Source organism: Bufo bufo, chromosome 3, assembly GCF_905171765.1.
Source record: "Bufo bufo chromosome 3, aBufBuf1.1, whole genome shotgun sequence".
Lineage (NCBI taxonomy): Eukaryota > Metazoa > Chordata > Amphibia > Anura > Bufonidae > Bufo > Bufo bufo.
This window is the reverse complement of record NC_053391.1, coordinates 62,728,688-62,800,776: the sequence shown is the minus strand read 5'-3', so window position 1 is coordinate 62,800,776 and position 72,089 is coordinate 62,728,688.

Sequence of the window (72,089 nt, the reverse complement as noted above, 5' to 3'; positions counted from 1 at the left end):
AGCTGGTTCAGGGGTAATATTATTAGCAAAAAAACAATCAACACAAATAACAAGGTAAATACAACAGTGCCATTCTTGGCAAATACATTTTGTACAAAATTATTTGTGCCCGTCTGCCGGTGGAGGCCATTTTGGCACCAGGGGAGGTGGTCTCAGCATACTAGTGGAACCTGCATTCCCTGAACAAAATGGAGGCCAGTGAGGCACCAAAGAGGTACATTATAAAGTGGGTTCATCATGCATTGGGAGCCGGCATCTCCTGACTTTAATGGAGGCCATGGTGGCACTGTGAGAGATATAATATAGTGTGGGCTCGGCATGCATGTGGAACCTGCATTCCCGGAATTTAATGGAGGCCGGTATGGCACCAGTGAATGTGGTATTTAGTGTTAGGTTCCCTTCTTAAAGAGATCGCCTTGATGCCGGCAGACAGGCACAAATAGTTTTGTACAAAATGTATTTGCTAAGAATCTCACATTCTGTTAGCGATCTAAGATTAATAACCTCCATAATTCGTACCTCTCAGTCCCGTCTTCAAGACTTTTCTCGAGCTGCACCTACTCTCTGGAATACTCTGCCCCTGAATACTAGGTCAATTCACAACTTCTCCACATTCAAACGTGCCTTAAAAACACATCTTTTCAGGCAGGCTTATCAAGCTACCTAAACTGACTATTCCCCGACTAAACCTCTCCCCCACCAACTCCTCCGGCCTGAACTCGATCCTCTAGTAGTCCCAAACCCGAAGCAGATCGTCCGGCACTACTCCTGTCAGTTCAATAATGGCTCAAATCCTACTTATCACAATCAACTACCTTATGGCCCCTTTCACACGGGCGAGTATTCCGCGCGGGTGCAATGCGTGAGGTGAACGCATTGCACCCGCACTGAATCCGGACCCATTCATTTCTATGGGGCTGTGCACACGAGCAGTGATTTTCACGCATCACTTGTGTGTTGCGTGAAAATCGCAGCATGCTCTATATTGTGCGTTTTCCACGCAACGCAGGAAGTAAATGGGGCTGCATGAAACTCGCAAGCAAGTGCGGATGCGGTGCGATTTTCACGCACGGTTGCTAGGAGACGATCGGGATGGAGACCCGATCATTATTATTTTCCCTTATAACATGGTTATAAGGGAAAATAATAGCACTCTGAATACAGAATGCATAGTACAATAGCGCTGGAGGGGTTAAAAAAATAAAATAAAAATTTAACTCACCTTAATCCACTTGATCGCGCAGCCCGGCTTCTCTTCTGTCTTCTTCTTTGCTGTGTGCACTAAAAGGACCTGTGGTGACGTCACTCCGGTCATCACATGATCCATCACCATGGTAAAAGTTCATGTGACGGACCATGTGACGACCGGAGTGACGTCACCACAGATCCTTTTCCTGCACACAGCAAAGAAGAAGACAGAAGAGAAGCCGGGCTGCGCGATCAAGTGGATTAAGGTGAGTTAAATTATTTTTAATTTTTTTTAACCCCTCCAGCGCTATTGTACTATGCATTCTGTATTCAGAATGCTATTATTTTCCCTTATAACCATGTTATAAGGGAAAATAATAATAAAATCTACACAACACCGATCCCAAGCCCGAACTTCTGTGAAGAAGTTCGGGTTTGGGTACCAAACATGCAGATTTTTCTCACTCGCGTGCAAAACATCGCGCATGTTCCCGCAACGCACCCGCACCTTTTCCCGCAACGCCCGTGTGAAAGAGGCCTATGTGTCACCCCCAATTCCCCATTCAGTTGCATATTAGCCAGTTAGTTTTGTTTCGTACATGAACCCTATGAATTTGTAAAGCGCTGCGGAATATGGTGGCGCTATATAAATAAATAAATTATTATTAATATTATTATTAATAACGCAGTATTGGCATTTGACATTTTCTATAGTGAGTATGGAACTGTCTTACTTTCCTTGCTATTTGTGTTTCCGGAGTACTGTTTGCATTGTTTGTTTTTTTGCTTTTGTGCTTCCAGCCATGGCGACGTGCACCTGCGCACTAGGATGTGCTGACTGACCCCCAATTTTATTTTTCTTGTAATATTATTAGGCATGAATTGCCATGTCCTGGCCCAGGTAGTCATGATTACATCACTGCAACCTCCTGTGCTGGGTTTTAGGCAGTGCGATCGCATGATTACAAACGCCTGCATCAGTACAAGGCACAGAGGCCAGGTACATGATGTGTCGATGATGTCATTGTGACCTCTTGTACGGTTTAACTGCCTCATAAGCTTTAGACCTAGTAGCTTGCGGCCTATGCGACTAAACGGTGAGGACAGGAGGCATGGGCCCCCGTTCCCTACTGTAAACTGTCGCCCCTAAAGAGGCAGGTCGGCCGCCACCTGAGGCGAGATGCTCATCTCGCCTCATGGCAGATGCAGCGCTGCAAAGGAACTGCACAGGGGCAACACATATAAAGTTGTTGTGACCTATTGACTAATGGACCCCATTAGTCAACAGGCCACAACAACTTTATATGTGTGTGTGCATGCATGTAGTGAGTAAGAATATAGGCTTCTGTGCATGTACAGTACAGACCAAAAGTTTGGACACACCTTCTCATTCAAAGAGTTTTCTTTATTTTCATGACTATGAAGGCATCAAACTATGAATTAACACATGTGGAATTATATACATAACAAACAAGTGTGAAACAACTGAAAATATGTCATATTCTAGGTTCTTCAAAGTAGCCACCTTTTGCTTTGATTACTGCTTTGCGCACTCTTGGCATTCTTTTGATAAGCTTCAAGAGGTAGTCCCCTGAAATGGTCTTCCAACAGTCTTGAAAGAGTCCCCAGAGATGCTTAGCACTTGTTGGCCCTTTTGCCTTCACTCTGCGGTCCAGCTCACCCCAAACCATCTCGATTGCGTTCAGGTCCGGTGACTGTGGAGGCCAGGTCATCTGGTGCAGCACCCCATCACTCTCCTTCATGGTCAAATAGCCCTTACTTTCAAAGTTTTCCCAATTTTTTGGCTGACTGACTGACCTTCATTTCTTAAAGTAATGATGGCCACTCGTTTTTCTTTACTTAGCTGTTTTGTTTCTTGCCATAATACAAATTCTAACAGTCTATTCAGTAGGACTATCAGCTGTGTATCCACCTGACTTCTCCTCAACGCAACTGATGGTCCCAACCCCATTTATAAGGCAAGAAATCCCACTTATTAAACCTGACAGGGCACACCTGTGAAGTGAAAACCATTTCAGGGGACTACCTCTTGAAGCTCATCAAGAGAATGCCAAGAGTGTGCAAAGCAGTAATCAAAGCAAAAGGTGGCTACTTTGAAGAACCTAGAATATGACATATTTTCAGTTGTTTCACACTTGTATGTTATGTATATAATTCCACATGTGTTAATTCATAGTTTTGATGCCTTCATACTCATGAAAATAAAGAAAACTCTTTGAATGAGAAGGTGTGTCCAAACTTTTGGTCTGTACTGTATGTAGTGAGTACATGTTCATACATGTACATACGGAGTGTTAATATGAACATGTGCGTACATCTCTGTATGTAGTAAGCAGATGTCTGTGAATGCATGAGTGTACCTAGTAAGTATATACAGTGTATGAACATAGGTAATAAAGATGTGAATGAGTATGCATGTACTATGCATTCAGAAAGTCTTCAGACCCCTTCACTGTTTTCACATTTTGTTATGTTGCTCCGGAAACTTCTAGCAGCTTGGAAAATGTAGCTATAGTCACCCACGCTTGTATTGCGCACGCATTCCGCGAATATTACATTACCGATTTTTCGCGATCAAGAAAATAATCTCGAATTCGTGAATATATGACGAATATTCTAGCAAATATTTGCGAAATATCGCGAATTCGAATATTGCCCCTGCCGCTCATCACTAGTGGTGAATAGCAGATCCAGCTTTGCAAACCTTGTGGCATCATATCCAAGAAGTCTGGAGGCTGAAATTGTTTTTTCTTTTCAATAAATTAGCAAAAATTTCTAACATTCTGTTTTCATTTTCTCATTATGGGGCATTTAGTGCAGATTGATTGGGGGAAAACCTTTTTTTTTTTTTTTCACCAGGCCGCAACATAACAAAATGGGAAAGAAGTGATTAAAGGCTCCCAAGACTTTCTGACTGCATTGTATGTAACTGTGCTCACATACGTGTTAATGTAGTGAGTATGTGTAAAGAACTGGCTTAGTTGACCATAGCAGCCAATCAGATTCCACCTTTCATATTTCACAGCTCCTTTGGAAAATGAAAGGTGGAATCTGATTGGCTGCTATGGGCAACTAAGCCAGGTCTACTTTACACCAGTTTAATAAATCTCCTCCTATATGTTGCGAACAAGTATGCATTGAATGCACATATATATGAAGTGACTGCATATGTGTGCGTGTATGTTACGTTTGTGTTTAGGTTCTGTTCTCTGCTATGGGGCGACACATATTTGTGATATCCCTGGGCAGAGAATTTAATTTCTCCACCGCTACCACTGTCCTGCCTATTACTAGATTTTCCCAGCTCACAGATGGAATGATTCTGATAATAGATGAATACTTGGGAGATGCAAATCCCTAATTAGGAGAGCAGAGATTATCTGGAGATTATGTAAATGTTATGTTTCTTAACCCTTTCCCTTTCTGCACTGTACATGTACAGCACGGCAAGCCGAGACTGTAGTAAGTGAACAGTGCTGTGATGATGCGGGCTCAGGAACTGTGCCCACTCCATTACTTGCAGGTGCCAGCATGTCAGAATCAGAGTTTACTCCGTTCCTGGCAGTTTAACCTCTTAGTCGCTGCTGTCAATGCTAACCTTGACAAATGGTTAGTGAGAAGGAATGGGGCTCACATCTCAGGATTCCCCCCTTAGCGCGATGCGACTACAGGGTGCTGAGAGGTTGCTATGACAGCCAGAGGCCCATTATTGGCCCCCAGGCCTGCCATGTACAGATGAATAGGCATTATGGGGGGCATTTATCAAAGAGAAATACACCTAAATAAGGCACATTTCTGGTGCAGATTGCGGTGCAAAGGTACCTTGCGCTGCAATCTGCGACTTCTCCCCGCTCACATCAGGTCTAAAAAGTGGGCGTGGTGTGTTTTAGGCGTAGGAAATCGTCTAAATGTAAGACAGCAAGGAAACTGTCTTACATTTAGAAGAAGCGGGTGGATACACCCAAAGCTATTAAAAGAGCTCAGCGGTGAACTAGCAAAACCATTAACAGATTTATTTAACCAATCACTGGTAACAGGAGCCGTTCCAGAAGATTGGAAATTAGCAAATGTTGTGCCCATTCACAAGAAAGGTAGTAGGGAGCAATCGGGCAACTATAGGCCAGTAAGCCTGACCTCAATAGTGGGGAAATTAATGGAAACCATACTTAAGGAGAGGATTGTGGAACATCTAAAATCCCATGGATTGAAAGATGAAAAACAGCATGGGTTTACTTCAGGGAGATCATGTCAAACTAATCTTATTGATTTTTTTGATTGGGTGACTAAAATAATAGATGGAGGAGGTGCAGTAGACATCGCTTATCTAGACTTTAGTAAGGCTTTTGATACTGTCCCACATAGAAGGCTAATCAATAAATTGCAGTCTTTGTGCGTGGACTCCCATATTGTTGAATGGATTAGGCAGTGGCTGAGGGACATACAACAGAGGGTTGTAGTCAATGGAGTATATTCAGACCAAGGTCTTGTTACCAGTGGGGTACCTCAGGGATCTGTTCTGGGACCCATATTGTTCAATATCTTTATCAGCGAAATTGCAGAAGGCCTCGATGGTAAGGTGTGTCTTTTTGCTGATGACACAAAGATTTGTAAAAGGGTTGATGTTCCTGGAGGGATACACCAAATGGAAAAGGATTTAGGAAAACTAGAGGAATGGTCAAAAATCTGGCAACTAAAATGTAATGTTAAGTGCAAGATGGGGCGTAAAAACCCAAGAGCAGAATATAAAATCAGTGATACAGTCCTAACCTCAGTATCTGAGGAAAGGGATTTAGGGGTCATTATTTCAGAAGACTTAAAGGTAGGCAGACAATGTCATAGAGCAGCAGGAAATGCTAGCAGAATGCTTGGGTGTATAGGGAGAGGCATTACCAGTAGAAAGAGGGAGGTGCTTATACAGAGCACTAGTGAGACCTCATTTGGAGTATTGTGCTCAGTACTGGAGACCATATCTCCAGAAGGATATTGATACTTTGGAGAGGATACAGAGAAGAGCTACTAAACTGGTACATGGATTGCAGGATAAAACTTACCAGGAAAGATTAAAGGACCTTAACATGTATAGCTTGGAAGAAAGACGAGACAGAGGGGATATGATAGAAACTTTTAAATACATAAGTGGAATCAACAAGGTAAAAGAGGAGAGAATATTTAAAAGAAGAAAAACTGCTACAAGAGGACATGGTTTTAAATTAGAGGGGCAAAGGTTTAAAAGTAATATCAGGAAGTATTACTTTACTGAGAGAGTAGTGGATGCATGGAATAGCCTTCCTGCAGAAGTGGTAGCTGCAAATACAGTGAAGGGGTTTAAGCATGCATGGGATAGGCATAAGGCCATCCTTCATATAAGATAGGGCCGGGGGCTATCCATAGTATTCAGTATATTGGGCAGACTAGATGGGCCAAATGGTTCTTATCTGCCAACACATTCTATGTTTCTATGTTTCTAAGTTATGGAGAGGCCGGCGCCTCTACATAACTGCAGCAAATCCACCGCCAGTGCAGGGCTTTATTAAGATTGGCGTCTAAAACTCTGGTCTTAATAAATGTGCCCCTATGTCAGTTATCACACTCACTGCAATAATCCAAAGTAAAGGTACATGCCAAGGTAAGGTGCACACCATAGAAAACATTCGATTAACCGCTTAAAGACCTGTGCCGTACATGTACAGCACAGATGTCCGTGAGTTAAGGACCAGCTCCGTACATGTACGGCGCTGTGATCGGGCGGGTGTAGGAGATGCGCCCGCCCGATCCGCGGCAGGGGTCCGGCAGTTACTGATAGCCGGACCCCTGCTGCATGCACCGGCATTGGTGAAATTACCGATCGCGGTGCATTAACCCTTGATGTGCCGCGGTCAGCAGTGACCACGGCACGTGCAATGTGTGGAGCGAGGGAGGGAGAGAGAAGCCATCCGGTCCCCGTGCTGCTGTGACGGGGACCCGATGGCAGGGGAGACAGCCCGATGCCTTCCTTAGGCATCGTGGTTGCCTTCAGGGAGAACCTAGGAGATCCAGCACCCTGGATCTCACAGGCAAACAGGCTGTAAGTGTATTACAGTCTGTAAAACACTTACAGCCAATGCATCACAATACAGAAGTATGATGATGATGAAGTGTGATGCATTGGAAAGTGGATCAGACCCCCAAAAGTTGAATTCCTAGAGTGGGACAAGAAAAAAAGTGAAAAAAAAGTTAAAAAATATCGTTTTACAAAAAATATTAAAAGTTTCAAGTAAAAAAAAACGTCCACATCCTTTTCCCAAAATAAAGTAAATATTTTTTTTTTAAATAAGAAATGACATATTAGGTATTGCCGCGTCCGTATCGACCGGCTCTATAAAAATATCACATGACCTAAGCCCTCAAATGAACACCGTTAAAATTTTTTAATAAAAACTGTGCTAAAAAAAAACATTTTTTGTCACCTTACATCACTAAAAGTGCAAAACCAAGCGATCAAAAAGGCGTATGCCCCCCAAAATAGTACCAATCTAACCGTCAGCTCATCCTGCAAAAAATGATATCCTACCTAAGACAATCGCCCGAAAAATAAAAAAAAGTATTAGACTATGGAGACACTAAAACATCATTTTTGGGGGTTTCAAAAATGCTGTTAGGCCTCTTTCACACGGGCGTCATGGATTTTGGCCAGATAAGATGCGGGTGCGTCCCGGGAAAATGCACGATTTTTCAGCGCGAGTGCAAAATGTTTTTATGTGTTTTGCATGCGCGTGAGAAAAATCGGCATGTTTGGTACCCAAACCCAAACTTCTTCACAGAAGTTCGGGTTTGGGTTAGGTGTTGTGTAGATTGTATTATTTTCCCTTAAAACATGGTTATAAGAGAAAAAAATTGCATTCTTAATACAGAATGCTTAGTAAAATAGGGCTGGAGGGGTTAAAAAAATAAAAAAATAAATTTAACTCACCTAAATCCACTTGTTCGCGCAGTGTGGCATTTCTTCTTTCTTCAGGACCTGGGTAAAGGACCTTTGATGACATCACTGCGCTCATCACATGGTCCATCCAATGATCCATCACATGATCCCTCCTGCACAGCAAAGAAGAAGAAAGAAGAGAAGCCTGGCTGCGCGAACAAGTGGATTAAGGTGAGTTAAATGATTTTTATTATTTTTTAACCCCTCTATCCCTATTTTACTAAGCATTCTGTATTAAGAATGCTATTATTTTCCCTAATAACCATGTTATAAGGGAAAATAATAATTATCGGGTCCTCATCCCGATCATCTCCTAGCAACTATGCGTGAAAATCGCACCGCATCCGCACTTGCTTGCGGATGCTTGCGATTTTCACGCAGCCCCATTCACTTCTATGGGGCCTGCGTTGCGTGAAAAACGCACAAAATAGAGCATGCTGAGATTTTCACGCAACGCACAAGTGATGCGTGAAAATCACCGCTCATGTGCACAGCCCCATAGAAATGAATGGGTCCGGATTCAGTGCGGGTGCAATGCGTTCACCTCACGCATTGCACCCGCGCGGAATACTCGCCCGTGTGAAAGAGGCCTTATTGTGTAAAATTTAAGTAAATAAAAAAAGTAGACATATTAGGTATCGCCGGCACCGCCTCCGTAACAACCTGCTCTATAAAAATACCACATGACCTAACCCCTCAGGTGAACACCGTAAAAAAAAAAATTTAAATGGTGTCAAAAAACCCATTTACTGTCACCTTACATCACAAAAAGTGTAATAGCAAGCGATCAAAAGGTCATATGCACCCTAAAACACTGCCAATCTAACCATCACCTCATCTCGCAAAAATTAGACCCTACCTGAGACAATCGCCCAAAACATAAAAAAACTATGGCTCTCAGAATATGGAGACACTAAAACATCCTTTTTTGGTTTAAAAAATGCTGTTATTGTGTAAAACTTATGTAAATAAAAAAAGGATATATATTAGGTATTTTCACGTCCGAAACAACCTGATGTATAAAAATATCACATGACTTCAGGTGAACACCGTGAAAAAATAAAAATAAAAACGTTGTTAAAAAAGCCATTATTTTTCACCTTACATCACAAAAATAATAGCAAGCGATCAAAAAGTTATATGCACCCCACAATAGTGCCAATCAAACCGTCATATCATCCTGCAAAAATTATACCCTACCTAAGACAATTGCCCCAAAAATAAAAATACTATGGCTCTCAGACTATGGAGACATTAAAATGATTTTTTTTTGTTTCAAAAAAAGATATTGTATTAGGTATTAGGTATCGCCGCATCCGTAACAACCTGTTGTATAAAAATATCACATGACCTAACCCTTCAGGTGAACAACGTAAAAATATAAAATAAAAAGTGTGTCAAAAAAGCCATTTTTTGTCACCTACCTAAGACAATTGCCCCAAAAATAAAAATACTATGGCTCTCAGACTATGGAGACAACCTGTTGTATAAAAATATCACATGACCTAACCCTTCAGGTGAACAACGTAAAAATATAAAATAAAAAGTGTGTCAAAAAGCCATTTTTTGTCACCTACCTAAGACAATTGCCCCAAAAATAAAAATACTATGGCTCTCAGACTATGGAGACATTAAAATGATTTTTTTTTGTTTCAAAAAAAGATATTGTGTAAAACTTAAATAAAAAAAATAGACATATTAGGTATCGCCGCATCCGTAACAACCTGTTGTATAAAAATATCACATGACCTAACCCTTCAGGTGAACAACGTAAAAATATAAAATAAAAAGCCATTTTTTGTCACCTTACAAATGCAGAGTACATAAATCTAGCATACTGAACTGACCACAATAGAGCCATAAAATAAGTACCTGAGTGGTGAACCAGAAAAGCCCCAACGCACGTTTCGCGTAAGATTTCCCCCCTGAAAAAGCTTACGCGAAACGTGGGTTGGGGCTTTTCTGGTTCACCACTCAGGTACTTATTTTATGGCTCTATTGTGGTCAGTTCAGTATCCTAGATTTATGTACTCTGCATTTTGGCACTCTGCACTTTATACATCTATGTACTGTATGTGATTTCCACTCTGTCCTGATAGCCTTGGCTGGTTATATGTACTAGATACCCTGCTTGGGTCACGTATATATTATGTTGTATTTTTATGATCTTACCAGCCTTGATATGTTGATTTATTAGTGGTGTCCCATCTTTTCCTGTGTGTTCTCCATTCACCATTGTATTGTCTTTTACTTGTATTTTATTACATTTTGTCTCGTACTGAGACTATAATAAAGTTCCTTTCTTGTTACTGTAAAAAATTGATTAAAATGGAAAATCTGCCAAAAAAGTGAAATTCTGAACTTTCATCTCCATTTTCCATTAATTCTTGTGGAACACCTGAAGGGCTAACAAAGTTTATGAATACCTTGAGGGGTGTAGTTTCTAAAACGGGGTCATTTTTGGGTGGTTTCTATTATGTAAGCCTCACAAAGTGACTTCAGACCTGAAATGGTCCTTAAAAAGTAGGTTTTGGAAATTTTCTGAAAAATTTCAAGATTTGCTTCTAAACTTCTAAGACTTCTAACGTCCCCAAACAATAAAATGGCATTCACAAAATGATCCAAACATGAAGTAGACATATGGGAAATGTAAATTAATTATTATTTTTGGAGGTATTACTATTATAAAAGTAGAGAAATAGAAATTTGGAAATTTGCTAATTTTTCATAAATAAAAATTTCATTTTTTGACTCAATTTTACTACTGTCATGAAGCACAATATGTGATGAGAAAACAATCTCAGAATGGCTTGGATAAGTAAAAGCGTTTTAAAGTTATCACCACATAAAGTGACATTTCAGATTTGCAAAAAATGGCCTGGTCGTTAAGGGGTTAAAAGATGCTTTAGTCGACAAACAAAACAATAGAAATAACAAGTTGTCTCAAAAAAATCAGGAATACACCTTGTTATTTCTGCATGGTTTTTAACTGTGTATGTCCAACAGAGCTTTTATTATTCACATCTTTTCCATGGAGTGCAATTTACTATGGCATGTATCTTTCCATTGCTTTATTTTATACGGTTGTTTACATGCTGGTAGCACCTTTGGTTTGTTTTAGTGGTGCCCAGCTGTAAATAATTTAGTTATTACAGTAACTGACATAATACATTGGAATGCAAAAGTATTCTGGTGTATTATATGAACATTCTGAAGGTCGCATAGTCAAGTCGCCTAGTAAGACATATTTGAAAAAAATGTAAATTTACATTTCAGGTAAAAAAATGCAATTTTTTTCTGCCAAACACACAAAAACTATATGGATTGGTATCACCGCATCCATAAAGACCTATGTAAAAGACTAGCATAAAAAATAAAATGGCAGCTTTTTTTGTTTATTCCACCTCCCAAAAAGCACAGTAAAAAGAGATCAAAAAGTCATATATACCCCAAAATGGCAACAATGAAAACTATCAGTTATCCCACAGAAAACAGACCCTCGTTCTTCCCTATCGAATGAAAAATAAATATGCTCTGGGTCTTTAAAAGGGTTATCCTACTTCGCCTTTTCATACTTACCTGCTGCAGCGCGCCATTCACTTCCTGGATTCTGGCTGGGGGCAGGCTTCATCTTGTTTAAAGTCTTTTCCCGGCCAGGCCGCTCTGGACTGGACACGCACGCCGCCGCGCCTGCGCCATGGTGACTTATTTCTGGCCAGTATAGTACAGAGCCGGCGTGCGCATTCGCGGCTCTGTACTATTCTGGCCAGGAAGAAGTCACCATCACGCATGCGCGGCGGCGTGCGCATTCAGGACAGCGAGCGACCCAGCCAGGAGAAAAGAAGGAGTCTTCTGCGGCCATCGGGATTCTGGAGAAGAGCGGTGGCCGTAACCAGGGGAGACCGAATGACAACAATGAGGTAAGTGGGGATGAATTTTATCCTAAACGGTGCGAATTTGTTAATCAAATATATTTACAAAATTGATCACTGTCAAATCATTAACAGATTTAACAGTGATCATTATGATGGGATAACTTCTTTAACCCCTTAAGGACACATGACGTATCGGTACGGCATGTTTCCCGAGTCCTTAAGGACACATGACGTACCGGTACGTCATGTGTTTTTCCGATCACTGCAGCCCGGCCAGAAGTGATCGGAACAAGGTGCCTGCTCAAATCATTGAGCAGGCACCTCGGCTAAATGCGCGGGGGGGTCCCGTGACCCCCCCCATGTTGGCGATCGCAACAAACCGCAGGTCAATTCAGACCTGCGGTTTGCTGCGCCTTCTGCAGTCTCTGATCCCCGCAGTCCCTGACCGCGAGGATCAGAAACTTGAATATGCCTAAAATATATATGTTTCACCCCCCCTGCACCCCTGAATGATTTGATGGCGGCGGGAGGTGCAGGGGGGGTTGTGGGCGGTGTGGGAGGCGGGCGGTGCGGCAGGCGGGATAGCGATCCCCCCTTGAATAATCGTTGGTGGCCAGTGGGTATACCAGGGTGTCAGCACATTGCTGACACCCTGGTATAAACGGATGACATCTGTGATGCGATGTCAGCCATTTAACCCTTTTCATACCACGGTCCGTCCGTACGGACCACGGTATGGAAGAGCAGAGGTTAACAGTCGGGAGCTCTCTCCCTCTCCCATCGGGGGGCTGCTGTGCCTTTGCAGCCCCCCGACAGGATGGGGTGACAGAGGGAGGGAGCCACCCTTCTTACCCTCCCCCGTCTGCGCAGTTGTGGCCACAACTGAGCAGACGGGGAAGGTTCCCATGGCAACAGGACGCCGTCTCAGGCATCCTGCTGTCCATGGTGCTGAACAGATCTGTGCTAAAGGCATAGATCTGTTCAGACAAAGTGTAAGTAAAATACAGTACAAAACACTATATAGTGTACTGTATTATACAGACATCAGACCCACTGGATCTTCAAGAACCAAGTGGGTCTGGGTAAAAAAAAAAGTAAAAAAAAAAAAAGGAAAAATCAAAAAACACATTTATCACTGATTAAAAATGAAAAAAATAAAATTCCCTACACATGTTTGGTATCACCACATTCGTAACGACCTGATCTATAAAACGGTCATGTTACTTTACCCGAATGGTGAATGCCATAAAAATAAAAAATAAAAACTATGATGAAATAGAAATTTTGCCCACCTTACTTCCCAAAAAAGGTAATAAAAGTGATCAAAAAAGTCACATGTACGCCAAAATAGTGCCAATCAAACCGTCATCTCATCCCGCAAAAATCATAACTCTATCCAAGACAATCTCCCAAAAACTGAAAAAACTATGGCTCTTAGACTATGGAAACACTAAAACATGATTTTTTTTGTTTCAAAAATGAAATCATTGTGTAAAACTTAAATAAAATAAAAAAAGTATACATATTAGGTATCGCTGCATCCGTATCGACTGGCTTTATAACAATATCACATGACCTAACCCCTCAGATGACCACCGTAAAAAAATAAAAATAAAAACAGTGTAAAAAAAGCAATTTTTTGTCATCTTACATCACAAAAAGTGTAATAGCAAGCGATCAAAAAGTCATATGCACCCCAAAATAGTGCCAATCAAACCGTCATCTCATCCCACAAAAAATGAGAGCTTACTTAAGATAATCGCCCAAAAACTGAAAAAACTATGGCTCTTAGACTATGGAGACACTAAAACTTTTTTTGGTTTTAAAAATGAAATCATTGTGTAAAACTTACATAAATAAAATATACATATTAGGTATCGCCGCGTCCGTGACAACCTTCTCTATAAAATTACCACATGATATAACCTGTCAGATGAATGTTGTAAATAACAAAAAAAAAAACGGTGCCAAAAAAGCTATTTCTTGTTACCTTGCCGCACAAAGTGTAATATAGAGCAACCAAAAATCATATGTACCCTAAACTAGTACCAACAAAACTGCCACCCTATCCCGTAGTTTCTAAAATGGGGTCACTTTTTTGGAGTTTCTACTCTAGGGGTGCATCAGGGGGGCTTCAAATGGGACATGGTGTAAAAAAAAAACAGTCCAGCAAAATCTGCCTTCCAAAAACCGTATGGCATTCCTTTCCTTCTGTGCCCTGCCGTGTGCCCGTACAGCAGTTTACGACCACATATGGGGTGTTTCTGTAAACTACAGAATCAGGGTCATAAATAATGAGTTTTGTTTGGCTGTTAACCTTTGCTTTGTAACTGGAAAAAAAAATATTAAAATGGAAAATCTGCCAAAAAAGTGAAATGTTGAAATTGTATCTCTATTTTCTATTAAATCTTGTGCAACACCTAAAGGGTTAACAAAGTTTGTAAAATCAGTTTTGAATACCTTGAGGGGTGTAGTTTCTTATATGGGGTCACTTTTATGGAGTTTGTACTCTAGGGGTGCATCAGGGGGGCTTCAAATGGGACATGGTGTCAAAAAAACAGTCCAGCAAAATCTGCCTTCCAAAAACCATATGGCGCGCCTTTCCCTCTAGTAGTTTACGGCCATATATGGGGTGTTTCTGTAAACAGCAGAGTCAGGGCAATAAAGATACAGTCTTGTTTGGCTGTTAACCCTTGTTTTGTTAGTGGAAAAAATGGGTTTAAATGGAAAATTAGGCAAAAAAATGAAATTCTCAAATTTCATCCCCATTTGCCAATAACTTATGTGCAACACCTAAAGGGTTAACAAAGTTTGTAAAATCAGTTTTGAATACCTTGAGGGGTGTAGTTTATAGAATGGGGTCATTTTTGGGCGGTTTCTATTATGTAAGCCTCGCAAAGTGACTTCAGACCTGTAGTGGACCCTAAAAATTGGGTTTTTGTAAATTTCTGAAAAATTTCAAGATTTGCTTGTAACATCCCAAAAAAAAAAAATATCATTCCCAAAATAATTCAAACATGAAGTAGACATGTGGGGAATGTAAAGTCATCTAAAATTTTGGGGGGTATTACTATGCATTACAGAAGTAGAGAAACTGAAACTTTGAAATTTGCTCATTTTTCCAAATTTTTTGTAAATTAGGTATTTTTTTATGCAAAAAAATAAAAAAATTTGACTTCATTTTACCAGTGTCATGAAGTACAATATGTGACGAAAAAACAATCTCAGAATGGCCTGGATAAGTAAAAGTGTTTTAAAGTTATCACCACTTAAAGTGACACTGGTCAGATTTGCAAAAAATGGCCTGGTCCTTAAGGTGAAATAAGGCTGTGTCCCTAAGGGGTTAGATGTAGTAACACAAAAACTTTTTTGAAGGAAAAGAGTTTTGAAAAGTGCATAAATAGTTAGGTATTGTTATAATTGTAAACAATATACAATTATTATGTCACATATTGTATAGTGAAAAACAAGACATAAAAACAGTAGTGAAGTTTTTTCCTTATTGTCACACCAAAATGGTGGAATAAAAAAAATTCAAATCCTGTGTTTGCGGAAAAACGAAGAACTTGTGGTTTCTGAAATGCAGAGATGTAAAAACAAAAATAAATAAATCACTGCCTTCTTAAAAGGTTTTCCAGTTTCTTCAACAGCCTTTAAAATAAGGTAGCTGTAATTCTGTAATGTATTTGTAATTCTGTAATGTATTTCTTTTAACTTTATTTCTACTATCTTCCATTCTGGGCTGTGGTCACATGAGCATGTCCAGGCAAATCTTTCTTACTTCCTGTGATGTTATGTCCGTGGGTGGGGCAGTGGTAGGGGAGTGTCTATGTATCTAGCTGGGTGGCAGGAGCTATAAACTAGCTGGGCATTGTTAGGGGTGGTGCTAGAGCTGTGGCAGATAAAAGAGAAGTGCATCATGGGTTTAGTTGGATACAGCAACAGGAAGTGCTACATACAGGATGGAAAATACATGAGGTAAGTAGTTACATATCGGTTCAAAACCATAGTTATCTGGAAAAGTCTCTTTAAGTAACTAGGATGTAACCATAAAATATGTTATTAGTTAAACTCATATTTCACAGCTGGGCACATCTTAAGTTTCAAATACAATGCATTTTTTCACATTTTGTTTTCGGCCTTGTGCTAAAATAAAAAAATAAAAAATAAAAAATACAATACAAATACAATACATCCTTCTGAACCCATAATGAGAAAGTGAAAACAGAATGTTTAAAATCTTTGCTAATTTATTTAAAAAAAGCAAAAACTTAAATCTTGCATTGACATACGTATTCAGACCCTGTACTCAGGACTTAGTTGAAGCCTCTTTGGCATTGATTATAGCCTCCAGTCTTCTTGGGTATGATGCCACAAGGTTTGCATACATATTTGAGTTTTTCTACCATTCGTCTCTGCAGATCCTCTCAAGCTCTCGGAGGTTGGATCAGGGTCGTTGGTGGACAGCCATTTTCAGGTCTCTCCAGAGATATTCTATTAGGTTCTGGTCAGGGTTCTGTAGTGTCCCACTACGTAAAGGTGGGCACTACTCAAGGGTCAATTGGGTCATGTTGTTCTCCACCTCCTGTGGAACATGGTCATGGTATTGTGTATTGCATTATAATGTGTATTTTCATGTTATCTCCTGTGTATCAGGTCTGCTAGGGGTGTAGTTTCTCCTCCCAAGCTGTAGAGGGAGCTAGGGAACCCCCTAGTATATATAGACAGGTCCAGTCCAGGAGAGGGATGTGTGGTTAGAAGCCAGGATTCATTTTAGCCAGGTGGTAGCTGAAGAGCAGCTTCTAACATGCAGCTAGATAGCCCAGGTTCCTAACCTGCGTCTAGGAGAAGAAGTTTCCTCCTGAAGTTATCCTGCATCTTGCAAAGTACAGAGCAGTGCTAATCTTATCCAGCCAAGTAGAAAGCTGAAAGGCTGAAGTTTATTGACAGCAAGAGGATTTATACCAGAGGAAGGTTTCCCTACCCAAGGATAAAGCCAGCTATTAGGCATACGGGCCTTGGAGAAAGCCAGACAGGATTCTGCAGAATGTACAGCCTGATCTGTGAGTTTAATTCCCCCTGAGTTATCTTGCTAGGATTCTACCTGCCACCTGGGTAAAGCCTGCCTGCTACTAAATATTCTTCATATGGAACTATTTGGAGTTTGTACATAGTTTAAACTGTTCAGTAAAGAAGAATTCTAGTTCACTGCAATCGTGTGTACCTCCATTATTCCTCCTAACAATCGGTGTGCCACCGTTACCGGCACTGGCATCACGAACTGTAAGGGATCTTGCCACAGGCACGCTAAACCTTCAACACCCAGGGCGCCTCACCTATCACCTGGCCTGGTCCCTATATTTAGAGAGTGCCCCAGAGGATCTACGTGCCAGCCTCTTCATCACTGACTGTACGCCTGCCCAGGGTATACTACAAACTGTGAATACTAAGAGTAACCCTCGGTCTGTTAATTGACCCCTGTGACTGTAGTGTCCCACTACGTAAGGGTGGGCACTACACAAGGGTCAATTGGATCACGTTGTTCTCCACCTCCTGTGGAACATGGTCATTGTATTTTATATTGCATTTTAATGTATACTGTCATGTTATTTATGTTATCTCCTGTGTACCAGGCCTGTTAGTATATATAGTCAGGTCCAGACCAGAGAGAGGTGTGTGTAGTGAGAATCCAAGAGTCACTTTAGCCAGAGAGGAGCTGAGAAGCAGCTTCTGACATGCAGCTAGATAGCCCAGGCTTCTAGTTTGCCACCAGGAGAAGAGTCTGCCTCCTGAGAACTGAGTTCCTACAAAAGTACAGTGCAGAGCCAAGTTGTTTCCAGCCAAACAGAGAGCTGAAGGGCAGAAGGATATATTTAAAGCAATTTGATGTAAAGCCTGCCTGTCACCACCTTTTATATGTGGAACTGACCAAAGACTGTAAATAGTTAAACTGTTCAGTAAAAGGAAGTTTTGGTTCACTGCAACTTGTGTTCCTCAATTATTACTACAAGGAAATCGGTGTGCCACCTTTACCGGCACTGGCGTCACGAACTTAAAGGGATCTTGCCACCGGCACATTAAACCTGCAACACCCAGGGCACCTCACCTACCACCTAGCCTGGTCCCTATACACAGAGAGTGCCCCAGAGGATCCATGTGCCAGCCTCTCCATCACTGCTGTACACCTGCCCAGGGTATATAAAAACTGTGAGTACCAAGAGCAACCCTCGGTTTATTAACTACCCCTGTGACCTCACATTCGCTCACCCTGCAGGGCTGCGTACTGCATGACCTCACACTCGCTCACCCTGAAGGACTGGCGTACTGCAGTTCTGGCTGGGACACTCAAGGACATTCACAGAGTTGTCCATAAGCCAGTCCTGTGTTATCTTGGGTCATTGATGTGTTGGAAAGTGAACCTTCACCCCAGTCTGAGGTCCAGAGCAGGTTAGGTTAGGTTTTCTTCAAGCATGTCTCTGTACTTTGCTCCATTCATCTTTCCCTTAACCATGACTAGTCTCCTTGTCCCAGCCGCTGAACCCCCCACCCCAGCATGACGCTGCCACCACTATGCTTTACTGTAGGGATGATATTGGGCAGGTGATGACCAATGCGTGTTCTTTCTTGGTTTCATCAGACCAGAGAATCTTGTTATCTTGTTTCTCAGAGCTGGAGAGTCCTTTAGGTGCTTTTTTGCAAACTCCAAGAGGGCTTTTAGGTGTCTTTTACTGAGCAGAGGCTTCTTTCTGGGCACTCTGCCATATTAGTGCAGTTTCTTCAATCTGCAGACAGTATCTTTGGAGCTTAGCCAGAGTGACTATTGGGTTCTTGGTCTCCTCTCTTACCAATGCCCTTCTCCCCCCATTACTTAATTTAGTGTGATGACCAACTCTAGGGAGACTCCTGGTTGTTCCAAACTATTCCCATTTAAAGGGCTTCTGTCACCCCACTAAAGTCTTTTTTTTTTTTGCAACTTAAATTCCTTATAATGCGATATATCAATATATAATGCTCTTACTCATTTTGGTTCAGCAGTTTCTTCAAAAAACGGACTTTTATAATATGTAAATGAGCTCTCTACCAGTAAGTAGGGCGGCTACTTGCTGGTAGCAGCCGCATCCTCCTTTCATAAAGACGCCCCCTCCTCATGTTGATTGACAGGGCCAGCGAACGCGATCGTCCTCTGGCTGGCCCTGTCCACGTTCAAAATCTGGCGCCTGCGCCGTACCTGTCTTCAGTCGGCGCAGGCGCACTGAGAGGAGGACGCTCGCTCGGCCGCTCCATCCTCAATGCGCCTGCGCCGATGACGTCACATCTACACCCGGTGCAGGCGCACTGAGGAAGGAGCGGCCGAGCCAGCGTCCTCCTCTCAGTGCTCCTGCGCCGACTGAAGAGAGGTACGGCGCAGGCGCCAGATTTTGAACGCAGACAGGGCCAGCCAGAGGACGATCGCGTTCGCTGGCCCTGTCAATCAACATGAGGAGGGGGCGTCTTTATGAAAGGAGGATGCGGCTGCTACCAGCAAAAAAAAAAAAAAATTACTTTAGTGGGGTGACAGAAGCCCTTTAAGAATTATGAAGGTCACTGTGCTATTGAGAACATTCAGTGCAGCAGATTTTTTTTGGGGCAGTCTTAGCCCAGGGGTGGAAGTTAAAAGACTACCTTCTATTGCAGACAGAGCATTTTGGGGGAGGCTCCTGCTGCAGTCAGTTGCCTTAGAGCCAATAATAATCCTGGAATTCTGCGTTGCACTCTTTGTTATTATTCCTGGAAATGTATGAATATACTGATAAATGAGAGTCACCATTCCCCTTGTCTGACACTGTCAGCACTGATAAGATAGTGCCATAGTATGAAGGGACTTGTATGACAAGAAAAATGGTAAACCCAGTCATACTTACATTTTGGGGAACAATAATAGAATAGCAGCACAATAATTATTTTTATGTATTTTCAGGGTTCTGTACTTGTACCAGAGGTCATACAACCCCAGATCCCACATTGATGGCCTATTCTTAGGAAAACTCCTTTAAACCCAATTATATATTTTTCTAATACCTCTTTATATTGTATATGTAGGTGCCCAATATAAGGCGAATCTTCAGAATTGGGTATCATGGTTTATTTAAAGGTGACAGATAAGGCAGAAAGTGCAGTGCTATGGTATCTCCGGCAGTCCCTTCCATAGTGGATGGAGCAGCAATGTGTACTCTCGATCTGCTCCTCCGTTCCTTTGGGTGCACAAGACTCCAGTTCTTGTGATCTCTGGGGGTCCCAGGGGTCGGCCCCCGATGCTTAGCCCCTATCCTGTGTATAGGGAATAAGTTAACATCTTGATGCAACCCCTTTAATGCCTCTCCTGCATTACAGATTTCCATTCTGGTTGCTGCACAATCTCCTGACATTGCCTAATAGTCACCATTCAGATTAAGCACATGAGCGATCCAGCCGTAACAGCGCTAGGTGGGTTATTTATGTCACTGTGGTTGAAGTTCCATCATTTATTTTTAGCATTATCCATTTTGGTGCTTAACAGTTTCTACTTAGTGAATAATCTTCTTTGAATTTTTTAAATGGCTTAATGAAATGCACTACATTTGAATAAATGCAAAATACCACCTGCCAATCTTTTCTAGAATATTACGGATCATGACTAAAACCCTAAATTAATCCATCTAGAAAAATTAGGTCGTTGCCATAAAGTAGTCGACTGAGATTTGATGTTCTTTACAGATAATGGAGAGCGCCTGCAGCTCCGTGGTGGGTTATTTGGATTATTTGTTTAACCTTTAATTAAGAAAAAATGTTTCTATACTGAGACTTGACTTTTTCATGGATTTTAATGTGGGAGTCTTAGAGATGTGATGAGTTAGAAGCTCAATGGGAGATAAATGTTGTACTGCAGTCTGTATGTACACATGCACAAGATAGCAGAAAAAATACAGCATGGACCTATCTTCCACGGGGGCCCCACCAGCAGCCAAGGGGCTCAATTCCACTTAGAGGGGCCATGCAATGTCAAATAGACTGAAGAGTTGGAGACCATAGCAAAGATCAAACTTGACCAACCATTACGTTGCCAAGTTTTGCTACCCAGCACAGGAGTCCCCTCAACACATTTTTTATGACCCTTGGGTCAATTCCCTACCCCATGGTTTCCTAATAAAGTGGTTCTTCTGTAGGGGGACTTCTGCACAGACATTTGCCACAAAGGGCATGGGAAAAAACAGGGCTGGCCCCCCTCTCTCCAAGGGTCCCCTAGCAGCGTCCTGGTCTGCCTCTATAGTAAATTGACCTTGGATGGTGAAGATGATGGAAAAAGTGTAAAAACAGGTAATGAAAAGTGTACAGAGCATCAAGAAAAAATACACTGTGGACCAAGTGGAGACCCCAATAACCACATTCTATACTTGCTGTCAAAGGGGGTCATGGAGAAGTTTTCACTATCGGACTCCATGGGTGTTTGTTAGGCCCTGAATAACAAGCACATTGCCAGAGGCAAAACTCATGATTAATGTAAAAAATGAAAATCAGACATCATATCGTATATGTCAGTCAAACTTGGAACCAGCCCTGTACCTCACATGAATACTGAGATCTTCTCAGCAGCTGGTAGCAGATGAAGAATGGAACTGAGCATGTGCTTCCATCTCAGTGAGCAGGACAGATAAATTAGAAAAAGAGCAAACAGCAGGTGGAGCTATACAGATACATTTCATCGAATAACTCAGGAGCTATAATGCACTTTTAATTACATGCAATTGCATTCAGATCCAGGTGCTGGTTCGAAGAATCCTACAGCTACTCCCCTGCAGAACTCATCAGTATGACTGTATTAGCCTACTCCAGGTTTGGTGTAGCTTTTAATGAATTTTTGTAGCCTTGTGTAGATCCTAACCAGAGGATGACACTATGACTATTGCAATGAGACGTATACTATGAGCACTACTATGAGGCAGGTATTCTATGGCAGTATTATTGGGTACTACTAAAAGACTTGTACTATTCACTGACCTTTCTATAAGCTTGGACTATTCTTATGGAAGGCACAATGAGTGGGCATTATTTAAAGGGGTTGCACCACAAAAAATATTCTACAGTTTTTAAACAAGCAGTTGGATCTGAATACTTTCGTAATTGCATGTAATTAAAAATGTAGTATAGCCACCGAGCTATTCAATGAAATGTATCTGAATAGCGGCACCTTCTGTTTTTTTTTTCCTCTTATTTCCTTGACCTGCTCACTGAGATGGCCGCACATGCTCAGTTTCATCCTTCAACGGCCTCCTGAGATGTGATTGGGTGAGCTGCAGCAGAATGGACACGCCTCCTTAGCTTCAGCAGAAAAGACACTCCCCTTAAGCTGTCAGCTTGATATATATGTAACACCCCAGAGTTGTGTTACTACACTCCTCTACCCCGCTACTATTTTCTAAGAGCCTGTATATTGTCATCTGATGTAATTTATATTATGTCTTCACAAATGTTCATGTAAAACCATGTTAAATGTAATTGTTTCCTGTAATTTTCCAGGTTCACCAGTAGGTGGCAGCAATCCATTGGCCAGATATTAGTCCTAGTTTAGTGTATCTAAGCTGGAATGGATTATTCCACCTTAGCTCCCCCTCTGTGGAGGTATGGACTATTCCCACATCCTGCAGCATGGGTAGAGAAGGAAGTTAGAGTCAGTGTAGCCCACCCCCTGCTAGGGGTAGGGTGTGTGTGTCAGGAGATCCCCTGCATAGGAAAGACAGCAAGGATCTTGTCTAGGCTGAGACCTGATCACATTCCCAGTCTGAGCACCTTCAGTCTCAACTGGATGAAGAAGCAGAAACTGCAGACAACCTCCAGAGTTCCAGGAAGAAAGCATCCCCTGAGAAATCATCTGAGAGATAAGTCCAGAGACCTAGGAGAAGCCATTCCTCCTCAGCTAGTCTGTGCAGAAGATTAATTCCTGCCACAGTTACAGAGCTACCAAGCAGACATCCTATCCTGCAAGCTCCCAGAAACATTTATTCCTGCGAATCCTTGCCAAAACCTGCTGGGACCAGAGACCAAAGCTGTACTGCTTGGATACAAGTTATCTTCAGTAAAGTAACGTTTGAACTTCATCTAAAGGTCTGGACATCATTTCTGCTGCAAAGTTCCTCTATTATTCTTACTATCACTACACTCAAATTTATTGCAAGTGAGCCAGGAGCCAGCAGTCTGGCCGTACCCAGGTAGGAGACACCGTTGACACAATTATCACCACCCTATAGAGACATTATAGGCACACCCCTCTGGCATTCCTAGTCTGGGACATGTGTTATAACACCTTGGAAGGCCCCTGGGATAGTACCCTGCACACGCTGCAATTGGTGTCATAACAAATACAGAACTTTTAAAGAGGACCTTTCACCGATTCTTACCCTATGAACTAACTATACAGATATGTAGAGCGGCGCCCGGGGATCTCACTACACTTACTATTATCCCCGGGCGCCGCTCCGTTCTCCTGCTATGCCCTCCGGTATCTCCCCTCACTAAGTTATAGTAGGCGGAGATACCAGTCCCTAAGTTATGGTAGGCGGAGTCTGCCCTAGCGCTGGCCAATCGCAGCGCAGAGCTCACAGCCTGGGAGGTTATTTTCTCCCAGGCTGTGAGCTCTGCAATGCGATTGGCCAGCGCTACAGAAGAAGAAGGGCTGACTCCGCCTACCATAACTTAGGGAACGGAGATACCGGAGGGCATAGCAGGAGAACGGAGCGGCGCCCGGGGATAATAGTAAGTGCAGAGAGATCCCCGGGCGCCGCTCCACATGTCTGTATACTTAGTTCATAGGGTAAGAATCGGTGAAAGGTCCTCTTTAAACAACCCGTACCTGCCCACTGCACAAGTGGCGTCAGCGTACCAGTTCCTGGTCACTGCATATACCTAGCAGATTTCTGGATCCATGTGATGTACAGGGCTGGTTCTTTGTTACAGAGGCATTATCATGTACTGTATGATGTCTGATTTTCATTTTTTACATTAATTGTGGGATAACCCCTTTAAATTTTAGAACCATAGGCCCCTCGATGATTAGCGATAGGTATTATCATTAGTCTAGCCTGAGTAATGGGCACTGCTATGGGCACTGCTAGGCGGCTTCAGGTTTCGGATATGTCCTCAGGTAGCAAAGAATTTTGGATAGTCAGGACGACTTCTTTATGTAAGGCGTGATGATAATCTGTCTGGGATTTCTATATTTGCTGATGATGAAGTAATGAATATCCATGGAAATGAATCATGTTACTGAGACTTAAGTTAATGGGGCATGTCGCAGGAAGCCTGAGTACAATGTGACCCAAATGACTGGTGATTAAATACATACAGGGGGAACAGATACATCATTTACATTCCGTTGTGAAATGCTTACCTGTCTCTGTATCCCCTAAGATGACCGCCAAATATTTCTGTACACATAGGACCATGGAGTATACTGCAATGATCAACAGAGAATCAAACAATTGAAATGTAATAAATGAAGCACTTTATATCAGCTGTGGTGAAGTGCATGGTAGAGGTATGGTGAGGGTGTGTATTTCACCCGGGTTCTCAGTTTAGCTGGGTGAGATAACTGGAATCCAGAAAAGGTGCTGCTTCATCGGGGCATAGCTTGCTGGAGATCCTTTTGTTTATGGTTGTATGGGCTGGATTTTTTTGGACTGGGAGACAGGTTGGTAGTGGGAGTCTCTCAGTCCACACCCCTAGTTCACTACAGGTTCCCTAGCCCCAGGTCAGGCCAGCTGGGTTAATCAAGGAGGGATAAAACCAACCCTCTGTGTATGAGTCTGGGGGAGAGGACGTGACCCTAGACAGGGGGAAGCCTGCAAGACTTGGTGCGGTCCCAGCCAGGAGGGCTGGGGGGGCCACGAGGCGGTGTGAAGTCAGATCTATCCCCTGTGTGGGACTTATGCCTGATGAGCTGACCTGCTGAGTGTCGGAACCTGATACCCTGTTTGTGAACTGTGCTCTATAGGTGAGTTAGGGAGAAGACCTATGTATTAGGTAGAGCCCAGACTGGCAGGTTTATGTTTGTGCTGGTGCCGAAGTGCCAACAAAAAGCACCATTTAGACTTTAACCCCATTGTCTGAGGAGGAATCTGTCATTGCCGACCACCTGTGAGAGAGCGATCCCTTACACAGCATATTGTATGTAGTTCATGTAAAGCTATTGGAGTTCTCTGGCAAAGTATATATTTTCTTTAAGGAGCACATATCGGCATCATCAACCCTATTAAACCAGGCATACTGCCTAGTAGGTTTGATCCTGCTAAATAAAATGATACTGGTCTTGTGAAAATTGATTGTAACGTCCCTGAGAAAAAGGGCTTTGATTTTGACTACAAATGAGGGCTTCAGTGTACCGAGGGGTGGGGCCTAGTCCTTCTGTGCACCTTAGCTCTCCAGTGCTAGCCACGCCCCTCAGTGCACTGTAGACCTCAACTGCGTTAGGAAGTCTTTTTGTCTCAAGAACGCCAAAATGAAATTTTCACAAGACAGAGGGCATTTTCATCAGCAGGGTCAACCCTACCAGATAGTATGACTGGTTTAATGGAGTTGATTCTGCTGTCAAATGCTCTTTAAGGGCTTGACTGCTTTGGAAATCCTACTGTATAAGAAGTGTGCAGGCTGCCCTGATGCTGGGACCTTCAGAGGTCAGGTATAATTTGGTAATAAGGTGGCCAAGAACTTTACATAGGTGTCATGGGTCAACAGCTATTCTTCCTGATCTCTGATATACATGCAAGCTCAGCTCAGCCAAGCATGTATGCTCAAGGGAAGAGAGCGTAATAAGTCGCCACCAGACATCTCTGGCAGAGGCTCATCTTCCTTGAGAACAAAGGATCAGGCGTGTTGAACTCCATCATGCGTAATCCTTCTTTCTCCTAATAGTCGGGACATTCCCATATACATGAGATTGGCCGGTCCCATTACAATCGTTGAGTTTGGCCAAAATTCATCTAACATGTTTGGCCATCTTAAAGGGACTCTGTCACCAGTGATCTCCCTCTCCAGCTGTTTGCATAGACACATAGCAAAGGTTCACCTGATTAAAATGCTGTCCTTTTGTTGATCTCAGGCTCCGTTCCTGAGTTATGTTAGTTTTTCTTAATATGTAAATTAGACCTTTGGTACAATGAGGGTAATTATGGTTGCTCTTGTTGCACCCAAGCTCCACTCCTTTCTGTGGCCAGCCCATACCTGGCCATATGTATACACTCACATACACACACACACACACACACACACACACACATATAATGTTGTAGCTTCTGTGAGAAGATCATTATTGAATCCAGGTGAAGTCATTATAATAAAGTTAGTTAAAGACATAATGTTAAAAGGGATGTCCACTTACTGGTTATTGTTAACCGATGGGTTTGTAAGATGATTATATGGCACTTGCTAATATAGCCTTTGTTGAAATTCTGCACAATTTTCTATATTTCTTGAGGTATTCCCCCTTTTTATAAAGTCTTATGTGCTGTCCACATAGAGGTCGTGTCCATAAGATGGCCGCTGATGGAGGGTCATGTGACCAGGCAGATCACCTCCATGTGATGTCTCCTCCGTTCAAACCCTGCTGCTGCCTACTGCACTTGTTCTGCTGGGAGTTTTGTGCAGGTGCTGTATGTTTAACCCCTTAGTGACCACCCATACATGTTTTTACGGCGGTCACTAAGGGGCCTTAGGCTGGGCCACCGCTTTTTTATGGCGGCCCAGTTTAAGCGCTGCACGGGTTTGCGTGCAGCAGGGAGCGTGGGCCCGGCTCTCACATGAGAGCCGTGGCCCTGCTTTCGCAGCCTGGACTGGCAGGAGTGCTGAGACGGGCTGTTTGACACTTTACCCGCCAGCCGCATGTAAAGTGCTGACAGAGGGAGCCGACTCCCTCTGTCCCCCATCGGCACTCCGCAAAATGTGATCGAGGTGTGCCGATGCGTGTGAAGGCTGCCTGGGGTCTGATGTAGGCTCCAGACCAGCCTTCAGTAAATTCCAGAATGCTGTGCCTCTCTGGTCAATTTTAGAAGAGCATTGCCATTAAAATGCAATGCACTATAGAGATAGTGCCTTGCATTTTAAAAGCAATCAAAAAGCTGTCTGTTATAGTCCCCTTGTGGAACTATTAAAGTGGTAAAAAAAATATTGAATAAAAAAAATCCCATAAAAATAAAAATTACGCTTTTTTTTCATTGAAAATACACTTTTCAATGGAAAAAATAGCAAAAAAAATCTTCCCCATATGTTTGTTATTTCCGCGGCCGTAACAACCCGTACTACATAAATATCATGTAAATTATCCTCTACGGTGAACGCCGTAACCGTAAAAAAAAAAAAGACAGAATTGCTAATTTATTTTTAGCAATCAAAAAGCACAGTTTACTCCAAAATGATACCAATGAAAAATAAAAGTCGTCCCGCAAAAAATCAAGCCCTGCCACAACTTCATACAAAGAACAAAAACAAAGTTATGGGTCTTGGGAAGTGGCAATGAAAAAACTTTTTTTTCCTTTAAAAAAAAAGGCTTTTATTGTAAAAAAAAGTAGTAAAACGTAAAAAAAAAAACTATATGTATTTGGTATCACTGTAATTTTACTGACCCAGAGAATAAAGGATATTATGTTATTTATACCGAAAAATTATCGCCGTAAAATTTATAACGTAAAAACCCAGTGGCAGTATTGCTGTTTTTCCCCATTTCCCTCCCAGAAAGAGTTAATAAAAGTTAATCAGAAAGTTATGTGTACCCCAAAATAGTGCCATTAAAAACTACAACTTGTCTCGCAAAAAACAAACCCTCATTAAGCTATATAGATGGAAAAATAAAAAAGTTATAGCTCTTGGAACGCGACAATGAAAAAAGGAAGAAAAAAGCTTGATCAGTAAGGCTCAAAACAGGCTGGTCATTAAGGGGTTAAATAGAGTAGGCATCATATGGAGGGGATTTGCCTGGTCACATGACCCTCCATCAGCGGCCATATAGACAGGACCTCTTTGCAGACAGCACAGAAGACTTTGTAAACAGGGGGAGGTACCTTAGAAATTATAGAAAATGGTTCAGAATTTCATCAAAGGCTATATTTGTAAGTGATATATAATCATCTCACCAACACATTGGTCAATATTAACCAGAAAGTGGCCAACCCTTTTAAGCTTCTCGGCCACAATGCATAATCTGGCTCCCACCTACCAAGTGCTAATTCCTGTATATATAGGTGTCTTCCTATGTGGCAGAGGAGTCTTTGAGCCCCCCAGGCAGCAGGGTCCAAGTGCAATTGCTACTGCTCCACACCCTATAGCCATGGGCGTAGCTATAGGGGAATCAGGGGAAGCTGCTGCTTTGGGGCCCTGACCCAGAAGGGGCCAATCCAGGAGGAGGAGGACTAAAACATTTTGTCAGGGCCCCCTCAACAGTATTACACAATGGAATGATATACAGTGACAGTATAGACAGTGTAGGAAACGGATGGAACAGCTGCTGGGCCTGGTCTGAGAGAGCGATCTTTACTAGCCACAGGAATGGGGGCGGCATGAAAGGAAGGGGTTGCAAAAAAATTACTGGGGGAGGGCGGCCCCATTCAAAAATTTGCTGTGGGGCCTAGTCATTTCTAGCTACGCCACTGCCTATAACTACCCCTAGCCATACTGTGGAGTAACCATCATCACTTTATAAAAGTACCGTTCCAGTGTATGCATTGATTAACGTACCTACCACAAGAATGCAATAATAGTTTTGGTTAAACTGGATTTCTCCCAAATTTCAAAGTTACCCAGCAATAAATTGTCTCTGGAGGATAACCCAATGTGCCATTGAGAACTTGTGTACATGATGTCACAGTATTGAGATAATAAACAGCGATGTCACAGTACAGGGATAATAAACAAGGTGATGTCACAGTACAGGGATAATAAACAAGGTGATGTCACAGTACCAGGATGTCACAGTACAGGGATAATAAACAAGGTGATGTCACAGTACCAGGAAGTCACAGTACAGGGATAATAAACAAGGTGATGTCACAGTGCAGGGATAATAAACAAGGTGATGTCACAGTACAGGGATAATAAACAAGGTGATGTCACAGTACCAGGATGTCACAGTACAGGGATAATAAACAAGGTGATGTCACAGTACAGAGATAATAAACAAGGTGATGTCACAGTACCAGGATGTCACAGTACAGGGATAATAAACAAGGTGATGTCACAGTACAGAGATAATAAACAAGGTGATGTCACAGTACCAGGATGTCACAGTACAGGGATAATAAACAAGGTGATGTCACAGTGCAGGGATAATAAACAAGGTGATGTCACAGTACAGGGATAATAAACAAGGTGATGTCACAGTACAGGGATAATAAACAAGGTGATGTCACAGTACAGAGATAATAAACAAGGTGATGTCACAGTACCCGGATGTTACAGTACAGGGATAATAAACAAGGTGATGTCACAGTACCCGGATGTTACAGTACAGGGATAATAAACAAGGTGATGTCACAGTGCAGGGATAATAAACAAGGTGATGTCACAGTACAGGGATAATAAACAAGGTGATGTCACAGTACCCGGATGTTACAGTACAGGGATAATAAACAAGGTGATGTCACAGTACCCGGATGTTACAGTACAGGGATAATAAACAAGGTGATGTTACAGTACCGGGATGTCACAGTGCAGGGATAATAAATAAAGTGATGTCACAGTGCAGGGATGTCACAGTACAGGGATAATAAACATGGTGATGTCACAGTACAGGGATAATAAACACAGTGATGTCACAGTACAGGGATAATAAACATGGTGATGCCACAGTACAGAGATAAACACAGTGATGTCACAGTACCCGGATGTTACAGTACAGGGATAATAAACAAGGTGATGTCACAGTACCGGGATGTCACAGTGCAGGGATAATAAATAAAGTGATGTCACAGTGCAGGGATAATAAATAAAGTGATGTCACAGTATCGGGATGTCACAGTACAGGGATAATAAACATGGTGATGTCACAGTACAGGGATAATAAACACAGTGATGTCACAGTACAGGGATAATAAACATGGTGATGCCACAGTACAGAGATAAACACAGTGATGTCACAGTACCCGGATGTTACAGTACAGAGATAAACACAGTGATGTCACAGTACTGAGATAAACATCAATGTCTCAGTACAGGGGTAATAAACCCGTGATATCAAAGAACAGAAATAATGAGCACAGTGATGTCACAGTACAGGAATAATAAATATGTGCCCAAGAGTTAGCCTTCAGTGCTTAGATATGCATTTAAGCATGTTGATCACTTGCTTGAGTATCCCCACATCACAAAGTAGATTTTGTGGACTTGTGTTGTGAATATAGCAACCTGTTCAAAAAAGGTTCAGAAGTTGCCTGCCGTTGAGGGACCACCCTTTGGTTGCATTGTATTTTCTAAAATATACACCCCATGTCTCGATGCTTGAGTCAGAATCAGCTAGTGAAGTGCAGAGTAAAGGCTCATTCAGACAGCTGTAAGTGTTTTACGGTCGGCAAATTGCAGATCTGCAAAACACGGATACCGGCTGTGTACATTTTGCATTCAGCATTATCTAGACATGCTCTATATTATTTGTGGGGCCGTGGAACGGAACTACGGATGTGGACAGCACATAGTGTGCTGTCCTCATCTTTTGCAGCCCTATTGAAATGAACAGGTCTGCCCCTGTTCCGCGACATTACAGAATGGATGCGGACCTGTACATATGTCTGAATGAGCCCTAAGGAAGGCTACTTTAGAGATACACCATGGCCTATTAACTACCTGTGCAGCTATGAGACTTGTAACATCTGTGGAAAGTGCATTTGTAAATATCTGCCAGTCTGTGCATGCTAAGAACTGCCCTGATCTGTTTCCATTTAAATTCTTCAGTAAAGAACTGTTCTTCTGTACAACTGCCTCGTCATAGCTTCCTGCACTAATACTACACTGCAAAGTGTTGATGTCACAGCTTGGACCCTGCCTTGCACCTCAAAACCTGCAACACCAAGGGCATCTCAACCATCATCAGACAGGAGAACCCCAGAACCCAATGTGTGCCAAAGGGAAGAAAGGTGAGACCTCTCATCACTGCACGCCAGCCCAGGGAGCATCAGAACCATGAGTACTGCAACTATTACCCCCACCCAGCAACTCACGCACGGGCTCCTGCGGCCTGTTTGCTGCTCTTTAACAATGAACCACAACATTTAACTCAGCATCTGTCATGTCCTTACCTTTGCTGACGCGCATGCTCCAAGCAGGCAGCACCGCCGTCATCCAGTTTCCAGGGTAATCAAGCCGGGGCTCCATGTGCAGGAGCATCAGCCAATCAAGAGTGATGCCGGGACATCCGCCATCATTATGTCATAGCATCATATGACTTGGGTGTCCCATGTGACTTATGGGGTGCCCTATTTAAACAGGCAACTGTTTCCCTTGATTAGAAGTCACCCACAATAACCAGTTTTGGATTTACCTCTGGATTCTTGAACCTTGGCTTGTTTCTAACCTTTTTCTTTTTGGCCTGACATTTTGGATTTGATGTGACTTCTGGCTTGGTACGTTTCTGATTTGACTTGGATTCTCCTGGTATTGGCCTTGACTTGTACGGTTTTGCTTGTCCTCGGTGTTGGTTCGGTCCTGGTTCTTTCAGTCTGACCCAACTTGTCCATTATCTGCTCTGGTCTGTCATTATGTTTATTATTTTGGTTCTTTATTCTGTCCCTTGTGGGCCCCTGCACCCAGTGAGAAAGGGACCACTGTCCAGTTGTGGGCCGTCACCTAGGACACACTGTGCAAGTAGGTAGGGACAGTGGTGTGCAGGGAGTCTATCATCTATGAAATCATTTCCCATTGTATCACTTTCTACGCCTCACCTAGCTCGATGGATCCTGAGAAAGGATTTGTTTTAAATATTTTTTTTCTATAAAGACTTTTAAAACAGTTCTGTTACTTTTGTTTTGCAAATCAAGGGATGCACAGGAACATCTGAGCTCCTTCACAGAAGATGAATGTATTTTAATTCAAAGCATTGTTCTGTTTTATCTTCAAAACTTTGCTTTCTTTAGTCATATTAATCTCTTTCCATCTCTTACTGCCCCCTGGTGGTGCGGACTTCAACTGTTATTGTTCTTTCTTCCAAAACCTTTCTGTTAACATGAAAATATCTAAAGGCTGCAATTCCATCTGTGATTTGTTCTGTGGTTGTCACTGACTATGGTGCAATGTTAAAAAGGTTTTTTTTTCTATAAATAATACTTAGCACTTACATTACAACATGTGGAATAATCCAGTCCCTGGGAGTTGGTATCCTAACTCCATAGGGTGTATATATATATATAGCAAAATAGCAACACCTAATGTGCTTACTGCAAGTAATCGTGCATGTAATCCTTAGAGAATGAACATCTGGTAACTGATATGCACTTTATATCCTATTCATAATTAGAGTGGAGAGTTGTCGCATCCATTCTGTGGTATGTGGAAATTTTAAAGGGACACTTTTATTATAAAAACATAATTCTGTAAAAACAAAATCTATATTTATATAAAACAATATTTTAAAAGAATATGTGGCAGTTTTTATTTTTTATTTTAGCAGTACTATGCCTTTGAAAATAAAATCTTATCCTTCTGTAGCACAGAGTGATACAATGACTATATTGATTGGTAAATCAATGTCATTTTACTGCTGCTGTGAGGAGAAGATGTTATCTAATGAATAATTTTTATGATGATAGTAGGTGCAGAATTGGGTTGACCATATGACAGCTCTATTGTTCTCTTAATAGGCTTAGATAAAGTTGGCCGCAGAAGAGCACTGACTAGTATAATGTCTGAAGCTATAATTGACTACAGGGTCTGATGGTCTGACTGAGAGAGTAAAGTGAAGATGTTTGCAATGTTAAAAGTCTAAACAAAGAGGAAGTTAAAAAGCCAAGACTGGAAGTAGAATACATGGAGTGACTAAAAAATAATAATTTATATCCAGAAAACTATGCGCCCGTTTTTTTAATAAAAAATAAAATAAAAATCTTATATTCCCATATAGGTTGTGTAAGGGATCGCTCTCTCAGGGGGTTGCAACCACAGACTTCTCCTCTGACAACGGGGTTCAAGTCCTAAAGGTGCTTTATTTCGGCACTTCAGCACCATTGCACACATAAACATCGAAAATAAACACCTGCCTGTCTGGGCTCTACCTAATACATGTGTTGTCTCTACCTCACCTATAGAGCGCCGTTCACACATGGGATTAGATCCGGCTTCCTCAGCCATATATGGTCCAGCAGCCTCCAGGCTGTGACGACACCAGCACCCTTGGGGGGAGATGGTCCAGAAATCTTCCCGACTCTGACCGTGCGACCCTCTTTCCATAGGCATAGCTCGGCCCCCCAAACCTCAGGCTTTACATAGCCTTGTGGCCCCTCAGCCCTCCTGGCTGAGACCACACAGAGCCTCACAGGCTTCCTCAGCCTTTCTTCCTCCAAGTCATGCACAGAGGGTTGTTTTATCCCTCCTTGATTACAGCAGCAGGCCTCACCTGCGATCACCTCCGGCAAAAGACAATACATGTAGAGGAAGGTTGTGGACTGACAGATCCCACTACCAAACCTATCCCCCAGTCCACATGAAATCCAGCCCGGAACAACATCTAGACAAAACTGTCTCAGCAAACTACACTTTGCTGAAACCACTGCAGCTTTCTGGATTTCAGTTATCTCACCAGCTGAGGTATATGGGTGGGATATACACACCTTCCAGTACTGAACACATTATCACAATATATATACACTGGCATACCGCCAATAGAGGCAGATCATGCAGTTGCTATGGGGCCCAGGAGTTTGAGGGGCCCGAGCAGGCTGATTGGCCCCGCCTCCTTTCCAACTGAAGTACGTCTCCCTTCCTCCTTGGCCCTGCAGCCACCCACCAAGTCCTTTCATGTGCTGTGCTCTGTTTCCCCTGCCTTTTATCGCTACAGCAGCAGAGCACTGTGTAAGAGAGAGTGCCCGGCAAGGTTAGGCTACTTTCACACTAGCGTTCGGGGCTCCGCTTGTGAGTTCCGTTTGAAGGGGCTCACAAGCGGCCCCGAACGGATCCGTCCAGCCCTAATGCATTCTGAATGGATGCGGATCCGCTCAGAATGCATCAGTTTGGCTCCGTTTGTCCTCCGCTCCGTTCAGCAGGCGGACACCTAATCGCAGCTTGCAGCGTTCGGGTGTCCGCCTGGCCGTGCGGAGGCAAACCGATCCGTCCAGACTTACAATGTAAGTCAATGGAGACGGATCCGTTTGAAGTTGACACAGTATGGCTCAATTTTCAAACGGATCCGTCTCCCATTGACTTTCAATGTAAAGTCAAAACGGATCCGTTTGCATTATCACGAACAAAAAAAAAAATAAACAAATTTTTTTTTTTTTTTTTTTTGTTCATGGTAATGCAAACGGATCCGTTCTGAACGGATCTAAGCGTTTGCATTATAGGTGCGGATCCGTCTGGGCACATACCAGACGGATCCGACCTAAACGCAGGTGTGAAAGTAGCCTAAGGCTACTTTCACACTAGCGTTCTGCTGTCCGCTCGTGAGCTCCGTTTGAAGGGGCTCACGAGCGGAGCAGAACGCTTCCGTCCAGCCCTGATGCAGTCTGAATGGATGCGGATCCGCTCAGACTGCATCAGTCTGGCGGCGTTCAGCCTCCGCTCCGCTCGCCTCCGCACGGCCAGGCGGACAGCTGAACGCTGCTTGCAGCGTTCGGGTGTCCGCCTGGCCGTCCGGAGGCGAGCGGATCCGTCCACACTTACAATGTAAGTCAATGGGGACGGATCCGCTTGAAGATGACACAATATGGCTCAATCTTCAAGCGGATCCGTTCCCCATTGACTTTCAATGTAAAGTCTGAACGGATCCGCTCAGGCTACTTTCACACTTAGAAAATTTTCTAAGTTTTAATGCAGACGGATCCGTTCTGAACGGATGCGAACGTCTGCATTATCGGAGCGGATCCGTCTGATGAAACATCAGACGGATCCGCTCCGAACGCTAGTGTGAAAGTAGCCTTAGCAGCACTTCACTGCTCTAACCTCCTGACCTCCCGACCACTGACCTGGAGAGCCCTGGCCTGCAAGGTAGTGCAAACTCCATGACCTTTTGGGATTCCCACATCCCACAGCGAGACAAACAGCAGACTGCACACTCTATATGACCGTTATGTAGTCGCTCACACGCTGAGCTGCAGAGGGGGAGGGGGACAAACTAGGCACGTATACTGTACACATCACCACAGTTGTTAATATGTGCTATAAATATTTTTATGGAAGTGTCCCATTAAAGTCTACCTACCACTGCTGATTTCTTGGAGAAACCTTGTAATATCAATTATTTGGAATGCTTTCCTAGTATGCTTTATAAGGGTACAATGTTCTACTTCTTTAGTGCATGGCACAGTTACTTTGCTTTCCGAACTTTATTTGGCCACCATTTGAGGACAAGCTGTAGACAGCAACATACAGCTTCTACTGAGTTGTTTTTTCTTGTAGAAATCCAGATGGTAAAGGGAGTCTTAAAGTGTACCTAAGTTTTCAAAAACGTTGTGTTTCTTTGTACAAGTGTCACGGGTGGTGTTGCAGAAAACTGGAACTTATAAATAAACATCCGACTGGCTTGATCCCAAACTAAGGAGCATATGGGTGAGCCCTATAAAACCCCTAGAGCTCTCCCTGACTGCTATGCCCATGCAAAGGTCTTTATGGTAGACAATTTCATGCCCACGTACCTAATACTGTGTGACACCTGAAAATCCTATAATAGTGAGGGGACACGACCACCGGCTCCCTGCACTTAATACGGATGGAGTCAGGGTCACCTAGAATCAAGCCAGCAAGGAAACACAAATAAAGGAAAAAGACTTATCTGAGGAATCAGCAGTAGCAGCCTCCAGCAGTGAACAACTCATCCAGGAAGTAGTATAAACCGCAAAGTGAGGCAGTATGGGAGAGAATATAAAGGGAGACAATTAGTGTAAATAGGTGACAGCTGGGAGAAGGAAAGGAGATGACAAAGTGAAACCAAAACAAAGAACGTCATGCAAGAGGTAGAGAAGAACGTCTAACAGACCTTTTCACAGAACTGGCGGTGACAACAAGCATAACTAGTGTAAATAGGTGACAGCTGGGAGAAGGAAAGGAGATGACAAAGTGAAACCAAAACAAAGAACGTCATGCAAGAGGTAGAGAAGAACGTCTAACAGACCTTCTCACACAACTGGCGGTGACAACAAGCATAACTACGAAGGAACAGTTATGTTTGGCCTTCCCTAAAGTCTCTTTCAGCCATATTATTCCCTGTTTCAGCTGTACAGCTAGTTTAATTTCTCTAACAAGCAGGGGGTGTCTGGAACTGAATACTTCTGTAATTAAAAACTGAGGATAGCCACAAACATATTCAATAAAATCTATCCATATAGCAACACTTGCTGTTTATTCTTTTTCTTATTTATATGGTTTACTTTTGCTGAGGTGGTCGCACATGCTCAGTTCCATAGTTTAAATGCCACAAGCCATATATGCTGTTAGAATCTGCGACAGTTATAGGAAGAGAGTTGCAGCAGAATTGACATCCCCCCCCCCCCCCCCGAGAAATGACCCACCCCCTGCATTCCCATCTTGAAATAAATCAGAGCAATTGGAACAATGAATGGAGAGATTTCTGGATCGATATGAGGTTCAAGTCTAGTTCTAGAAGCAGATTGTAATTCACAATATAATATACGATTTTCACATTTTACATTATCCATGGGCTAACCCCTTTAAGATACCCATATACCTTCAATAGGTGTCAGCTGAACTATCCTTCCTGAATCCTCCATACACATACATGCTGGAGTCAGATGAGTTTGTATGTGTTTTCAATGGTGAGAGAGGAGAAAGCTGCTGTCAGACACTCCTGATATTGGCTTATCTCCTGGAAGAACCAAAGAATAAAGCATTGATATTCAACAAGCCCAATCCTTTTCTATCCCAACATCATTGGGCGGTGTAGAGTTGAGAGGTTGCCATACATATTAGATTGCTGGGTGGCCCCACTGAAAGCAGTGATTTTGGCCAACTATACTCTCTGTGTTGGGCCTTTGCATACAATGTTTCTTAGGAACAATTAGGCAAATGAGCTCACCTAATCCAATAACAGGAACTCTGTCTCTCTAGTGCTACCTATATGGTTTGGCTGACATCCCATGTCATGTTTCCAGACTTTTTGATTAACTATAGGTGACACTAGAGAGCCTTTTTATTTTATTTTAGGAAGAGGGCTAACTTGCATACTGAACTGATTATTGAGCTGGTCAGGAGACACATACAGATTGGCTCTCTAGTGGTGACAGCAGACAGATGAGATGCTTACAAGTTTATGTTAATTATTTTTTTCACTTATATAGCGCTGGCATATTTCGCAGCACTTTGCAGACATTAGTGTAACGCCCCAGAGGTGCATTACCACCTTCTGCCACTATCTCCTATGGTTAACCTAGTGTCATCCTGTGTATTAATTTCCAGGGCCTGCAAAATGTGTATTCATATTTCTTATTTGGTAAGTGTTTAAATGTAATGTACCTGGTTCACCAGCAGATGGCGGCATAAATGACAGAGCTATTTTACATAGAATAGAACCTTCTTTCCATTCTATTCTCTCCCTCTAGGGAGGAGTTTAGCTAGTTAGAAGTTAGTTTAGCTTACCCCTGCTAGGGGAAGGCTGTGTCCAAGCCAGCCAGCGCACCTTCAGCTCTGCTGGATCCAGAGGCAGAAGCCTTAAGCCTCAAAAGCCAGGAAGAAAGTCCCCTGGATAAAGCTAAAGATAGACCAGACTACCAAGCTAAGTACAGCAGAAAGGAAAACTTTCCTATTAAATCCGGTTGCAGCAGAGCCAGAGAGCAACAGATGTATCAGGGCCGAGTGTGTTTGCCTGCCAGAATTTATGCCAAAGCCTGCTGGTAACCAAGACCAAGCCTGTAAATCGTTTGGAGATAAGTTTATTTAAGTAAAGCTGTTATCAACTTCATCACAAGGTCTGGACTCTTATTTCATCATCCTTTTCATCAACAACCGCCCTTTTCATTGCTGTGGAGCCAACGCTTGGGGTCCAGCATATCCAGGTAGGAGCACTGTGACACGTGCAACACCATTAAGGGACATTTAGGCCACCCTACATCACTCTGGCATTCCTACACCTGGGTACCAACATCTAACATATCACTAAAAGGGGCCCTGTGCCCATGTTGCCTTATTGCAACTGGCATCACAACAAAACAAGTACTTTGACTTTATTTACTCTTAAAGGGCCCTGGAGGGAGGTGCCCGCTACATTAGCATCACACTGTCCCTAGTGGAGCTCACAATCTTAGTTCACTATTAGTATTTTTTTGGATCGTAGGAGGAAACTGGAGAACCCGGAGAAAACTCAATATACACTCCTCAACATTGAAATTGCAACATGAAGGAAAAGTCATGGAATTCTGGAAATCATAGAATCGCAGAAGTGCTAAAAAATGGATACAAAATATTCAAAACATCTTGATTTATTCAGTAACGAGTATGAGCGCTACTCATAAAAGTACACACACGTACACACCTTGGCCTGCTGTTAACGAAGTTAAATAATGGTTGTATGAGGAATTTTCTACCACTGTGAATGCAAATGAGCACACAAATCATCAAGATCTGATGCTGTAAGCTCCCTTTGCAATTTCCGACCAATGACATCCCTGATGTGCTCGATGGGAGACAAGTCCAGAGACGCTGCAGAACATGGTAGTTTTAGGCCATGCAGACTGCTCACAGAGCATGGGCAAAATACTGCCGGGCGTTGTCCTATTGAAGAACGGCTCCTGGGACACTTGGGATCAATGGCTGTACCACTGGTTCCACAACCAGCGACGCGGTAAGTATAACCTACATGAGGGGCCTGGGCATTAGGGGGGACATTATAGGGGTTGGATAATCCCTTTAAAGGCTTTCTCTCCTGAAGAAAGCCTCTTCTCTAAAGATAGCTGCCCTGTCAATAACCTGATCACCATGAGTCTATTTCTCTTTTGGAAAGCAGTATTACATGGGGTGGGTTTGGTCTGCTGTTATTTCGTAGATTGTCACTCCCAAGTAAAGGGCCATGACCATATGGTCAAATAGTGTTGCCTTTATCACACAATCCCTTAAAGCTTATATATTTTGCTTATAGATAAAATAAGATTGGAATTTCTGCTTTATTCTTTAGCTATATCCCACTTTCCAGCACCTCACGGGGATATCAGAAATATGGGTAAAGCCTTGCCAGCCTCTTGTGCTCCTGAACTTGTCACTCCTGAGTTAAAGAGGGGTGGCGGACAAGCCTAAAAGTCTTAATTGGAGAAAAGCGTAGTTCTGCTGGAACATGGACAAATGTATTGTGAATTTGCAGACTAGTTTAAAACATGCATTCCGGCTGCTGTAGTAGCTGTTTTTGGAAAAAAGGGAGACTCATGTAAGGCTACCTTCACACTAGCGTTAATATTTTCCGGTATTGAGATCCGTCATAGGGTCTCAATACCGAAAAAAACCGCTTCTGTTTTGTCCCCATTCATTGTCAAGGGGGACAAAACGTAACTGAACAGAACGGAGTGCTCCAAAATGCATTCTGTTCTGTTCTCATACCGGAGAGCAAGCTGCGGTTTGCTTTCCGTCCTGACACACAATGCAAGTCAATGGGGACGGATCTGTTTTCTCTGACACAATCTGACACAATAGAAACAGATCCGTCCACCATTGACTTTAAATGGAGTTCATGACGGATCCGTCTTGGGTATGTTAAAGATAATACAACCGTATCTGTTCATAACGGATGCAGATGGTTGTATTATCAGTAACTGAAGCGGTTTTTTTGGACCCTGCCGGATCTGGGCAAACTGGACAATTGCTAAGGGCCCCCATTGCTAAAGGGGGATCCTTGCTCAACTCCACCCCAATGCCATTCAGCTGCCTGAGCCGGCTGTCAGTTGTGGAAGAGAGTGGGCAGGTTGGGTTACAGAAGCTCACGGTTCAGGCAGCAGAGAGAAGAATTCAAAGGCTCCGCACTCTGGCTTGAGGTGACACTCGAGCGTGGAATGCCCATTGCATCACTGGCTCCACCTCTTGTATACTGTACTGATGTGATATTAGTATAACAGGTGGAACCAGACAGTAATGCGATGCTGTAACACCCCTTTGGGCAGTTGACCCATCTTGCCTGGAGCTCTATAGTTTAGCAGGAGGGTCTCCCTCTTCTGCCAGGGGTCGACTTGGGAAACCCCTGCCCGGATGAGTACACACTCACCCCAGGAAGGAGTTAACTGATCAACAGGTTTATTTCGGAAAGGGTAAAGAATGGTGAAGAACATAAAGATAATGCAATAAAAGGAACAGGGCACTGATTACAATTCTGTCTAAGGAAAACTCCTGGTGAAGGGGGCGGCTATCTCTAACAGTAAGCAGTGATGGTGGTCACACACACTCCTTTGGAAGATAAAGACTGTATACTCTTCCCAGCTATCTACTCCTAATACTCAGATGGCCATAGACTACTGTCTAGCAATTAACCCAGTTCGGATGTTGGGGCCCGGTTGCAGAAAACGTTGGCGTGCAAATGTTGGTGAATTTAGGATTGTCCTGCTTGGAACCAGCTGGGGGCTGCAGCATATAGAAGCTTTGAAGGCAGTGGAGTCGGGGGCAAAATCCTCGTGGGACGCAGGACGACACCCCTCCTGGAAAGTGTGAGATAGGGAAACAGATCTCCTTGTCTGAACACTGTTTGTGTAGATTAAATTAAATGATCTGGACTGACATTCTGCTGTTTGGCCACAAGATGCTGCTGTTTCCTAAACACAGTTTCAGACTGCAGATATTTCCATATTCATGAGAGGTGGAGTTACACAGAGCCTGGAGAGGAAGAGAAAGGAAGCAGCTATCTTAGAGGGAGCTGAGACTGAGGAATTGTGTCAGCAGAGGATGCAATGGAATCCAAGTGTGAGAGCATCCCTCAGTGACCGGAGCTGCAGCTAAGTGAAGCTGATCGTGTCCAAGACCCTGATCCTGTCCAGAGGAATGAGGATTGCTTCCAGGAACGCTGATGAGAGCTGAGGAGCAAAGCGTCATACACTGCAGGACCGCATGCAAGCATTTGTTCTGTTCCAAGTCACCAGAGGAGGCAGAGCAGACCCGGGTCAGTAAGATCGTGCACGCACCTCATTACAGTGTTGGTGCCTAGAGACTGAGACCAGGCCTGTAGTTAGTTAGATAGGGTCTCTGTTTGTGTCAGGCCACAAGTGTTGCTATTGTTCATTGCAAGGACTCCATAATTTAAAGGGACATTTCACACTGGAGACCTGATAAACTTCCCACAAACTCAAGCCAGGCTGACGTTTTGTTCAGGAGGAATACTCAGGCACGTGCTACAGGACCAGTTATGGGAGGGGGGGATTGTAAGCTGTTGTACTGCACCGCAGGCTAGCCCCTACCACACACCCATACAGTTATTCTTGTTGTTTTGTTACGGTAATAACAGGTAAGGTGTGGCAGTTTAGTTGTGCCCGCCAGTAGGTAAAGTACCACGCTTTCCTCTTGCATCCATTGAAGGGGGCCACGCTGTGCAGCACAAGGGTCTCAGCCTTCGGGCTGGGTGTATGTAAATTTATTGTATGTTCCCAGCATTTGTGGTTGTGTTCATTACAATGTTTAAGTAAAATTCTGTTTTGGTAAAAGCTGGTGGTGGAGTTGTTTTCCTTGTTTGTGACTTCGCTGTATCCTGGGAAGCCCACCCCGGTACACGGCTTACAAAAGCAGACTGGGCTGTAGAATTGGTGCAGCAGCTGGGCTGTCTACTTGCACACAGAGGCCTCAGGTGCTGCCTGGACTGTGCTGTAGGGTTAATGCAGCAGCTGAGTGTTCCCCTCTGCCACAGGAGCTGTCTGGGCTGTGCTGTAGGGTTATTGCAGCAGCTGAGCGTTCCCCTCTGTCACATGAATCACAGGGGCTGTCTGGGCTGTGCTGTAGGGTTAATGCAGCAGCGGAGTGCTCCCCTCTGCCACAGGAGCTGTCTGGGCTGTGCTGTAGGGTTATTGCAGCAGCTGAGCATTCCCCTCTGTCACATGATTTACAGGGGCTGTTTGGGCTGTGCTGTAGGGTTAATGCAGCAGCTGAGTGTTCCCCTCTGCCACAGGAGCTGTCTGGGCTGTGTTGTAGGGTTAATGCAGCAGCGGAGTGCTCCCCTCTGCCACAGGAGCTGTCTGGGCTGTGCTGTAGGGTTATTGCAGCAGCTGAGCGTTCCACTCTGTCACATGAATCACAGGGGCTGTTTGTGCTGTGCTGTAGGGTTAATGCAGCAGCGGAGTTCTCCCCTCTGCCACAGGAACTGTCTGGGCTGTGCTGTGGGGTTAATGCAGCAGCTGAGCTTTCTCTTATCACACAGGAATCACAGGAGCTCTCTGGACTGTGAGGCATGTGATGTTTGTCTATACTCTGCTCATTGCCTTCACGTCACATACCCTGGGGGACAGGGCTAGACATGACTCTTCCATATGTCACCCACCTGACCTGCCGCAGCATCAGGCAGGGTCTATACACAGTCGAGTCACATTATTATGACCACTTCCTACTTTTGCAATCGGCAGCGTATAGCTCATGAAGGAAGTCACGTGTGATGAGCTGGCTCGGTGAGTATGTAAGGTGTGTGATCGGCTGTCTGCTCACATATCCCTTGTTGCTGTTATGGTTAAAAGGAGCGATTTATCAGAGTTGTGGTATTTCTGACACTGCGAAATTTAGGAACTGTTCACGTGCTGCTGTGGTAAAAGTGTATCATGAGTGGACAAATGGCATCACTGCAAATAAGCAACGTGGAAACTGTGGCACAACACGTGTCATTGATGTGAAAGGTGAACTACAAAGGTGCTTGAGGACAGACCTACATGCTACAGAGGAGCAGCTCACCACCAAAATAGACCAAGGGCCTAACAGAAGTGTCTGCATACAGGGCTCTGAAGAAGGCCACCATAAATGTACATTTTTATTTCAATGACCAAAGGGATATAAACTACTGTCAGACACTTTTATTTCCTGCAGGAACAAGGTATTAGGCATGTTGAGATTCAGTAGGCCCTATCCCACTTTCCCCGACATGAGCTAATGAGGGAGGCCCCCTGGATTGGTGGCTTTGGCTGACTTTTATGGCCAGCTTTAGAACCCTGCACCAGCTAATTATAATGATCTCACAAAATCCACCAGGGTTGAACCCCTCCTCTCCAGGCCCATAGCAGCTACTATCTGTACTCCCTTGCCATTCCCTAATATAACTTGCTTTTTTGAGTGGGAGGTTGGTGTAGGAAATCAAAATTCACAGAGAACCTTAAAATGCTGACAATTTCATTCCCCATAAAATAACAGTTCTGGAGTGTCTTGGCTTAGAATTCTACATTGTGCTGTTACTCTATAATGCCTCCTGAAAATGTATTAAAATATTGACATCTGGGTATTACCAATCAGGGGTGACAGTGTAGGTACGCACTCATTTGTTAAGGGGAATGGTACCAGTGATCTATGTTTAAAAAAAAAAAAGTATTTTCAGTAGGAGTAACAGAGAAACGGCTCAATTCAGAGTTCTAAGAAATGATTCCCCGGATTTGTTATCTCATAGGGAAGATGAGACATGTCAGGGGCAGTGACAGGCCGTCTTTAAAGCTGTCCACGTATTTTGCCTTTGCATCCAGATGACTTGTCTTCCTTTGGGGGGGATGAAATTCAAGGAGTTCAGTTTGACTGAAAATACATGAAAGGGACACAGATCTATATGCCCCCAATGTGGAGCTCTGGCCTGGCACATATCCAACAGCCATGAGTTTAAGTTTCAGGCACAAAGCTGCACTTCCAGTAGTTTTTTATGTCACATTACAATTTGCAAACAACCACTAGGGGGCAGCAATGCATCATCCTTCTACATCTGTGCTACACATGGCCACATAGGAAGGATTTGGCACTGCATCTACAACACTACAAAAGCCTCCTTTCATTCCGGCATTGTATAGTGACAAACAAGAGCCACCTAAATAAATAAAAGGGGGGCGAACAATAACTAGCTGGCTTTCCATCTGCTTTTTATTGGTCGTACATGCCCATTCTCACTGGAGACGACTCCCTTAATGGCAGGCAGTGGATTTGCAGACATCTTTATTGCAATGGCAGAGTTAAATCCATCATGTCTAGGAGGGGGGCTAGCAACAATACAAAAGGGAATGGATAAATCTCCTGTCAGATCATATCAGTGATTCATGTTGCATCTACCTGTCCTGCAAGCTCCATGGGAGAATAAAGCAATCAAGACCTCAATGTAGTGAGGCAAAAGACGCCCCCCAATTTCATATCTGCTGAGCAGGAAATGCAATGAAAAGATATAGAACTGACAATAAAATATGCTTTTACAGATCGATTTAGGAATTCGACGCGCCGTCTGTCAGTGAAAACCTCCACACAGCATTTTTAGCTTAATGCATGCTTTTTTTTTTTTTGTGTGTGAAATTAGGAGAACTTTGATCCGTGTTCAGTAATGTGGATGCAGAGTGTGAGGCCTTCCTCCTTCGTCAGCAGAGATTGTCGATAGAAGATCATGGAAGAGCTCCGGAGAATTTCAGAAAATATCAAATTATATTGACAAGTCAGAAATCGCTATTTCTGAAGAAAATGTGTGAAATCTGGAGGAACTAGGTTTACAGATCTTCTTTGGTGTAACCATACCTGGTCATATCCAGTGTCATTTGGCCGAGTTTGGAGCAAATTTGCTGCATCTTCAGCAAATCAGAAATGTATATCACACCTACCTGATGTTTGGGGATACGAAGCTGCAGACTTATGGAACTACCTAAAAGAAAAACTGTCTTTATGGCCCTTGCAGTAACTGGGCCACAGGGGCATGCATGAGTGTGGGTGAACAAATGGGTGTAGTAGTTGTTGTACTCAAGGTTCTGAAGATCCCTTGGCCGGCGTGCAGTGATGAGAAGAGTCCACCTGTTTTTCCCTCCGGGGCACGCTCAGATCCTGGGGCTCTCCTGCCTGATAATGATTGAGGTGCCCTTGATGGTGAAGGCTTTTACAGTGCAAGACAGGGTCCTGGTTTTCATGATGCCAGCACTTTTCATTGTAGTAGTACTGCAGAAAGCAATGATGAGGAAGTTGTGCAGCAGAACTGTTCTTTTACTGAAGAATCCAAATGTAAACAGATCAGGACAGATCTTAGCATGCACGGATTGGCAGATATTCATAAAGGTCTCAATGCTGCACAGGTAGTAATAGGCAAAACTGTGTCTTTTTAAAGGCTATGTACACCTTTGGAGGCACTTTTTTATGATTGCATTTTACTCATTTTGGGCTAAAACTAATTTTTTCTATTGGTCTTTATTAAAAATATTGAACTGTTCTGTCGCAAAGGATTAACTGTTTGTATAGTTGTGTGAATGGTACTTTCACTTTTAGCTGGTCATCTAATAACTAGTGATGAGCGAGCACCAAACTATTCTTGTGTTTGGGCCGAACACATTGCTATATTCGTGTACTTGGCCGAGCACCTGAGTATAATGGAAGTCAATGAGAGACAACCAGGCACCCCCTGCTCGGAAGACAGGAGGGTGTCTGGCTCATTAAAAAAGTTAGAAATCAATGGAAACCCCATCAAAATGGTTTGGCAACAGCATTAAGAGGACAGCTGGATGTGTCTTAGACTCCTATTAAGTACAACATTCAACCACACAAAGACTATGCACCAAAAGCCAGGTATGTGCCCAACCTACCCATGAGACAGATAACAGCCAGCATACCTTACAATTGCAGCCTTGTACACTATGAGATATTCCAAACCAGCTCTCATCTGACTGAGAACCAGTAAGCCTCAAAGTTATTTTGCATCTGTTGAATGGCTTGGGTGGAGCTGCACACCTAGATCAATATCATTAGGGCGATAACAAGTTTTCCGATTGTCCTAACATAATATTCAATAACCTTTCTATACAGTTTTGTCATGTAAAAACTAATTTGCATAAACATGGGCTTATGGGAAAGACATGCAAATGAGCAGACTCTGCCTTGTTTTCCAGCTGTCATAAGACTATGAAAACCAATAGATGGAGCTATGGAGTTATGAACAGAGCCCTCTATTGTTTTTACAGTCTTATGACAAGTCTAATATTCTTGTCAGAAGACTATGAAACCAATAGAGGGCGCTGTTCATAACTCAATAGCGCCCTCTATTGGTTTCATAGTCTTCTGACAAGAATATTAGATATTTTTATGACAAGCTTATTAGCCTTTTGCATGGAAAATTCGCGATTAGAATATTCGCAATCTACACTAGGATGATATCTGACACTGGGAAAGCTGGGTAATAACTCAATGATAAAATCTGACACTGGGAAAGCTGGGTAATAACTTGCGATCTACACTGAGTTATTACCCAGCTTTTCCAGTGTCAGATATTATCACTGACTTACTACATAATTATTACATAATATTCGCTATATTGCTATATATTCGTGTCGGCTCCCAGCTCCACCATTGGGTCCAGAGGACACACATACAGTTGAACTCGGGACATGCAGCAGCCATCCCGTTACCATGAGACAGAGGCCAAAAGTCAGAACTGTCCTGCTAGATCTGGGACAGTCAGGAGGCATGAGTAATAAGTAAATATGCCGCAAAATCCACTTCTTACATACAAAATTTCATGTGACTTGATGCAAATTTCATCCTTTGCACTGCAACAATTGATGAGTCTGTGGCATGAAATTACGAGTCCACTCTCATAAATGGCACAGAGTAGGTGTTGGGCTCTGTTACAGAATTTGCATTGAGGCTCAAAAACTTCAAGTGATGCCTCTGGTTGTTCCAAAAGAGCACAGGTATGTTTTAAGGATAATGTTTGCTCACTTGATTCTGACCGCTACACAATCCCATCCTGTCTTTGTATCGCTGTCTTTTGTAAAGTCTCATCCTGCATTTCAGCTCCCCTTGCCGCTGTACTCGATGTTCACACTGCACATAATAATTAGCCAAGAGACGAAAAAGTTCTAAAACAGCAGTCTGAAAGTATACTAACAACCCCTGAGGCTAAATAATCAACTGAAGATCTGCCATCAATGCTGTACCGGGGAGTCAGAAAAAAACATCTGTGATTGAACTGCCAGCAATAGGGAAATGTGATAGATTGTGTACCTTAAGTGTTCCACCATCTGTTGGCGGTTTTCAGATCTGAAATAATTCTATTACAAGACAGTAACCTGAGAACAGAAGCCTGAAATATCACAAGTGCATAGTCAACCTGTGTCCCATTCTGCTAAATTGCTGGTTCAGGTCCTTTACTGGCAGGATATAAAGTGTATATACATTCTACGTAGCAGGGTTCAGACCTTACTAATTAGTAAGTGAGGGTTCCTGCACGCACTGCGGAGTACACGCGTTTTTTCCATGAAGATGTTCGTGCAGGAAAACTGCAGTGTAAGACAGCACCAGCAAAGTGTATGAGATTAGATAAATCTCATCGACACTTTTCTTTTTCGTTTCATGCAGAAACTGACCTGCTGTGCGGATACTGAAATCCACACAAAGGAATTGCAAAAAAGAAATAATTGACATGCTGCAGATGTCAACATCCGAATTACAGGTCAATTTCTGTACAAAAGGAAAAAAGCAATGCAAGGGTGGGATCTGTGGCAAAACCGCACCTAAAACAGCAAGTAACGTGTGGTTTTTGGTTTAGAAAAGCACAGAAATCTGCTCGAAAAACTAAGTGGGTTTTCGGTTTTGACACTGTACCCGTGTGCAGGTACCCTAAGGGCTCATGCACACGCCCATTGGGTGGCCGTTCCGTGCGAATTCCGCAGACGGATCCAGACTCATTCAACGTGAATGGGTCCATGATCTATCCACACCACAAAAAAATAGAACATGTTCTATTTTTTTGCGGTGCAGAGCCACAGAGAGAAACCCCACGGATGCACTCCGTAGTGTTTCCGTGGGGTTCCGTGCCTCCAGTCCGCTCCGCACCTTCCGGATTGCGGGCTCATTCAAGTGAATGGGTTTTCATCCGTGATGCCGGCCATCTGGTGACAGACATGTATGTCTATGTCTTGTGGCTGCTCACTTGCATTTTTCACGTATTCTCCCAATAAGTGGGAATCCTGGAAGTGTAACTAGACATTTATAGTGTATACCATATGTACAATACACCATGAATACAGTACTTCAGTTAGTAATACCCCTTTAACTTTTATTTTCGGCCCTTGGGATAACTTCAGTCGGGCAATATGCCCCCATTGTCTCAGATGAGAATATCCCTTTAAAGCACAGTATTTTTCTTTAGTTTTAGATATACATACAGTGCTGCCCATAATTATTCATACCCCAGGCAAATTTTGACTTAAAGTTACTTTTATTCAACCAGCAAGTAATTTTTTGATGGGAAATTACATAGGTGTCTCCCAAAAGATAATAAGACGATGTACAAGAGGCATTATTGTGGGAAAAAAAACATCTCTCAGCTTTTATTTACATTTGAGCAAAAAGTGTCCAGTCCAAAATTATTCATACCCTTCACAAACTGTCACAGTCTGTGGAAAAATCTAAAGTTCTATACTATTCCAAATAGTCCAAGCTGTTCTAAAGCATCCGAATTACCCTGATTAATTGGGAACAGCTGTTTAATCAACTCAACAGGTGAAAAACAGCAGCTCTCTGCAGTTGGTTTGTGCACAGTCATGGCTAAGACAAAGGAGCTCAGTGAGGACCTGCGTCTGCGCATTGTGGCTGCTCACAAGTCAGGAAAGGGCTGCAAGGCCATTTCTAAATGTTTTCAAGTTCCAGGATTACAGTGCAAAGTATTATTAAAAAATACAAGAGGTTCCGCACTGCGTGGTTGGAAGCCAAAAGTTACACATGTACTGGCCAGGAGGATAGTTAGAGAGGTGAAAAAGAATCTAAGGATCACCACCAAGGCCATCCTGGTGAATCTGGGCTCTGCTGGTGGCAATGTCTCAAGGCAGATAATCCAACGGACACTGCACACTGCTGGGTTACACGGATGCAGACCAAGGAGGACGCCACTTCTCCAGGTAAGGCACACAAAAGCTCGCTTGGCCTTTGCAAAAGCTCATCTGGACAAAGAAGAAGACTTCTGGTCTTCTGTGTTATGGTCACTTTTAGCCAGGGCTTTTTTTCTTAGAGAAAAGGTGGTGGAACTCAGCCCCCCTCCCCTGGCCACGCCCCTACCCACCCCTAGGACCGCCCCTAAAACCGCCCCTTTAGAGAACAGGGATGCAAGTAAAATTTAGGGGGACTATAAAAGTCCAGCCCAGCAAAGAAACCCCCCAGATGGGGATGGCACTGTTAATCGGGGATCTGAAGATGGCACTGTTAATGGGGGATCTGGGGATGGCATCCGCAGATCCCCCATCCTATAACAGTGCCATCCACAGACCCCCCCATCCTATAACAGTGCAATCCACAGACCCCCCCACCCCATAACACTGCCATCCACAGACCCCCCCATCCTATAACAGTGCAATCCACAGACCCCCCACCCCATAACAGTGCCATCCACGGACCCCCCACCCCATAACAGTGCCATCCACAGACCCCCCCACCCCATAACAGTGCCATCCACAGACACCCCACCACCCCATAACAGTGCCATCCACAGACACCCCCCACCCCATAACAGTGCCATCCACAGACCCCCCCCTTAACAGTGCCATCCACAGCCCCCACCCCATAACAGTGCCATCCACAGCCCCCCACCCCATAACAGTGCCATCCACAGCCCCCCACCCCATAACAGTGCCATCCACAGACCCCCCCACCTTAACAGTGCCATCCACAGACCCCCCCATAACACTGCCATCCACAGACCCCCCCACCCCATAACAGTGCCATCCACAGACCCCCCACCCCATAACAGTGCCATCCACAGACCCCCCCACCCCATAACAGTGCCATCCACAGACCCCCCCACCCCATAACAGTGCCATCCACAGACACCCCCCCACCCCATAACAGTGCCATCCACAGACCCCCCCCTTAACAGTGCCATCCACAGCCCCCCCACCCCATAACAGTGCCATCCACAGCCCCCCCACCCCATAACAGTGCCATCCACAGACCCCCCCACCCCATAACAGTGCCATCCACAGACCCCCCCCCCCTTATAACAGTGCCATCCACAGACCCCCCCCTTAACAGTGCCATCCACAGACCCCCCCATAACACTACCATCCACAGACCCCCCCACCCCATAACAGTGCCATCCACAGACCCCCCACCCCATAACAGTGCCATCCACAGACCCCCCCACCCCATAACAGTGCCATCCACAGACCCCCCCCCTTATAACAGTGCCATCCACAGACCCCCCCCCTTATAACAGTGCCATCCACAGACCCCCCCCTTAACAGTGCCATCCACAGACCCCCCCATAACACTGCCATCCACAGACCCCCCCCCCATTGCCGCTCCAGCACAGTTATAAAATTTGTAAAATTAATAATGATTCTATTCATGAGGCCCCCTCTGTAGTAGAACATTCAATATATCCATCCTACTCACAGGGCTGTTATCGTAATCCAGGCCGGCCAGGCAGACGAGCGGCAGCGTCACTGACTGACATCACGTGCCTGCGCCGCCTGCTTCATTCATAAAGTAGGCCGGGCAGGCACGTGACGTCAGTCAGTGACGCTGCCGCTCGTCTGCCCGGCTGGCCTGGATTACGATAACAGCCCTGTGAGTAGGATAGATAGATTGAATGTTCTACTACAGAGGGGGCCTCATGAATAGAATCATTATTAATTTTACACATTCTATAACTGTACTGGAGCTGGGGGCCGGAGCACAGTGAACGCACCGGCCCCCAGCTCCTCCTCCCAGTCCCTCCCCGCTGATACATCGCAGCCTGCGATGCTGGAGCATGGCAGGCTGCGATGTCAAAAGGTGCCGGAACGCCGTTCCGGTGCGTTCCGCCAGAAAAAAAGCCCTGCTTTTAGCAATGCATCATGTGGAATGATTGAGAGGAAAAAAATCTTCTCCTGTTTGCCAATACTGTTTTCTCTATGACTTTTGGTAATTATTGTATTCTGCAAGCTGTCTCGATATGTATTGTATTGGATCGGCTAACTGCACTAATGACAAGATATGCCATTTGTACGGAGCAGTGTTATCTATTCACTTTTATCTGTATGTGTTCTATTGCCCAGATGATAATGTCATGACACTTGCCCCATCCTGTTCTCCATAAATTGTCTCCACCTGGCATTTGCGCATCGCACCGGTGCGCTGTGGTGCGACATTGTGGGGGCGCTCCTATATCTGGTCTCCATGGGAGCCGAGCGACGCGTGCTCCCTTGCCGTGCTATCGGGCTGGAGGGGGTCTGGCTGCGCATTCTTAGCGTGGCTCCCTCCTCCTGGCCGGGTCATGCGGCTTGCTGGGCGTGTTTCGCTTGGTTTCTAGGTGACCGGTGGCGCGCTCCTATGATGTCATATCCTCAATCACTGGGCGCATGCGCGATGATAATGCCGGATGTAGACCTCACTATTTAAGACGGACACCTGTGTTTATTCTCGACCTCCTGACGAAGCCTTTTCTTGGCGAAACACGCGTCGAGGTGCAGCTCTGGTCAGACACTCGGTGCTTCCGCATACCATGGGTAACTTGTGCACTCTGTATCTATGTTTTGTGCTTCATTTTGCTGTTACTGCTTTACACATACCATTGTTGCTCTATTATGATTCTCATTACCATGTGACCTGGCTGTTTGTTTTTTCATACAGGCAGGCCACGATCGCCATATGTGGTGGGCAACCTTGATATGTGTGACTAGGTGATTTTTTGTACATTTGCGGAATGCGTCTATTTATATGTTATTTTGGGTGAATCTACATCTCATCCACTATAGTGCGGGTTAGCACCCAGTGTTCCTGGCATGTTCTCCTGTTAGTATGGTATATGCGAGGGTGGGGGTTCACGGCTCTGATACACAGGGCGTCCCATCCCCCATTACCTTGTGTCTTTGTGTCATTGTATATCTATTTTATGTCTTAATAAACAACATATATTTTATATTTTTTGTGGGGTTATTGGTTTTGGCTCTTGTTGGTTATAGTACATTATACTAGACCCCAGTGCATTGTTTGTACTTTATCAGAGTTTTTCTTTTGGTTGGCAGCACTGTATATATACTGCACATTATATATAAAGCTAATGGAAAGGTGTGAACAAACATTCATAAATGTAGACAAGGCACATGTTTTAGAATAAATTACCGCATTCTTTGCCCTATAAGATGAATATTTTTCATTACACCTCAGTTCAGACCACCAGTCAAACCCCCAATGTTAATCAGACCTCAGCTGACAGCCCTAATAAGACCCTAATAAGAAATCAGATCAGACCCCAATCAGACCTCAGCTCAGACCCCAATGTAAATGACCCCCAATTAGACCTCAGATAAGAGCCCCATGCCTCTCATCAGCCCCCGTAATAAGCCTTTATGCTTGTCATCAGCCCCCATAATCAGCCCTTATGCTTCTCATCAGCCCCCATATCAGCCCCTATGCCTCTCAGCCCCTATGCCTCTCATCAGCCCCCATAATCATCCCTTATGCCTCTCATCAGCCCCCATGCCTCTCATCAGCCCCCGTAATAAGCCCTTATGCTTCTCATCAGCCCCCATAATCAGCCCTTATGCCTCTCAGCCCCTATGCCTCTCATTAGCCCCCATAATCATCCCTTATGCCTCCCATCAGCCACCGTAATCAGCCCTTATACCTCCCATCAGTCCCCATAATCATCCCTTATGCCTCTCATCACCCCCATTGCCTCAGATAAGCCCCCAGCCTCATGCCAGAAAAAAAAAACACTTACCTCTCCTGCTCCCGGACTCCGCCGCTACTCACCACCTGAGCTCTATCTTCATCCTTTCTCCGGCTGTGCTGTGAACTGGAGCGCACAGTGTGAGGTCACAGAGCGCCCTCATGTAAGGATGTTGGGGTAAGTGACCTTAAATGTATTACTCTGCTATGTTGTAAATTGTATAATTACTGCAACATCTCACTTTGGTCAGTAGATGGCAGCAAAGGATAAGATGATAAAAGTCTAAATTGAAGCTGCCTATCAGAGGAATACTAATAACCTATTTCGTTTGAAAAGTTGGAAAATAGCTAATTTATGGTCTGTTTTGGACCCTTACAAGTGTGATAGCAAACTGAATAAGCAGGTTTGACACTGCACTTAGCAAATTACTTTTTTGCATCACACTCTCCCTGTGTAAGGGGAGGAGGTTCCTCTAGAAGCAGGAAGTGATCAGACGGAGGCTGTGCTTGGTGCTGTTGGAAACCAGAAGGAATCATCTCTGCTGAATCTGGAAGGGAATGGACTGGCTAATGGTGGAGACTGGCAGCTATGACCCCAGGAGTGTCATGTCTGTAGGATCCAGTTCTGGAGTGGACCAGGAAATAAGAAAAAGCACCTAGACCCTGCTCAAGGAGCTGTAAGCTATGTCACATTGCACCACACTGTTAAAGTGGCATTTGGACATACAATAATGCTCCAAGTACAGTTACATTGCGGTGTACGGGCTGCAAGCTAATGCATAGCCCTAAGGGACTCATACGCTGACATCTTCCTATCTCACTGGCTACTCATAGGGTGTTATATGATGGGAGCTGGAGTAAGTATTAAAGTTACAAGAGACAGACATCATTTCCCTGTGGATTTCAAATAGCATTGCGCAATACTTAGGGTACACCCCAACGAGTAACTCATCCAGGAACATACAAGTGCAGCTAGGCTGCTTAATGGAATTAGGGGAAAGCATCACATTAACTGGTTTATTGTTTGACAGTGTTACATTTACTGTTGGTTTATTCTCTGTGAACCAATCTGTTTTATATATTCTCAGCTTCTTGTTCACTACATTGCTCAGTAAACTCAACTGCTGGGAAAGAACAGTTGTCTGTGTCTGTGTGGCACCGTGTACCCTCTGTACCTGTTGGCCTAGTCCTCAGTCTTCTTTCACTCACACTGTGCGCAGCCACTGCACAGCCGAATGCAGAGGACCAGGAAGCGGTGAGTACAGAGCCTTCACTGCTTCCGGATCCTCGGGTACTAATGAGCGATTCCATAATGAAAGCGCTCATTCGTATTCACCCCCATTTTCCCCCACTTTTGGGGGGGAAGGGGGAGTGTCTTATGGGGCGAAAAATCCAGTATCCTTTCTGTTTCCCAGAGAAAAGAAGCATTTTGTCAAGAAGACACAGGTTTATAATAATAGCATTTTTTATATAAAACATGGTATTTATTTAAGAATGCGATATCTAGTATGTTGCTAAAACTCGTAGGAAATTCAGAAGAATCGGGGAACCCCTCAATGATGTCCGGAATCAAGCAGATACCTCTGTGGCCCGTCATGTGACTGACTGCCACGACGGAGACCTAGGGGTTATCAAATTCCAGGGCATTGAGGTTGTCAGGCCATCTCCAAGAGGCTGTGATTTTGACCGTATCCTCTTGCAAAAGGAAGACCAATGGATTTTTCGCCTAAAAACCACACGTCCAAATGGTTTAAATGAACACATATCTTTTGCAAGTTTTCTGTAACCCGAGGATTCCCTTAACATCAATAATATTCTACCCACATAATGGATTTGGTCTCGATTCAGTTTTTTAGTTGCGGTAATTCACTTTCAAGGCCCTGCAATGCATTGGTGCAATCATTTGTGATTTATTGTCCATAATTGACATGTGGCATGTAATGGGTGCACGAATATTGCACTCCATCAGGCACATATATGACTTTTTTCCTCCTGTATTAGGGTTGACTTATAAATTACCAATCACTGACCAAAGGAACAGTGTATGGAATTATATCAATCTTTATTAGAGCTATCTAAAAAATAAACAGGAAGGATACACTCTACCTAAAATAAAACCCTCATAGTTAATAAACATATGTCCACAACATCTCAAGCCACAAACTATCAAACAACCTACTGGTCTGCTTGGAGCACACGTAATACAGCGTGCGTAGTCGCAAGGGTGTGGACAAGAATCAACTATGTAAACCACGTGAGTGTGACTACTCAAAAGGGAGTGCGGTAGCCAGCAAATGCACCCAACCCTAGAGTAGTCCCTAGCAGTGTATGACTGCTCCTGTGCTACCTCCACAACAGGTGTCTCACAGTGGTATGTGCAGCAATAGTGCCATTAATCCATTATTGGATTATTTTAAAATGATAGTAATAGTATTACAGCAGTAGTCTCCAACCTGCCACTTTCTATTGGGAAAATACAACTACCAGCATGATGATTTACTTCTTAACCCCTTCCCGACTGCCCACTGACTATATACGTCCTATCTGTGCATACCCTGTGTCAGGCAATGCTTTATTCCCAGTGCTGTACAGCTCTGGGAATAAAACTCCTGCTCCTGCAATCTAGCTTCCTCTATTAGTCCAGGCGGTCACGTGTCAGTGTCCTCCAGAGGTCTTTTAATGACCTGCTGGGGGACATATTGTGGGCAAACAGAAATGAAAATATAAGTAAAATTTTTTATAAACAATACAAATAAAAAACCGTCACCATATATCAAAATGATTATCACAAAATAGGGAACCAATTGCAATAATTAATTTTTGTGTCCATTTTAATATTTAGGAAATAAAAAGCTATAATAAAAAAATGACTTTTTAATAAGAATTAGCGGTTTCCCCCAAAATTAAACCTGGAAAAAAATCTCTATAAAACATGCTAATAAAAAGTCCTAAGTGTCACGTAAAAACATAGCAAAAATTATTTTGGTAGTCAAACAAATAAAAAAGTTAGGATCACTAAACCACCATGTGCACAAAATCACAAAAAAATTGCCTGGAGATTCAGACCTTTTTTTGGCCCGGTCATGAAAGGGTTAAAGAGCCTCTGTCAGCATTACCAACCCTATTAAAATAAACATACTGCCTGATAGGGTTTATCATGCTGATTAAAACAATACCTTTCTTTTGTCAGCTGCAGAGATATCTGTGTTTTTATTCATATGCAAATGAGCACGTTGAAGTACCAGGGGGTGGGACTGAATCCATGAAGCACTGCTTTTGTAATAACCCTGTTCCCTGCACATGCCTCCTACCCTTTATTGACAGGGCTTGACATCAGCATGCTAAGGGTAGAGCTGTATCCTAGCATGTACATATCATATACACTGGTTACTATGTTGAGAATAAAGAGTTTCTATGTTTAGAAAGCTAATAAATATAATTTGTTTATTCATAGGCACAATATATGATTACAAAGATACCAGTAATATGTATTAGTGTTCTAAGTATAGAAAACCATTCTTCTCAATATGATAAGGCTATAGCCTAGAGGTAAGTGGTCAGCCTTCTATGTAAATTAAAATCCTGGGAAATACTTGTAGATTTTTTTCTTTAGCTATGTTTTTCTTCTTCATTTAACCCATAATTAAAGGCTATGGCATATTACTAGTGTCTTAATAATCATATATTATGCATGTGAATAAACCAGTAGTATGTTTTAGTTTACTTAGCATAGAAAACTTCTATTCTTAATAAAGTAAGGCTGCAGTGTAGCACTGCAGTGGGGAAGCAGCAACAGACCGTGCTGAAACTTATTTGCTTAGGTGACAAACAGCACACTGCCGCAGAGATGTGGCAGGGTATAAGGGACTAGACTGAGCTGTGGCTCTCGACACTCAACCTACTACCAGGCATGGTTGTGTCAGATAATGCCCGTAACTTGGTGGTGGCTTTGGAGGAAGAGGATGAAGAGATTGAGAGTCATCCTCCTGATCAGGACAGCCTTGTCTGTTGGGACTCTGGCACACATGGCTGACTTTATGTTAGGCTACCTTTCCTGTGACCCTCGCGTTATACGCATTTTGGCCAACACCGATTACTGGTTGTTCACTCTTCTCGACCCCCGCTACAAAGAGAATTTCTCATCTCTCATTCCTGTGGTGGAGAGGACTAGCAAAATGGTGCAATACCAGAAGGTCCTTGTAGTAAAATTGCTCCAAAAATTTCTAGCTGACAACGTAGTTCCTTGGCCAACCGAGGAGGGGAGACGAGGCGAACACACACCAGTTCCAACAGAGGCAAGGCAACACTCTCCAAGGCCTGGGACAGTTTCATGACACCCCGCCAGCACCCTCACCCTGATGCGCGGCCTAGTGTCACAAGGAGAGAAAAGTTTTGGAAGATGGTGAAGGAGTACCTGGCAGACCATGTCAGCGTCCTCAATGATCCCTGTGTGCCTTACAACTATTGGGTGTCCAAGCTGGACATGTGGCACGAACTGACGCTCTACGCCTTGGAGAGGCTGGCCTGCCCTGCCGCCAGCATTTTGCCAGAGCGAGAATTTAGTTCTGCTGGGGGCATAATAACTGATAAGCACATCCACCTGTCAACTGAAAATGCTGACAGGTTGACTCTTATCAAAATAAACAAGGCCTGGATTGCCCCTGACTTCTCTACTCCACCAGAGGAAATCGGCTGAACATAAAGGCACTTTAAATGTGGCTTTTATGGTGTATTGAATACACTGTATTCCCATGCACCCCTTCCACCACAAAAAAGGGTATATGGCTCAATCTTCCTTTTCTCGTCCTCCTCCTCCATCATATCAACATGCTTATTAGCCTAATATTTTAGAAGGTCAGCTCAGCAGCAGTCCCTCACCCCTACCTAATGTTTTAGATGGTCATATTAGCAGCAGACCCTCACCCCTAATGTTTTAGAAGGTCAGATCAGCATCAGACCCTAACCCCTAATGTTTTAGATGGTCAGCTCAGCAGCAGACCCTCACCCTTAATTTCTTAGACGTTCAGATCAGCAGCAGATCCTCACCCCTAATTTTTTAGATGGTCAGATCAGAAGCAGATCCTCACCCCTAATGTTTAAGATGATCAGATGAGCAGCAGGCCTCGCCCCTAATGTTTTAGAGGGTCACCAGCAGGCACTTGCTCCTAATATTTTTGAGGGTCACCAGCAGGCCATCAATCATAATTTTTCAAGGGTGTGTATGATGCCCTCCTTTATGTGTAATAAAGGGTGTATTGGAGGGCCGGTTCCTTGTCATTTTTGGCAGCTCTTTCACTTAGTGTATCGGCTTTATGAGTGTAGAAGTCCCACCAGTGGCGTATCTATCACGAGGCAAACAAGGCATTTGCCTAGGGCGGCACTTGCCAATGGGGCGGCAAAATGCCTTGTTTGCCCCTGTCCCATCCGTCTTATATGTTGCCGACGGTATACTCAGAAGATCCGATGGTATATTCTAACCCCCAGGCGTTCCCATGGTGACGGGGACGCTTGCCTGGGGGTTAGAATATACAGGGCCACGCCGCTCACAGGAGAACATTTATAAACTAATCATTAACTTTAACTTTAATCATTGCTAATCTCTTTACTGGATATCTTACTCTGTCTTGACTCTTAGCTCTGGTAACAGCAGGCAGTGTGGGCGGCGCTCACTCACTGACGTCACGCGCCTGCGCCACCTAGTGGGAGGAGCAGGCGCGTGACGTCAGTGAGTGAGCGCCGCCCGCACTGCCTGCTGTTACCAGAACTAAGAGTCAAGACAGAGTAAGATATCCAGTAAAGAGATTAGCAATGATTAAAGTTAAAGTTAATGATTAGTTTATAAATGTTCTCCTGTGAGCGTCGGGGAGGGGGATCTGTTGATGTCACTATTTAGGGGAGGGGGATCTGTGGATGGCACTGTTTAAGGAGGGAGATCTGTGGATGGCACTGTTTAGGGGAGGGGGATCTGTGGATGGCACTGTTTAAGGAGGGGGATCTGTGGATGGCACTGTTTAAGAAGGGGGATCTGTGGATGGCACTGTTTAGGGGAGGGGGATCTGTGGATGGCACTGTTTAGGGGGGAGATCTGTGGATGGCACTATTTAGGGGAGGGGGATCTGTGGATGGCACTATTTAGGGGAGGGGGATCTGTGGATGGTACTATTTAGGGAAGGGGGATCTGTGGATGGCATTATTTAGGGGGGAGATCTGTGGATGGCACAGTTTAAGGAGTGGGATCTGTGGATGGCACTGTTTAGGGGAGGGGGATCTGTGGATGGCACTGTTTAGGGGAGGGGGATCTGTGGATGGCACTGTTTAGGGGAGGGGGATCTGTGGATGGCACTATTTAGGGGAGGGGGATCTGTGGATGGCACTGTTTAGGGGAGGGGATCTGTGGATGGCACTGTTTAGGGGGGAGATCTGTGGATGGCACTGTTTAGGGGAGGGGGATCTGTGGATGGCACTGTTTAGGGTAGGGGGATCTGTGGATGGCACTGTTTAGGGGAGGGGGATCTGTGGATGGCACTGTTTAGGGGAGGGGGATCTGTGGATGGCACTATTTAGGGGAGGGGGATCTGTGGATGGCACTGTTTAGGGGAGGGGGATCTGTGGATGGCACTGTTTAGTGGAGGGGGATCTGTGGATGACACATAGGAAGGGGTGGGGTTTAGAGAGAAAGAGGTTTGGCTTTGACAGGAAGGGGTGGGGTTTAGAGAGAAAGGGGGTTTGGCCTTGACAGGAAGGGGTGGGTCAAATTTATATTAGGGGGGTGCCCGAGTTTCGTCTCGCCTAGGGCAGCACAAAACCAAGATACACCACTGAGTCCCACTACCTGAACAATTGTACCACAATGTGAATGAGGCCCTCCTTTATGTGATATACAGGTTGTATCCGAGTGCCTCTTCCTTGTAATTTTGGGCAGCACTTGCACTTTATATACAAGTAAATATACAGGAAAGAATGTTTCCTAACAATTTTTCCTCTAAGATCGATTTTAACTTCGGTTTGGTGCGTATTATTGTCAGTCTGTAAAATTGGCGTACTATTCGGACAACATAGTTCCCAGCAGCGACCTGGGAGTCCAAGGTGCATCCAGACATCCTCCCCATGCTGTTCCCAAACCATTTCAGTGGTGTTTCCATCAATTTCTGACCTTTTCCTATGAACCAGACACCCTCCCCTCTTCAGAGCAGGGGGTGCCTGGTTTAATGCTCGGGTTCTCCCATTGACTTCCATTGTGCTCAGGTGCTCTGCTGAGCACCCAAGCATCCCAAAGTGTTCTACTCGAGCACCCGAGCACTTTGGTGCTCGATCAACACTACTAGTTATCCTATCACTTGTTAAATTGGGGAGTACTCCTCTAAGCTCCAGGGACAGCATCTGGTGAAACCTTGATTATTTGCAGACTTCCTGGAATTTGAACATGGGTCACTGGCTTTTTAAAGGGGTTGACCCATGAAAGATATTATACATTTTGGATGTCAGCACCTGAATCTGAATAGTTTGGTAATTGCATGTGCAGTGAACCTTTGAGGAACCTGTGTATGGGATAGGAGTGGTAGTGCCCCTGAGGAGATGTTGTGTCACTGTGTACTCCCACAGGATGTCACTTTCTGGGGCTCAGTGAACTGAAAAGGTGATGTGAAAGGATTAGGCAGATCTAGAATAACAAACATTTTTCTTTGCTGAGTACAAAGGATGAGTTACAGTAGACCCAGCTGTCAGCTGTACAAGGTGCAATGTCTCTATCCCCAGATGATGAGGTATGGTGGCAGGCACGATGGTGGACAATAGCGCTCTAGAGTAGTCTTTCTCTCTCTCCTGATTCCCCTTTGCTAACAGCAATAAGCTGGTGGCTATAGGTGTCCACTTGTGAAGTGCAGGCTTGTATGTGTTCACATAAAAGAAGTATAAAGGACGACACTCACCAAAGCTGAACATTTTTTATTCCCTTTAAAAGGCATACACAGGCTTGAGCCTTGAGCCTTAAGGGAATAAAGGAAAATTTCCAGCTTTGGTGAGTGCCATCCTTTATACTTGTTTCATGTGAATGCAATTGGCACTTTACGGACAAACACACACTGACCCACAGCCACGTGTATCTTGTTATGGAGGTTAGAATCCATCCCTAAGGTAGTACTATCTGTTGTTGTTTCCCATTTTATATTGACAGGCTTGCATGTGTGCCTATCCTGAATGGTGGTGATGGGTGTCTTAACTTGTTATCCCCTCACTTCCAGCTCAGTCTGTATATCTGTAGTGCTGATTACTCTGCTGTCTTGGTATGCTGTAGCTTGCCCTGGAACTCTGCAGTCTCCCTGGAGTATTGGTCCTCACAGGCGAGCTGTATCTTCAGTCCCTAGGCCCATGGAACGGGAGCAGATGAACTTATTCCCTCACTGCAGGCTTGCTAACTTTCTCAAGAACTCTCTAGAGCTCGCCTTCCCAAAGAGGGAGGGAATGGAATGGTAAGTTCCATTTCTAATGCCAACCATACATCATCTGTCACGGGTATCAAGATAGAGCGGAGGTGCACCCCCTGAGCTGCCACCCGGTCCCCTGTCCCTGCCTACTTGCACCACCCACCCTAGGTGACGGAGCGCAACTGGGCGACAGTCCCTAACCTACTAAGTGCAAGCAGAGATAAAGAGACAGCAGGGAAGAGGACAGCCACTGAGAAGTTACAATAAGCGGACAAGAGGTAGAACAAAAACGGAAGGCGAGGTGGGTCAACGAGCCGAGGTCAGTCCAGGAGGTCACGTCAGAACAAGGCAAGAGGCAAAGACAAACCCGTAAACAAGCCAAGGTCAAAATCCGAGAGGTAGCGTCAAGGTACAGGGAGCAGGCAGAAGAGGTGTGAAGAGGCGGATCGAGGTTCAATTCCAGAGGTAGCTTAATAACAATAAAGTATACAGCCTATAAGACGAAAATCACAGGCAACCTGTAGCCAGTAGGCCGCCTGTATTTATAGTGGGGAGTGAGGGTCATATGATGTGGCCAGCGTCACATGACCAACAGCTAGACAAGTCGAGCACCGAGTGATCAGCTCGGCACTCAAGGCAGACCTAGGAGAAGGGAGCCTCCCAGCTAGCAAAGCCGCCCTGGGAACGAGGCCAAACACAGATCCTCGCTCCTGAAGCTAAGCAGCAGGTCTGCGGCTGATGGGACACCGAGTGCGCCTTCAGCACCCCGTTACATCATCATTGCTGAAGTTACAGTGACAGTTACAGGGAGTGACCTGCAGCAGAAAGGACATACCCACTGAGAAAGGACACTCCCCCTAAGAAACAACACTTCCCCTGAGCTTCCAGGTTGAAATAAATCTAGCAGAGCAATCAGAACAATGAATGGGGAGATCTCTGGATCCATGTGAGGTACGAGGCTGGTTCTAGGTTTGTAAGAAAGATATATATGATTTTCATTTTTACATTAACCATGGGTTAAACCTTTTAAGCAGTGGTACAACATTTTTAAAATAAGTAAACTATAAATGTGTTTAATTTTTTAAATGGAAATATACTAAGGGCATGAAAACACTTTACTTCAGAGCTTACCGAGCCACTATAGCAGGGGTCAGCAACCTCCGGCATTCCAGCTGTGTTAAATCTACAACTCCCAGCATGCTCAATTCTCTTTTATGGGAGTCCTAAAAACAGCCAAGCAAGTGTGCATGCTGGGAGTCGTAGTTTCACGAAAGCTGGAATGCCGGAGGCTGCTGATCCCTGCATTAATCAAATAAAAAGAATTCAAGCTTTCAAAATCACCATTCCCTTTGATTATCACATACACAAAAATTACCAACTTAAAGGGATATTCCCATCTCAGTCATTCAGGTGCAGACTCTGCTGCTTTTGTAACTTTGGCCGTCATATTTCGATCTCCACCACGAATCTCTGAGGGAATAATGAAGCTACCTTTTTTTGAACATTGATGTGAATGGTTCCGTTCCCCCCCTATGAATTTCTAAACTTTTAACATAGAAAGACTATGCCCATCACATACAGCCATTACATTGCCAAAAGGTGGCCATGCACATTACACTATTTCATTTGGGACTGTCTGACCATTTAACATATATGGGGGTGTTTTGACTTTAGTGTCACTTGAGAAACCTTGGCGTGGTGTGCGGGCTCAGGTATGTCCTTAATATAAGGATATACTGGCTAAAGTCTCATTTTTAACATCAGTGTGAGGGTTTAGTCAGATGTTACTGTTTGCATCCACCACAGTAGTGCACCTATTCTTTTAATTATTTATTCTATATATCATTCCACATCCACACATTTTACCATTTGGTGTAGGATGTCTTTGTGGCACTTGTAGTCTGTTGTGGGCATCCTACACTGTATGCATTTTTTGCTGGCGATCACCCTTAGCAACAGACCACAAGCACAGGTTCTGCTTCCCCGAGCATAAATGCACAACTGCATTTGGGGTTGAGCATTTCCTGCCTTTTGAGACTACGTATTTTTGTCATTTAAATCGACTTTCCTCCAAAAACCAATGACGTTTCAAAACAGACATCTGATCACTATAGCCAATTACTGGCTTCAGCGGTAACCTTAGCAGTGTCCGTGGCAGCTGCATGTCCATGTGGAAACGGTCATGTCTGGAGACCAGGATCCAGAGAGCATGAGGGAGCCAGGTAGGTATTAGGTAGTATATTATTTTATAATGTGATGAGCGATTGTTTTTTTTAAATTCCGTTACAATTTAATTTGTCCAGATAAATTCTACCAAAATCGAAAGTGCTCCAATTGCCTTGATGAGTTGTGTATGACACTCTGGGATCTTAGAGGGCTGTATGCAGTCATGTCAAGCTCTTTATGCCAACTCGCCATTAGTAATACTAAAGTGACAGGGATCCAGAAAATGCTTGCTTTTGGGCTGAAAATGCCTGTCTGTGTGTATACACACACACTGATTGAGGTCATGTGATCCTCCTTCTTCATCTTTCCTGTCTCACGCCATTTTTAGAAATTTGCACGAATGTGGATTTCATTTGATCCAAGTTTTTGAAAAATTTGGGTTGAATTCCATTCATTTGGTTGAATCATCTGTAAGTTTTTGGTTGAAAATAATTCAAGGGGATGGAAAATGTCGAGATAACTAATATTCCAATCCATACAGTGTCCATTTGTAAATGTTCCCTTGAACAGGGGCCTTTCCCCCATACCTGGACTTGGGCGGCGCATGACACAGGCATTGGAGGGACTCAAGGGCCTGTTTTGCGGGAAAGTAACCAATGTACATAACCTATTTACTATGCAGTTTCTGCTGCCTGAGGCAAAAACTGAAATTGCGCCCACCCCCCCGTTGCCAATTTCTTAACCTAACCTTTTGCCACAATGAAAACGTTCATTGCCCATGGCCCTTCCACTGCCCTCTCTTGCCCCTACCTGGTGCTGCCTGAGGCGATTGCCTCACCTGGCCTCATTGGTGGTGCACCCCTGGTTCTTTTACCTTGTCACTATGTCACATAACCCCACTTAAAAATGACAGATAATAGATCAAAATCTAACAAAAAAAATAAAACAACCTCCCCCTCCTCAAAAAAAAAACCCTGGATCATTAGCTTCCCAACCTCAGGAGAACAGTAACAGTGAATAAAGAAAACATTCTGTGCGTTGTACCATTTCTTCTAGATAGATTTACAGTCTGCCTCTTATAGCGGTATTATTAGTATTATTATTTTCTGTTCTTCTTCACATAATAGGAAAAATTAAGCAGACCTTCACTGCACAGAAATGCATTAACCTCCCGTTATTCCTAACATAATATCCACTTATTTTTGATCATTAATTTAAGAGGTCAAAGGGACAATGTGCATTATAATGGAGGAGGTGAGATGATGTGACTAAGTTTCACAAACAGCCCAGATTACTGTAACATCTAGAATATTCTGATATTAATGTGGCTATTAAATAGAGTTCATTCTGAGCCTGGTAAATATGAAGAGTCTCAGCTGGGGTTCTGAGAAAAGATAATTTCTTAAAATCCTGTTTATTTGTGTAGAGTTTAGAGGAACGTTTCTTGTGCATCAGTATTTCATGTTATTTGGCAGCTTGTGGTCCATGGAGGCTTCTTGCCCGCAGCAAACAGAATTTATTACAGGAACCTCATGTGATGCCAGGGGAGCTCTAGACTGCACATGCATGTATGCCAACCAGCCCAGGAGGAGCGGAGGATGGGGGTGGTAGTTGCTCTGGCTGTAACAGTCAATCACAGTGGCAATCCTCACACTGAGGCTCCTTAGTCCCCGCAGGAGGGCACACCCTTTCTTCCCTTGGGCAAACGTTGATGTTGGGGCTCCTGTCTGATGGTAGTTGTGGTGTCCTTCATGTAGGTGCTGTGGACGCCGTATGGTATAGGAGTCAATAATCAGGCCAGAGGTAGAAAACAAATGTCTCTCTTTACTAAAGTGTGTGAATGTGAATGTGAGTTGTAGTACATCCAACGCCATTAAAACACAGTTCCAACAATTCACAGTGCAAATCTCACCAGATAGCAATGTATGGATATAGGCCAGAGCAGCTTCCTCTATCTTTGCCCTCTAAGGCTACTTTCACACCAGCGTTTAATCATTCCGTCATAAGGTCTCAATAGCGGAGGAAAACACTTCAGTTTTGTCCCCAATCATAGTCAATGGGGACAAAACTGAACTGAAGGGAACAGAGTCACCAGAATGAATTCTGTTCCGTTTCGTTGCATTCCCATGACGCGCAAAAAAGCGCTGCAAGCGGGGATGCGGAGCAAGACGGATCCATCATGGCTCACAACATAAGTCAATAGAGACAGATCCAATTTCTCGGGCACAATACAAAACAGATCCGTCCCCCATTGACTTTCAATGGTCATGGCCATTTTAAAGATAATACAACCGGATCCGTTCAGAACGGATGCAGACAGTTGTCATGTCATGACGAAAGCGTTTTTGCTGATCCATGACGGATCTAGCAAAAACGCTGGTGTGAAAGTACAGTCCATAAATATTGGAACATTGACACAATTATAACATTTCTGGCTCTATACACCACCAATATTTTCTGCTCATATTCAGCCAAATGCTTCAGAACTCATTGGACGGCGCTTCACAGTGCAGATGGACAATGACCCAAAGCATACTACAAAAGCAACCAAAGAGTTTTTTAAGGGAAAGAAGTTGCAATGGCCAAGTCAATCACTTGACCTGAATCCGATTGAGCATGCATTTCACTTGCTGAAGACAAAACTGAAGGGAAAATGCCCCAAGAACAAGCAGGAACTAAAGACAGTTGCAGTAGAGGCCTGACAGAGCATCACCAGGGATGAAACCCAGCGTCTGGTGATGTCTATGCGTTCCAGACTTCAAGCTGTAATTGACTGCAAAGGATTTGCAACCAAGTATTAAAAAGTGAAAGTTTGATTTATGATTATTATTATGTCCCAGTACTTTTGGTCCCTTAACAAGTGGGAGGCACATATGCAAACTGTTGTAATTCCTACACCGTTCACCTGATTTGGAAGTAAATACCCTCAAATTAAAGCTGAGAGTCTGCAGTTAAAGTGCATCTTGTTCATTTCACTTCAAATCCATTATGGTGGTGTATAGAGCCAAAAATGTTGGAATTATGTCGATGTCCCAATATTTATGGACCTGACTGTAGCCTAACTAAAAAATAACTAGACTAAGCTAGTTTTGGATCCATGATCCAGACCTAACTTTCTGCAAGGGCTTGGTCAGGATCATTAACCCTGACCGATCCATACAGAAATATGCTGGGTGACACAATATATTGCAAGGCATGAACATATAAAATTGCATAAAATAACTGCATAACATTATATAATGAGAACAGTTTGCAAGTACCGTGTTCTGGGTACTTCATCTGACCTGTGGATTTAGCTGTAGAGGGTGCAGCAGTAGCAGGGCTAGGGCCTGGAGCCACATTGTTAATAAAAATGCATCTTCAGACCATAGCGACCAGTTACTTGCTGCAGCAGGAACGTCTCTGCTGGGGCAGTGACTGCCTGCTGTAGTCCTCTGATGTATCATTACTATATGCACCACATCAATGCACGCAATGAAACAACAGATATGGCGGAGGGTCACACAAGAGCAGATGTGAAGGACTATAGGGGATCTGGTAATTTAAGTATATTGCAATTTTGCAGTAATGCCCTGGAGGCGGTGCCTAATTAAGTGTTCTCTGCATTGAGCTGCATCATAGCCCCTCCTCTCTCCATTGAGTGACAGCCGTATAATTCAACTAGGAGGCTACTCCAGCTGTCACTCAGAGCAGAGGGGAGGGGCAGGGGAGGGGCACAGTAAAGCTCCACCTCATGGGCACTCACAGGAGCAGTATCCAGCAGAATAAAACTTCATACTCACACTACTCCTGATAGTAAAAGCTCCACAAAAGGTATGATTGTTCTACACTTCTCCTCAAGCATTACCTAGTGCTCTCAGCAGTTTTGCATGATCAAAACTGCTGACAGACTACCTTTAAAGGGCTTTTCCAACCCAGTAAGAAACAATGTAATATGGCCTGCAAATGGTAAAATGGTCCTGTCACAGCAGGAGGTGGCTGTGAGTGCAAACTGAGGCAGGTCATTGCTGCAGCCATTGATTGAATGAACTTCTCAGCCCCATTCTGCTGTGTCAGGACATCAGAAAGAAGTGGAGGCACAGTTGAAACCTGGATTTTTTTTTTACCTTTTTGTAGGACACGGGACATCTTTTTTATTGGACTGGAATATCCCTTTAAATGATACAAACTCAAAGCCAGCACTAGGGGGAGCTTACCCTATACAATGTATACAAGGACAATATGCAGTAAACACCTAGGCTCTCCCTTGTGGTAGATGCTGGCTGCCAAATCATTAGTCTCAGTTAATATAGGGGTTCAGGAACCCTAAACAGATATAAACATATTTTAAGTAATGAATCATCATGCTGGGAGGTATAGTTTCCCAACAGCTGAAGAGCCACAGGTTGGACACCGCTGCTGTAATAATACCATTAAAGGATTTGTGCCAAGTTTAGACTTTATCCCCTATCCAAAGAATAGGGGAGAACTAGCTGATCGCTGGGGGTCCGACTGCTGGAACCCACTGATCCCAAGCGCCGGAAATAGCTGAGCATTGTATGTATAAAGAATGAATGGAGCAGCAGGGCACATGCTTGACCTGGAGAACGGGACCTCCATTCTCAGGATTGGTGGTCGTCCAAGCGGTTGGACCCCCAGCAATCAGTTGTCATCTATTCTGTGGATAGGGGTTAACTTCTAAACTTAGTAAAAACCCGTTCAATGAATCTAATTTTAAATGTTTAAGAAATATTGCAAATATAATGTTTTATATAAAAAAAGGGAGAATGCAGTATAAACCTGTGTCTTCTGAAGAAAATGCTTCTTCTCTCTGGTAAACAGAAATTTGCATTTGAAAGGATAATTTATTCTAAACCATGCGCCTTGTCTACATCTCTGCATGTTTGCAAACACCTTTCCATTCGCTTTACCTATAACGCACAGCATATTCGTCTGTGTCAGAAACCAAAAATATCTAATGCTATGCATTAAATACCACACTGACAAGTGCTTAAGCACAAAGCTGTCACTTCTAACCCAAGGACAGAGCTTGGAGCTTAATGTCCAGATAGCATGTAATATCTCAGCTTTTGTGCAGACTCCTGCTGTGAGCCACAACAACCGTCATTGTCTCAGACGCAAGGAATTATAGAAACGCCCTGAGCAAAACCCAGGAACATCTATAGGGAGTCAAAGTACAAACTCCCTACGTACGGTAAGTCACTGGACAGGTCACAAGGTCTGCTTGAGAGGACCTTGGTGGAAAAATACGCCACCTGTGAGATAAGGGGATGCAGGGGCCTTCATATTGGACAAAAGTTGGATGTTCAGATATTACCTGGAGTGTCACATTAAGGCTCCATTCACACGACCGTAAGATTTTTGCTGTCCGCAAATTGCGCAGCCGCAAGACACGAGTACCGGCAGTGTGCATTACGCATTTTGCACACCGCACATGGCCGGCGCTATATAGAAAATGCCTATTCTTGTCCGCATTTGCGGACCAGTATAGGACACACTCTATATTTTTGCGGGGCCGCGGAACAGAACTACATGAAATGAATGGGTCCACACCTGTTCGTCAAAATTGCGGAACGGATGCGGACCCATTTATACAGTCATGTGAATGTACCCTAAAGGTGATTTGATGCCCTGGTATCAGGATGTTTCCTACAGCTACAACCAGAAGCAGCGAACACATGCGGGCTGCCATCTTTAGTAAGGTAGACTCACCCGTCCGGCGATGCACAGGTAAGCCCTTACCTGTGCCTGTGCCGGGAGCCGGTATGAAATCAAATGCAGTCACCAGGAGCAGGCAGTTCCGAGAACAGGCTGATGAAGGCCCTTGGCGGCTGTTCTCAGAACTGCTCCCGGTGACTGCATTTGATTTCAGACCGGCTCCCGGCACAGGCACAGGTAAGGGCTTTTAACCTACAAAAAGGCAGCTCTGTCAACTTAGACAGCTATAATTACCACTTGTACCACATCCAGAGTAGACTAAAAACCAAACAAGTGGAATAATGTATCAAAAATGTCATTTATTAGAAAATATAAAAGATATGGAGAACAACAGGATGCTATACAGTACACGGAGAAGCACAGGGCCAGTCACACCAAAAACACCTCCAATGAAACTGCGCAATGTAAGGCACAGATAGGTACGACTAAAAGGGTAAAGCATAAGGCTCCGGGGTAACCAGAATGATGTAGCATATAATGGTCGCCCCAATTAGGGTACTGTACGCAGGGTACCACAGACCAGATATGGTAAACCAAGAGCCGTAGCTTACATACACGGAAATATATAGGCACCACAACCGGCCAATGATAATGACACAAATAATATGGATCACTGGCTGGAATCAAAAATGCTGACGTGCGCCTAAATACAGAGGACCCAATGTGGATACATGCGAGGGTGCCCCGTACATAGTGTGGAACCGTGCTAATGACAGGACGTACCTGAAGACATGGTGGTGGGATGGATGTCAGGCCCTGAGTGCGAGTCCTCGACGCGCGTTTCACCTCAACGGCTTCGTCAGGAGGTACTATGTGATAAGTGAGCAGGGTATATATAGAGTATAGTGGCGGTGGGACGATAGAAGAGAATTACCTCGATGCGGCACATCTGCGGACCACACAATCGGGCGCGGGAAGCCCCATGGTATGCGGCGCCATCTCTCAGCGCGTCCACATCCGCGCACCGCGCATGCGCGGCGCTTGCAGACGTCACGGAGCGCATCGAGATGGCGTCGCACAGCGCATGCGTACCCCGCGACCCCGTGGAACGCAGGTGACCCGCAACTCACGGCTCTGGAAGAGAACCTGAGGATAGACATAGTCACACGGTTACTATGACATTGCCACAGAACGCACACCCGCTGCATCCACACTGGGTCCCACATACACAGACAACATCCTATCAACAAGGAATCCGCCAGTGAACATAAAGTGAAAATATAATATGTAAAGAATGAATGATTAGAATGAGGGCATGATCATAGGTGTAGCTATCTATAACATAACACCATGACCTGCCCACACAGTGACATATCGAATAGAAAACAAGTGATGTACTAGGGGTCCATATAAATGGGACCGCAGTACCATTATATGGATCATACAAATGATCTGATTACATAGTGAATAAGAATTTTATTTTTTTTTAAAACATCATATATGTGAAAAAAGTGCCATCGATAATATGCATATAGTCATTAAAATCCATAACCCAAAAGGCATACAATCGGGAGTGCTCATGATGGTCAATAATGCAATATAGCCCGTGATTGGAACACTCTCCGTCTTATTCTAAGGTATACATGGTGATGCAATCACTCAAATTACAGAACAGATTCGTGTATACAAGATGGAAGGACACTAAAATCATAAAGGCATAGAGAATAGACATGATAAAACAACAATTCATGAAAGTGAGAGGAATCTTCCCATTATATAGATAAAAATAAGGATAATGCTGTATAAAAAGCCACATAATAAGGACCCCAAGAGGTGATTAACCTCCATGACAAGGGTGGAGGGTGGGGGCAACACCAGGTGGCACCGCGGGCAGCAAAAGGCAGCCCGCGGGGTCACCCAAGGCACACCCAACCCACAACCCCATGTAGACAACAAAATGATTCCCAAAGTCTTGGAAAGGAAGGGGTGACCGGGGCGACACCACCGGCGGCAAAGGCCGCCGGCGGGGTCGACCGAGGCACCCCCAACCACCAAAACCGGAAAGCAGCAAGAAGTAGCAGTGTCAATGATGGCATAAATATGGGGTGGGAGTGACCAGGGCGACACCACCGACGGCAAAAAGGCCGTATGGGGGGTCGACCGGGGCACTCACAACCCCACCAAAAAGGGCTACGATCGAAGCAACCTCAACCATGTGGCACAGGATCCATCAAGAATCTAAAAGGTCTCCACAGAATATAGCAATGTCATAACAAGGAGTCTCACTGACTGGAATATACCAGAGAGATCTACAACACATGTAATATCGGTGCCCAACGTAATGCACCACCAAGTATATGCACTGTAGGAGAGTACCTGGGGTGGTGGTAAACGGGAGGTACGTGCCAGCGGGGGTCCTGGCCCCGCTGGAGTAAGAGCCGGAAAAGTGCATTTTGCAGCGGTTACGCTGTTAACAACGGATCCGGGCCGGCTCTTATTGGGAGCAGGCAGATATGCGGGCGGGTGCCTGTCTCCCCACGGTCCAGGCCAGGTTTTGCAGGGAAGGGTTAAAACCTGACCAGCAACAAGGGTGTGGTGCACAGTGTGGAGCTTCTGTGTTCTCTGGCTGTGAGAGTGAGGAGTGGAGGTGAGCTGGGCTGCGTGCTGAGGCCTGTAAAGGAGTGTGCAGGGACCCGCAGCTGAATCCAGGAGGGATCCATGTCCTGTGGCTAGGAGCCGGACCCATGGACTTACTTCCCCAAGGAGAAAAGGTGACATTACTCCTGGCTTTAAATAGACTTTGCTTTATGTGACTGAAACAGGCCTCAAGCAGCCTGCAGCAGGGACTTGCTG